We start from the raw sequence: 57603 nt of genomic DNA, 5'->3' as shown, positions 1-57603 counted from the left end.
TCTGTTAATACATTTCAAATAGATTTTTGAGCCATATTAGTTCCCATTACATATGAACGAGGCCTGAATCGCGTCTCGAAATATCAGAACGCATGCGTCTTTAAAATATCTGATCAGTGTGACAGGAGAGCAGAAACTCAGCGCTGGGTCACATGACACTGACGCTGGGTCACATGACACAGACAGTGGGTCACATGACACTGACGCTGGGTCACATGACACTGGCGCTGGGTCACATGACACTGAACACTCCAGCATCAAGCAGCTGTTAGCAATGATTGAACAAGTTCACCAACATTTTACATTGAAAGTCTTCAGAACACTTTAGGTTTTACAATACTGCATGGAATGATTTTGTTCTTTAAAAAATAAAAGTAGTAATACATTTAATCCAAAGATGCAATATAATCTCTTAAAGTCTGTAAAAGTGCAGACATCAGGTCGGTGCCGGTCAGTCCAGACTAAATGCACCAGGAGTGAAGACATGTGATGACAATATAAGGCATCAGGACAGATTCCAGGAGCAAAGAGGTGGAGGCTCTGGATGGTGTCCACGCCGCCTGGAACCCGCCTCCTGCAGCGCGCCACCTTTTATCCCAGTGAGCTGGGGTGGTGTCGGGTGGGCAGACGGACGCCGGCACCAGACGTTTGGCTCAATACAAACACGCTGTGAAAATAAAGCTGTGGTCCATCTTGTTCATTGGTTTCGTTGCTTTGGAATGTTGGGACAACAAAATTAGACACGATCGCCACAATTTAAAACATCCAGTGTTAAAATATTGCTATTTGTAATTTATACTAATTATATTCAATGAAAATATATAAATATATTCAATAAAGACCATGAGAAGGACGTGAAGACATAGATTTTACGCAGAATCACGGGAAAAGCCAAACGAGACGATGATGGAACACCGAGCGAAGCTGCCTGATCGATACCTTGCTCACAGGCTGGTTTCTGGACTGGCGGCGACCTCAGTGTTTTGTTGGGGTTCTTTCAGGAATCGTTCCACGTCCTGCGAGTCCACCGTTAAACTCTGTGGCTTCTCCGTCCCGTCCTTCTCCTCCTCCTCCTCCTCCTCCTCGTCTGCGACTTCCTCTCGCTCCTCGCTCGCCCCTCTCTCTTCAGTATTCTCCTCCTCAGGTTTGCCGCCCGCCTCAGTCTTGGTCTCGTCCGTCACTGCGACGCCCTGGAGTTGGTCCACCGGGTTCCTTTGGTTGCACAGGAAGTTGCAGGTCGCGAGAACCACAGCAGAGACGCACACCTCGCATCCCGCCAGCAGGAAGACAAACATGTAGTTTTTGGTGGCGTCCAGCAGACGGCCTGAGGAAAGAGAGAAGGACCAGGAGAGACGTGAGAGGAGGCTCTGTGACATCACACAAAGATCCACCCATCCATCATCCATCCATCATCCATCCATCCTCCATCCATCCTCCATCCATCCATCATCCATCATCCATCCTCCATCCATCCATCATCCATCCATCCATCATCCATCCATCCATCATCCATCATCCATCCATCCATCCCAGTAGATCCCATTTAGGGGGTCTGACTGTCATGAGGTGGGGGAAAGATTAATGGGGGGACACAAACTGAAGCCCTCTAGATTTTAAGGGGTATAACATTTTTTTTATCTCTTAAAAATAGGTGAGTCAGCATTTAATACATTTATGTCACAAAACTACTCAGTTTAAGCATTTACATTATAAGTGCATCATTTACTGCAAAACATATATTCAAAATGACTCTCTAAAGCGAAGCTGGCAAAGTGAGCAGCAGGAGGCAGAAATCGCAGAGCGTCACGTAAAGGGAAAGACAAATTGGTTCCAAAAAAATTGCAACTGACAACTTTAGAGTTTAATGCATCTTTTGTTTTGAAAAACTGGAGAATGAAAGTTTGAAAGCGGGAGCGGGACCAGTTCACCAAACACCCCGAGACGGAATTGAACAGTGTGACAGTTCTGTTCAGAGAGAGGGGACGCATCATTTGGGTTCCTCAAGAAAAGGTTTTGGGAACCACAGTTTTATGCTACGCTACCACTCGAGGTTGCTGGAGCCAATCCAGCATGTGTGTGTGTGTGTGTGTGTGTGTGTGTGTGTGGGGGGGGGGGGGGGGGGGGGGGGGGGGGATGAACTTGCAATATCCACACAGAAAGGCCCATTTGAACATCTGAGGGTAAAGCACTAACTGCTGTGACCTCCACTTCCATCAGATAAGTCAATAATATAGTTTCTGTTGAACACAAAGTCACATCACAACACGAAAACACAAAACTGCTTGTTGTCGTCAGTTTGAACTCCTTCGGACCGTTTTGCAGTCGTTTTCTGTCTCTTTGTGATTTTTCAAGGTGTTTTGTGGTCAAACTGGTGTCAGAGGCTTCCAGAACCGTTTTCTGAGGTTGGCAATGAGGAGGGACGGGGTCTCCATGTCCCCTGTGTCCATCCAGGGGCCAGTGTGGACACTGTGGAGGTCTGCAGGTAAGGGGGGGTACTGACCTGCACCAGGTGGTCCCACCAGCACAGCGATGGCTTCCATGAGCAGCACCAGGCCGATGGCGCTGGAGAACTTTTCAGTCCCGACTATCGCCATCAGAACCTCAAACTGCAGCGCGCCCACCATCCCGTACGAGATGCCGAAGAAGATGCAGAAGAACACCAGACCTGTGTAGTCTGTCGCCTGGAAACAAAAACATGAATGTGTGAAGGCAGGCGGTGGCGGGGCCGACATCCAGTGTTGTTGATCTTCCTGCAGGCTACCTGCGAGCCGACCAGGTCAGTGATCCCGTTGAAGATCATGGCGAAGCTGAAGAGGTAGACGCAGCGGGGGCGGACCCACTGCAGCCCGGCGACCACGCCGCACACGGGCCGGGCGAAGATGTCGACGAAGCCCAGGATGGTGAGCAGCAGAGCAGACTTGGTGTCCTCGTTCCCCAGCTCCTTGGCGTAACTCACCACAAACACCGGCGGCACGAACAGTCCCAGAACCATGATGGACGCCGCCACCGTGTAGATGACGAAGCCACGGTCTTTGAACACAGAGAAGTCCAACAGCTTGGCTTTGGGCCTCTTCTTCTTCTTCTCCTCCTCCTCCTCCTCCTCCTCCTGGGTTTTGGCCTGGAGGGACTTGGGGGCCACCAGAGGCCTCATGAGGGCTGCACACACACAGCAGTTGAGCAGAAGACCCCCCAGGATGAGGAACCCCCCTCTCCATCCATACTGGTACTGAAGGAGCTGACCAAGAGGCGAGAGGCAGCAGAGCGCCACGGGGCTGCCGGCCGCCGACAGGCCGTTAGCCAGAGGACGCTTCTCGCTGAAGTAACGGTTCAGCATTATCAGAGACGGCTGGAAGTTCAAAGCTAAACCCAGACCTGCAGCAAAGGGAACAAACGTCTTAACAGACATCCGACCAACTCAGATTATCGTTCTCATTTAGATTTGTTCCATTGAACCTTTTATTTCTTCACAATGACAACCTGGAAAAAGCCACAACTCTTTGGAAGAGAGGAAGATGCTGAAGGTACGACTGTTTGAACAGCCGGGGCAGTTTGACATGAGGGAGGAAAAAGTGAAATGAGGATTGTCAAGGTGACTAAAATAAACCAGGTGGGTCAATACACCACCTGCGTTTGGAGTTACTTTAGAAGTATTATGGTTTCTACTTTAACATGTCTCTTGTTTTACTCACTTACCTGTTGATTTGAAATGAAAACAGCTCATTAAAGCAGGACTTTCTACGGTAAATCAGTCTGATTTAAACAAGTTCATATTTATTTACATTTCCAGCATCTATTCGTCTTCAGTCTGGATCTGATAAGATCTACATTGATAAGACGACATTAGAATTTGTGCTGTCATGACATGTCGGCGTACGACCACGTGTTCACTCTGACCAGAGACATTTATTCTGAAGTGGATGTGAGACTTCCTGCAGAAGGACAGACCTGTGATGACTCCGGTGGTGAGGTAGATGTGGATGATGCTGGTGGAGAAGGAGGACAGGATCATTCCCAGCGAGGCAAACAGGCCACCGGCCATCATGACGGGACGGCAGCCGAAGCGATTCACCAGCACACTGCACAGAGGACCTGCAGGGACAAGAAGACACTCTGCCTGTTCACAGAGTGATGCTGAAAAACTAATTCATGCATTTGAGTAGATTATTTTAACTCCCTATTATCAGGGTGTCCAAATAACTGCTTAAAAAGTCTTCAACTAATTCAAAATGCAGCAGCGAGAGTCGTGACAAGAACCAGCATAAGAGATCACGTCACTCCAATACTAACCTCGCTTCATTGGCTCACTGTTCGATCTAGAAGAGAATTTAAAATCCTTCTTCTAACTTATAAAGCTCTTAACAACCAGACTCCATCATATCTTAAAGAACTGTTAGTCCCATATCTCCCCAGAAGAACACTTGGTTCTCAGAGTGCTGGCTTACTGGAGGTTCCTAGGTTCTCTAAAAGTAGAGTCGGAGGCAGAGCTCTCAGCTTTCAAGTTCCTCTGATGTGGAACCAGATCCCAGTTTCAGTTAGGGAGGCTGAAACAGTCTCTACTTTAAAGACGAGACTCAAGACTTTTCTATTTACTAAAGCTACAGTGAGGACTGCGTCAAACCCCCCCACCTCTCTCTCGACCTCCCCTACCCGAACCAGGGTGGGTTTCCAAGGTTTGTATCTCCCCCTCAATCTTTCTCTCTGTCTGTTCAATCCTTTCCTCTCCTCTATCCCCTCACCCCAACCGGTCAGCAGAAAGCCTCCACCTCTGACTCTGGGTTCTACAAAGGTTCTTCCTGTTAGAGGAGTTTTTCTTTCCACAGTCGCAAAAAAATCTGCTTGCTCATGTGGATTTGTTGGGTTTTTCTCTTTTCGCTGTTAAAAGCACCTAGAAATGACTGTGTTGTATTTGGTGCTGTATAAATAAAGTTGAATTGAATTAAATTGAATTGAATTGAATAATAATGCTGAAGCTCTCTATAACAACTGACTACCAACAAACACAATTTTCATGCCTTTCCGTTCAAGCAAGTCCTGTAGAGAGTCTCCTCTCATCCAGTTCTCTGGAGATGCTCTATGGAGACACTCTGTATGCTCTGTGCTACGTCTTAATGGTCCTTGACAGGTCCTTGATTACCTTGACAGATCGACCAGGTGGGAGGAGCAGCACGCCAATACATAGAACGGGAATGACACACAAGGCAATGACATTGTACTCATCCAGAGTGTGAACAAGCCGCAGCTCACCAGTGCCATAGAGCATAGCCAGCAGTATGGAGGAGATCCAGGCCGTTTCGCTGTATCCGACACCAAACTCCCTGATCAGCTCCTTGAAGAAGACACTGACGGCTTTGGGGAAAGCGTAGGAGAAGCCTGTGATGACGAAGCAGCCGGTCAGCACGGCCCAGCCCCACCCTCCGTCTGGAGCCTTCACCCCGTCTCCACCAATGTCCAATGCCACGCCTCCCATGATCCTTTAGGGCAATTTCCTATTAGAGGCAGACAAAGAAAATAGAATAATAAATCATCATCAGGCATCAAATGCAGCTTTAGTAGATTAATACAAGTCACATAAGAAACACACAAGAAATACACAGCGAGAGTGAAGAGAGAACGAGGCACAGCACCATGGACCATCAGGTAGGAGATGGAGCACACACAGGGTGCGGACTACGGGGGTGATGGGGGCTCCGCCCCCCTTAATGAGACAGGAGCCCCCTTAAAACATGATTTGTGAAATTTTGGGGAGTCTCTAAAATATTGTTAAAACGCAGTTTTTTTCCTTTGCATTTCCTTTTTGTTCTTTGTTTGTTTTCAGTTTTGTCACGATCATGTGTAAAATTAGGCAGTTTGTTTTATTTATTTTTATTTGTGCATGAGGGTGAATCTTCACTCTTTCACTTTAATAAAGATGCCTGCCTGCATGCAGTTCTTGTCCTCACCATTGAAGTGTGGGGGCGCTAGTCTTAAACGTTACTTTGAATCAGGCAGCCGCTCAATTTCAAACAGGGAAACTTTGTAAACTTCGAATTTCCTAATAAAAATAATGTGTGGGACTCAGAGGAGCTGCAACAGCAGTTGATCAGGGTCTGTGGAGGTTTCTGTCTGAAGGTAATGTAATTAGTATTCAGCACTGTGTTGTACATGATGGTACTGAGGACTGGACCTTTTTTTTTTGTAATTCTGATGGTCAAGCGTGTTTGGTGTCAATTATTGATTTATTGATGCATGTTAACGTATTTCAGAGGTTATTTTGGGCATGTTAATCTGGATTTGATTCCCAGTGGAGTGGCACTTTGGGTTTGTTTCATTGACGTTCATATGACTTCCCGACAAGACGTCCAGGCAATGTCCAGGAAATTCTTACAAAAAAACTTTAATTGTGGCTTTTTGTGTCCAATTGCGGCCCTGAGCCACAATTAGAAACCGGTTTTAGCTGTCTAATTGTGGAGGACATGGAGTGAGGCAGAGACCAGGAACCTGCAGGGACTACACAGGAAAACAAGATGGACAAAGAAGACGAGGCAAAAGATGATTCCCACAACCAGGGCCATCACACTGACACCTACACTCAATTCATCTGACCAGATGGACCCTAATTATCTGCAATAACGTCCCAGAGTCTGAACAGCAGCACGTCCCTTGGACAGGCATCAGGAGACTGGAAACTAACAGGTTGACAAAGCTTAAAATAATGTTCAGTTCTTACACGATGCCAGAAATTCAGTCATCCATCAATCCCACTCTTCTCTACTGTTCCATCAAATCACACACACAAACCCACATAGGCTTTTCCAGAAATCCGCCGCTGTCAGCAGCACAAACTGAAGATACTCTCGCTCTGAAAATGAAACGCTCGCACTAACAGGAGAAAACAGAACAGAAAATCCTTGCATTTGTCCAACCTGATGATTTCCAACAATCCATCACTGAGACCTTGAGGACTGAGACGGAGCAGCACAACACCCCAGAATGCTGGCGAGGAAACCTCTGATTCCTGAAGCTGGAAGGAGAACGTTTCACTTTAAAAACAACCACGGCTTAAACAACAAAGTGCAAAGTACAAAAACACTAATAAACCAATAAACCACAATACAAAGGTTAAAAACAAAAGAGCAAAGTTTAATTCATCAAGACACAGCAGAGACAGTGTGATGGGGACAGCAGCCTTTTTGTTAAGTCTCGTCAAGTGTTCATGTTTAGTGTTTCATGTCATAACTACATACATACAAACCCGAAAAGCTTATATTGTCCCCTCTATGTTTATACCAAAAAAAATCTTCATTGGCACAGACCCGCATATACACCTGGTTCAGAGCTACCATGAGCAGCCAAACCTGTAGGGGGCAGTGTAGCGAGGAGCATGAAACCATGATAGCCAATCAGAATCCTGGAGAAAACACGACTTGAGTTATTTCCTGTTCAGCGATAATGGCGCACAGTTCATTTCTTTGGACTGATAATGAAGCGGAGCTCCTCCTAAACGTGGCATTAATAACAAATAAAGTCCCAGAACAAGCAGTTTTCACTCAATCCCTTTTCATCACAGCAGACTGGAAACATGAGTTTTCAGAAATCATCATCGTCGCTGCGTTTACGTGTAAATGCAAGGTCCAAATACATCGGGATGTCACCGGTTTTGTAAATACCCGGCGACGGGTAAACGTGGTCAAAGTTTGTATTCCTCACAACTTGTAATCAACCAATCAAGTTCAAACTGGAGGTTTTCTGACACTTTACACAGTTTATAAACCTCATGAAGGGTTTGAGCTGCCGCCTGAGAAAGCATCCTGCCAAAGTCAAAAGAGGAATCGTTGATGCTTGTTGACCCCAGAACACCTGGCAAATCACTAGTTAATGACTTAACCTAGTCTTCTGACAAATTTTTATATTTGTTGAATTTATTTTTTGCCTACTTTGTTCTATATTTCATAAATTCACTTAATAATGTGTTTTTCTTTTTACATGCATATATTCATCATGAGATGTCTGTTGATGTGATTTAGCGCTTTACAAATAAAATTGAATTGAATTGAATTTAACCCCTTAGTGATCCATTGATTGATTATAATTTTCTTTTCTGCTATATTTTTTTATGTTGATCATCTAATAACTTAAATATTCTTGAAACAACTATCATTAGCACTGTCAGTGTGTTTCCCTTCATAAATGGGCTCCCAGCCATATGAAAGTAAATTCTTTTTTATTTCATCTGTTCTGACTCGTCTGTCGTTGTCGTAAACAGTAAAGTCTGGTCACTGATATCGTTCACTAATAGTCCACTCACTATGATATGATCTATAACATTTGTAAATGTTATTATTTAACGTTCCACAATGGGTAGTGATCCTGGGTCTGTTGGAAATAAACTGAAAGTGTCCAGTGTATCTATGAATTCTTCTGTCTCATGGTGTTTGTTTGGATTGAGGAAATCAATGTTGAAATCACAAACAAAACTTTTTGATTTGCTTTTGAAAGACATCCCTCCATCCATGCTCTAACTGAGGGCCTGTCCACACCAGAGCACCGCTTCATGGAACCTCGTCGTTAGTCCCTGGACTACCAGCTAAAGACCAGCATCTCCTCAAGGTCCAGGCTGTGTGTGACCACAGATTTATGGCTGTTGTGATAAAGTGGCCTGGGAAGGTTTTGCTCATTGAAATCTCAATGAATATTTTCAGACTGGCAAGACTCCTGCTCTGAAAAAGCAGGTTGTGGACAACGAGGAGGCCATACCAGTTGTTCTTGGTGACCCTCTGCAGCACTACCCGATGAAGGAATACACCCACGGTGGGTGGGTACTTTAGGCTCCGTTAGTCTGAGACATGCATTGTTATCAGCTTTTAGTCGCCTCAAAGCCAGATTGGCCGCACTGAGAAGGTCTATGAACGTTAATTTGGACGACGGGACGCGTGTCACTGCAGCCTGCTCTGTTCTCCATAACGTTTGGGAGGACAATAAGGAGACTGGCTGAACGCTGCGGTGGGTTCAATTCAAGTTGATAATAACTGGCAGCCTCCAACACAATGCAACCATTATGTCACCGATTGTAACGAGGGGGAGGGAAGCAGAGTGAGAAGAGTGCTCACAAAGTCTCTTGACCCTTATCAAGACTGACAGACCGTCATTTTGAAGTGTTGTGAACAAATTAAAGCAACCACTGCCGGAGATGGTATTTTATACGTTTTTCCATGCCTCATTAATTATACATACGAGCAAAGTCCTTGTTTCACAGAATGAACATTTCCTGTTGATAGATTATTTAAAGATGGCTAAATTATAGTTTTACATCATTTACGGGTCAATGTTACTGTAGTTTAATATGCGTGTAGAGTCATAAGAAACAGTACCTCCTATAACTGAATACATAGTGGTAGACCACAGCGGTGACTCAGAGTCGGTCCGGTTTGGATCGAACAGTAGACGTCTTCCTCGTCTGCGTTGTGTTTGTTTCCAGTGTGCAAGTTTGATGTGTTTTTTGTGTATTTGTGTGGCAGTTGTATAGTATTGCTCTTTCCAAACAAAACAAAAAAAACCAACAACAAAGAAATGATGAGAAGAGACAGTCCTGCCCCGGAGGAGCACTGAGGAGAGTCCAGAGGAACACGAAGGTTTGATCCAGCCAACCGCGTCTTTTCATTCAGCTTCATTTATATAGTCAACTATGTTTGTATCGCACATTGAAAAACAACCAAAGTACTTCACAGGTCAAGATAGAAAAACACAACAGTACCGTATTTTCTCGACTATTGAGCACACCTGGAGAGAAGTCGCACACGCAAAATTTAAAAAGAAAAAAAAGTAGATATATAGGCCACACTAGACTATACGCTGCAGGTGTCCACGTTGTAACGGCAGGAAATAGAAGTAGAATCTGGCAGCATGAAGCCCGTTAACCCATAAAAACCCATAAATTAGCCGCGTCATTTTATAAGCCGCAGGGTTCAAAACGTGAAAAGAAAAAGCAGATTATAGTCTGGAAATTACCATGGTTGAGTAAAAAAAAACAATGCCACAATATCGTGGTGTCAGCGCTCAACTAGAAGTAAAAGCTGGAGAGATGAGTCGGACTCAAGAGACCCAGCGGTTCTAATTTGAACGGGTCAGCGGTTCCACAGATGGGGTGCAGCCTCGGAACAGACCTGGGACGTTTAAGGACCAGCTCATCAGCCGAGCTCAGAGATTAAACTGGAGTGTGAACATGCAAAAGCTCAGATTGATTAGAAGGCGTCGGACCGACACCTTAAAAACTGCTGAATCAAGCTGATCAATGAAAACCTGCAGGAGGAAGAACCACATCATCCTCAATGTGAGGAACAGAAGCTCCTGATCAGAGAGCTGCTTCGCTCCCTCAGGCCTCCGGCTTCATGGCATCATGCGCTGGGAAATTAACACCCAAATGTCCTCCGTGATAAAGTGTCTGTACACCAGCTGAGTGACCACAAGAACCCAAAACATAGAAAATGAGAAGGAAAGGCTTTAAATAGAACAAGCTACATTCTAATGTGACCCAGTCAGAATTCAGACCTCGTAATGGACTCAGAGTCTGACAGCAGATTCGAAAAAATAAAGTCTTCTTGTAAAAAAATTCATATATTCAAGCATCTTTTATTTTTACTGTCCAGTTTGCACCAGAAAGTTCCTTTCAATTCATCCGATCATCATGTAGTGACGACAATGTTTTCAGTGCGTTTAGCGTTACATCCTGTTATCAGGTGAAGTTAAATGTTAAATATAGTTTCCAGTGGTCTGGTGGAGGGTCTGGGGGGGTCTGAGGAGGGAGTGTTTGAAGCGTGGAGTGTGGTTGGAGCTGAGTGGAGAGAGAGAGAGAGAGAGCAGAGCTGGTTAACGCTCACAGGAAACTTTGTTTCCTTTAACAAAGCGTTTGCAGGTTTGAAGCCATTTGCTGCTCCTTTTAGCTTCGATACCGAAGCTGCAGAGCGTCAGGGTGGAAACAGCAGCAGCCAACAGACGCCAGGATGAAACAGAAACGTTTCAGTTCAAAAAACTGGATAAAAACAAAATACCAATGAAATTACCCCTGACCGTGAAAGTCAAGTCTTTGTATCTGATCGATGTGAAACACGCAGCGTCACACAACCGTCCACACGGGAGAGGAAACATCCTTCAATACAAAGTGAGGATATAAAAGGGATTAAGATGGGAAAGGAGGAACACACCATAGGGCTGTTTGCAGACGACCCCATCACGTTTCTTCACAACCCAGACCTTTCCTAACTTAATGCTAATCCTTCAGGACTTCAACCAGCACTCAGGGTATAAATCAAATATAACAAAGACTCAGGGTCTTTTCCTGCAATTATTCCCCGAATCCAGAAATGTGAGAGAAATAGAAAATGAATTGGGAAACAAAAACAATTAGATACTTAGGAGTGGTAATATCCCATAAACTTACTAAGACCTACAATCAAAACTATAACCAATTTAATGTTTAACCTTCAGAAAGATATCAGACGATGGTCTGGATTCAACCTGGACTTTGAGACGAGAATCGAGGTTCTTAAAACGAACGTGTTACTGTAGTTGTTTCAATCCATCCCACACATGATCCCTGGAATACAATCCAGGTCCTGGAACAAATTAATATCCAGGTGGATTTGGGCTGGAAAGAAACCAAGAATCAGATTCAAAACACTTCGATTAAACAAGACGAGGGAGGACTGTGGGTACCCCACTTAAAAGAAGGGAGATTACTGGTTCGGGCACGTTGTCCTCTACACCTGGGAAGATGGAAAGACAGAGTACATGGGAAACTACCAAATCCAAACAAAATTGGGAGAAAATGGGACCAAACGACATCAGGGAACCAAAAACGACAATTAGCAATCAAACATTGAGTGTCTGGAGAAAAATGTTTAAAGAATCTAATGTCAGTCTGGTGATATGGTCCGCCTTGGACCCTGAGAACTAACGACCATGGACTCAAACTCTGGAGGGACAAAGCCATCACTGCACTGAGGACACGTATTCAGGGCAAAACATTTAAAAGATTTGAAGAATTAAAAGAAGAATTTAAATTAGAAGATAAAGACTTCCTCAGATATTTGCAAATTCAAGATTATTGAGACAAAAAGATAAAGAATGCCGTGACTGGAGTTCTGACTGAAGCCTACGAAAAAATAAATAAATAAGTGCAAGAAAACAATTTCTGCACCGTAGCAGAGCCTCTAGAAACACTGAATACATTAAAACAAAATGGGAAAAAGAATGAGACAGAAATAACGCCGGAGGGCTGGCGTCCATGTGGAAAACACAACAATCATCCACTAAATCACTGACTAATATTTGGCTGGAAGAATTTGATCCGCGACTTCATCGCACCTGAAATTCAACAGAAGCAAACTCAAAGAGGAAGGTGACGCTGGAGACAGAGCGACCAGCCGAATGACCATCACTCCCACGTCTTTTACACTTTTAATGAATCTGCTCTGGGGAGGAATCTTGGCCCCTGTGGAACAGATCTCAGGCTACCGCCTCCCCTGGATGGCAGATTCCTCCACCTGGGTGGAACAAAAGACAAAGTAGTGGTGGAACCTGTAAAACTGATCACCACAGACGGGTCCAAACCGGAGCCTCCTTCCCTCAAACCATGGATGGACGTGGTTAAAGGAGTATACAACGGAAAAATACTTTCTCCAGATAAAAATGGATTTTCCCAAAAAACAAGAAAAGTGGATGGTAGTTTCTTCAAAGTGAGAGGACCCGGTCTCCCTGAGACTGCGTGTGGACGCACTGCTTTAATTCACTAGGAATACACGTGTATCCCTACTCTCTTCTGTTTGTTCTCTTCTTTTCTATTGTTTTGTTTTTGTTGTCTATAATGTAAAAATGCTCAACAGAAAATAAAGAGTTATAAAAAGTTAAACATCCCTGAATACATAAAGATGGTTTTGTTGTTTTTGACTCATCCATCAGTTTTAACTGTCGTGTATTGTGATGACTTATCTTGTACTAAATACTAAGATGTGATTAAAATGAATTACAAAGCAAAACAACTCAGATTAATCTTTTCATTTAAAGTTACTCCACCATACAAAATCTTTAAAATAGACTTCCCATAAAAGGTCTCACGTCTGCACAGAGAATCAACCAAGACAGGAAAGTGAGACCAGAAGCACTCGTTTCCACGATTATAAGAAAGAAAAAATAAATCGAATAAAACCAACAACAACAAAAACACTCATTTCCATAAATTTCCAACTTGCAGTTTCTTAAATTGATCCCAGCAAAGTCAATATGTTCAACATCCCCCTGATCCAGCCTGAAGACCGGCCAGACTTCCTCAGAACAAAGAGTCTTCAAGCCACCAGAAGTTTGAAATGTTGTGAAAAAGACCGTTGAACGTTTTTTCCCACTGCAAATCGAGATCTTGTGAGATCGAATGTACAAACGGGATCTTGCCTCGGGAATCTTCGGACTTTTCCGTGACGCTAGAATGTCAACAAACCGGGTCTGTTCTGTGAAATAGAAATGCTGGGAACACGAGTTTGTATGACGGACGTCCTTCAGAAAGGTCTGGACAGACATCAGAGACGAACGTCAACAACTAAAGCTGGATCCTCCATATTTGAATTTCCCCGTGTGGATTGTGGAAGAGGAACTTTAAGTCCAAACATTCTTCAGAAACAGTCATCATGCTTTCTTTCACGCCCGGTTTGAATTAACTTTCTGTTTTCCTTTGACACTTTGATACCATGTCTCCACTTTCTGGACTTTCTGGAGTCACAGCAGCAGAAAACGACCGACTGTCCCGATAAAGACAACACAGAAAATACCAGTTTACCTGGATGAATGAATACCTGCTGGAGGGTTTGATTAAATATGTAGAGAAAGCGGAGTTTGGCCTGACAGCTGAACCGGAGCCGAGTTCACTCTCTCCTCTTCTCAGGTCACTTGGAATTTATTAGCATCGTTGCCGGTGAGCCGGCGTCCTTTTCTACTCAGTAATGTGATATACAAGCCCACAGAGCGGTGGAGCCACACTCGGCTTTAATCACACACTGAGCCCAAAGCAGCCCCGACCTGCAGGAGCAGAATGGATGTTTAAATCATGACTCCGGATAGTTTTACATCCTAAAGGAACCCCGGGAGACTGCTCTGTTCAATCAATGCAGTGACGATGCCTGGCTCCACTGGTGGCGGGGACACAGCCAGCGGGGAGGACACAGCCAGTAGTGAGGACACAGCCAGTGGGGAGGACACAGCCAGCGGCGAGGACACAGACAGTAGTGAGGACACAGCCAGTGGGGAGGACACAGCCAGTGGCGAGGACACAGCCAGCGGGGAGGACACAGCCAGCGGCGAGTACTCAGCCAGTGGGGAGGACACAGCCAGCGGCGAGGACACAGCCAGTGGGGAGGACACAGCCAACGGCGAGGACACAGCCAGTGGGGAGGACACAGCCAGTGGCGAGGACACAGCCAGCGTGGAGGACACAGCCAGCGGCGAGGACACAGCCAGTAGTGAGGACACAGCCAGTGGGGAGGACACAGCCAGCGGGGAGGACACAGCCAGTGGGGAGGACACAGCCAGCGGGGAGGACACAGCCAGTGGGGAGGACACAGCCAGCGGGGAGGACACAGCCAGCGGGGAGGACACAGCCAGTGGGGAGGACACAGCCAGCGGCGAGGACACAGCCAGTGGGGAGGACACAGCCAGCGGGGAGGACACAGCCAGTGGGGAGGACACAGACAGTAGTGAGGACACAGCCAGTGGGGAGGACACAGCCAGTAGCGAGGACACAGCCAGTGGGGAGGACACAGCCAGTGGCGAGGACACAGCCAGTGGGGAGGACACAGCCAGTGGCGAGGACACAGCCAGTGGGGAGGACACAGCCAGTGGGGAGGACACAGCCAGTGGTGAGGACACAGCCAGTGGCTCCATCAGATGATTTACAGCTTCATAAAGTGCAGGAGGAACGACTGGCTTCAGACAGAAGTCCAGTGTCTCCGGGTAACATGAGCATTTGAAACGCTGTGCTGATGGAAACGTGACGTGACCAGACTAAACAAAACTATTGACCACTACCGTCTGGGAGTTATTCTCCCCCAAGGACAAGCTGGGTTATTATAAGCATTATTACAGAGGCGCAGCTCCAAACACACCCTGAATATATTGTTGAGCTTCTCCTCTGGTTTATATTGTCGTCTGCTCTCATGAAAAATACGTCCATGTAGAAGTTAAGCAGGTCCTCAGTAGCGTTAGCATCACAGCTAACAGTGCGGCTCTGTTCCCACGACAACGCGGCTTCATGTAACCGCATCGTCTTCGTCCCATCGTCCTCGCGGCGCCGCGTTCAGGAGCCGGGAAAGGTTTTCTTTTTTTTCTGAAAACGGGTTCCAGAGTGGAGAAAGTTTAAAACGCCGCCTCGGCTTTGAGGCGTGGCCGGGCACTAGCGGAAAACGCCGATGTCCTCGCCCCCATGTCTCCACCCGATAACCCCGCCTCCCTCTGCGTGACGTCACTTAGCAACATGGCGGACAGGGGGGAGCTGAAGGAGATGCTGATGCTCGTCGCTTTAATAAGGCCAGATGACGGATTTCTCCAATTCCAGGATTTTTGCTCTGTGTTTCTCCGTTTTTGGTGTTCCTATGTTGCAGTGTTACAATGCCCCCTATAGGCCTGGCATATGTACTACATCGTTTTAAGTCATTTGTTTGGTGCCATGTGGAAAAATATTGAACTCAGGGGAGAAAAAAGTTTGTTTTGGCTGGTGTATACAGGACCTTTTTTCTTTTTATTCTCAAAGATTTAGCTCATTTATTTTTGGTAAAAATAAACTTAACCTAAAATAGTATTTTTTCAGGTGTTTATTTCATGAAAGCTCTTTGCAGGAAAACAAATGGAAACAGTAGAAGTTCAGGTCAATCTGAACTCAGATGGTCATTTTATTTTATTTTTGTTTTGTTTCTGTTGATAGTTACTTTATATCTGTGTCATTCTTTTTCAGGGTATTGTTGGTCTGTTTGTAGTCACTTTATGTTTTTTTGTGGCTGACGTAGTATTTGACCGCTGGTCTCTCCGGCCTCCTTGTGGTGGATTGGGTAATTCTGTCCACAGAAAATGTCCTCAATTCAATTTTATGCTTGGAAGCCTTTCTGTGAGGAGTTTGCCTCTCCTCTCTGTGTGGTTTCTCAGGTTTTCTATCACAGTGTGTGACCGTCTCAGGAGGAGGTTCAGGGGATCCTTCCTTCACACTGTCAGCAGGAAGCAGATCCAAATGAGCACCAGATGAACGGATGAAGTCCGTTTGAGTCTTTCCCGGTTCTTTTTGGCCTCCATTTGAATCTTTTTGGAGACGTTTTGTGTGTTTTAATGCTCCTATGTTGCTGGATGAGCAGTTCATTTAAAGTCCTCATACAAAGTCTATAGTTGTTACACAATATTCCCCCAACGTCCCGGTCCTTTTGTGATCACTGGTCTGAGATCCATCTGGGTAATGTTTCAACGGACAAACTTAACCATGTTAAAATGTTTTGTTTTCCTGGAATAAAAATGTTCATTTGAGAAGATCCTCGAACAGAAACGGGCAGCATTTCTTGAAGATCAGTAGCTGCACCTTTTCCACTGTGTCATGGTGTCCCTCAGGGTTTAGTGTTTGGTCCCCTGCTTTTTTCTGTCATCCATCTTCTCCATCTCTGTGACATCATCCGTCACCACAACATTAATTTCCACTGTTATGCGGAAGCTCCACCTCCACCAACGTCACAGTCTCCAGCTGCGTGTCAGAAATGAACCAATGAGAGACAGCCGACTGTCTCACACTGTGACTAATCAGATGTAATCATGAATTCCTGGGTGAAGTCCACCTGTCTCCTATATACGTGACCTTCAAGTGATCTGTGATGCAAGTCTCCCTTTTGAACCCGACTTCAACGAAACCAATCTAACCAGTATTCTTTCTCCTCAGTTACCTCTCGTCTCCCCACATCCCTCTATTCCTTCATTCACTTCTCTCCTCCATCCCTCTTCAGCTCTTCCTCCAAAGCCTTCAGGAAACTTCTGTGCATTTAAAACTCTCCTACCTGACTTCTCACCCAAAAACCTGAGAACATCAGCCCATCCTCCAGATGCTCCACTGCCCCCCATCCACCCCCCCCCCACATCGATATAACCTGCTTCTCTCCACCCGAACACTCCACCTGTAACGTGCAGCCATCAGACCAACACTTCCTGATGAACCTGTAGGACACTCAGTTGCTCCATCCGCCATGAAAACCATCAGTCACCGCTCAGCTGTTCACACCTTCTCGTGTCGGAGTGAGGAGCAGCTGAGCTCACCAACAGAAGAGGAGTCTTACCGGTGATGCTGCGGAGATCTTCCCCGGTCCTCCGGCCCTGGTCCTCCCGCCTCAGCTGCCTCAGCACCGGCTTCTGGTGGAGCGCGTCTCCCCGCACGTCTGCATGCAGACCACCGCCACCTCAGAGCGGCCGCAGGGTCCTAAAGCCCCTCGGATCTCCATCACCATCAGAGCAGCGGCGGGCTGGACCGGGCTGTGATTGGACAGGGAGAGAGCGTGAACGTCCGACAGCTCGTCCAATTAGAGAGAAGGACCCCAACCGGAAGGTTTTATTTATAGTTCTGTTTGCATCTGTTATGTACTGTTGGCCAAAGACATAAACACTAGACGCCGCGCGGCCTGTGACCGCCCACCGCTCCGATACGTCAGAGCGGCCGCCATCTTGTGAGGGGCAAGTCTGTCCCGTCAGCCTAAACAAGTCTATGTGACAGTGAAGTGTTTTCTGAAGAAAACCACGCAAATATACATTTACATGACTGTGAAGAATCATTGCTTTAATTTTTAATTTCTTAAATTAAAAATTATTTCATTTATTTATTTATTCAATGTAGCATACTAATTGCACGTTGCACAAGCAGTGAATTAATGTGATAACACAGGACTCTGAACATGTAAATCCTTTTTTTTTTCTTCATAAAACTGTTAAACTGCAAACAATTTTTGAATAATTGGTTCCAAAGAGACATGACACTGCTTGGAAGAACACTGCTGACAAACACTGAAGTTATATCTCAGCTTATCTATCCTGCATGCTGCTTAGCGATACCCACCAAGACTACTGAGGAAACTAAAATCATCTTTAACTTTCTTTGCTTCAGTACATGAAGAACGGTGACTTGGTCAGGAGATATGAAGATGGAATAAAAGCAATAGATGAAGAAATGATGAATCTCTCCAGGACTGCTGTCCTCTGCAGTGTTACTGTACATCCCTGCTGGGAGAGTTGTGTGTATTGTGGCTGGTTATCTTGTATATATGGCCAAAGTATATATTCTGTGTTATATTTACATTTAACATCACTGCACCTTTTAGTCATTTTATATCCTAAACTGTTGCTGAGCCAAACAGAAGTTCATTCTGTGTACACTTGTTGTGAACATGAATGATAATGAAGTTATTTCAGCAAGACACTACAGCTGTAACCTCAGTGAAGCTCAGGGTCAGAGGTCAGAGGTCACTACAGCTGTAACCACAGTGAAGCTCAGGGTCAGAGGTCACTACAGCTGTAACCTCAGTGAAGCTCAGGGTCAGAGGTCACTACAGCTGTAACCACAGTGAAGCTCAGGGTCAGAGGTCACTGCAGCTGTAACCTCAGTGAAGCTCAGGGTCAGAGGTCACTACAGCTGTAACCTCAGTGAAGCTCAGGGTCAGAGGTTACTACGGCTGTAACCACAGTGAAGCTCAGGGTCAGAGGTCAGAGGTCACTACAGCTGTAACCTCAGTGAAGCTCAGGGTCAGAGGTCACTACAGCTGTAACCTCAGTGAAGCTCAGGGTCAGAGGTCACTACAGCTGTAACCACAGTGAAGCTCAGGGTCAGAGGTCACTGCAGCTGTAACCTCAGTGAAGCTCAGGGTCAGAGGTCACTACAGCTGTAACCTCAGTGAAGCTCAGGGTCAGAGGTTACTACGGCTGTAACCACAGTGAAGCTCAGGGTCAGAGGTCAGAGGTCACTACAGCTGTAACCTCAGTGAAGCTCAGGGTCAGAGGTCACTACAGCTGTAACCTCAGTGAAGCTCAGGGTCAGAGGTCACCGCAGGAGTAAATGTCCATGACAAACCTTCAACATTTACCCATGTCAACTTTAAAAGAAGAAAAACACCCATAAATCATGTCAATGTACTTTATTTTATATAAAGCCTGTGGATGAAGCCAGGATGTATGGTGGTGTTCGCCTGTGGAAGCGTGTGAGAACGTTCTCCCTCTGGCCATGATGACCTCTGACCCCAGCTGCTTGATCCTTCAGCCATCAGGATGTCGATGATCTAAAAAACAGTGACATGATGCATATTGATAGGTTAACCAACCCGTCAATAATCCAGCTTTTGTTGTGTAAAGACTGTCCCACTGACTGATGAGGTGTTTTCTTACCTGCTGCTCACTGGAAGCAGCTTCCTCAGTTTGAGCTGCTGCTTGAGGGCAGGTGATGCTGACGCTCTCTTCCAGAGCTTCATTCTGTCTGAATGTAGAATTACTAACAGCACAGTTTGTATAGGAGCCATTTTATGCTTCATATAGGATTATCGTTTATTTTTGTTGACTGTGTGTGCTCCCCTGTCTACAGACCATCTCTGCAGATTTTATGTTCTCCCACTTGGTGGAGCGCGGGCAAGGTGGCGGTTATAAAGCCTCCACCTTATCATGCCAGGTGTAGGACAGGGGAGCAGACACCGTTTTTGGACATTGTTAGGGGGAGAGGTCAGGGGGAGTGGCAGTAGGAGGAAAGGCTTTATGTGGTTATAGAGACTCAGTAGTGGGCTAAGTTGGTGAAAGGCATTGACTTGTGGAAACCACTCATAAATAAATGGATAAAAAAACAAACTACACATTGGACCTGATCATCGTTGCCCCTGAACGTGTTCTAAGTTACCTGTCCTCACAAGAGCAGCACCTTAAATAGGTTAATATGCTGCTACAGCTTGTTTCACTCACCTTGATCTGCTCTCTGGAGAATCCAGTCAGGATCTCCCCCCTTCAACCCCTCAGTCATCCTGCAGATTATAATCTGTTGTTAAACCAATGAAAAGATGCAGCAGCAGCAAAGTTACACTTTGATTATTGTTCCTGTCATTTAACAAGATTAATCAGCCAACTGGAGACAAGATGTAGAATCAGTTGATGTTTTACTTTGACAATGTGATCATCAAACAACGGTTGATGGTTCAAACCCTTTAGGAATGTAGTGATGTCATTTAAAGACACAGCGTCCAACACAAAGAGTCCAGAATAAATATCTCAGCCAAGTGCTTCAGTCCTTTCTGCCATACGACACACATCGATTGAATAATTGATAACTATTGTTGTGGTACCTTGTGCTCTCATTCGTGGTGTTACAGCCACAGCTGGATGACTGTTTGTGGGATTTTAAGGCACAACTAACATGCAGCCAGTCTTTGCAAAGTTTACACTGCTTCCATTCCAGCATTTCTGTGTCTGGATGAAAATCCTTCAAAACAAGAGATGTATTCACATTATTTCATTTAAAATAAAAGAAATAAAGATATGGACAAAAACTACTTAATGTGAATGGATGAAAAGGAGAGAAGAACAATCTTATAGTGATCTTCCTCCTACACACACACTCATTATGAACCAATGGCTGGAGACAAAGCACTACTCTACCATCATCTCACCTGGCAGAGGCTGAAGAACCAGGTGGACCAGGTGAGATCTTCATATCAGAGGTTATGTAGGAGGAGGAGTGATGGTTCAGGTGTTACATGTTGTTAGTTCAAACTCAAAGCCATCAAGGCTGAGCAGAGTCTGGGTCCATGCTGGAGGCCTGAGTGACGAGGCTGAAGAGTCCGAAGGAAGGAGAAGAGAGGGTCAAGGTTTGTGGGAGGAAGGAGCTGGTGTCACTGACCAGGTGTTCCTGTTACCTGTTGACAACTAGTTTCACTGACCAGGTGTTCCTGTTACCTGTGTCAGGATTCGGTGGGTCCGGTCCTGGCAGTTTTATGTTTTGTGTTCTGTTTGTTCTGGTGAGTGTCTTTCTGTTCTGTGTGTGGTGTTCCTTCCTCCCCCTCGCATTGTGACAGCAGAGCAGGCGCAGCCGTGGGGGAGGATGACTCGTTTCACCTGTGGCTCATCAGCGGCTCCTCCCTTAAAAGCCTGGAGCTGCCAGTGGTCGTCGCCAGTCCGTACTCCTGTGAGGGTAGTCGTTTCTGCCAGCTCTCTCTTCAGAGTTTTTCCCCCCTAGTCCTGTTTTCCTGTGCACTCCCGGTCCTCGCCATCCTCTCCCATCCTGCACCGTGGAAACGCTTCTCTGCACTGGTTGTCTGGGAGCTGAAGGATCCCCCTTGTTTAATAAACTTTTGATTTTTTTTCCTTTTCAAACCTGTCCAACGTGGTCTCGTGTGTTCTGCATCTTGGGTCTGCCCTCCCGGAATCATGACAACCTGTTGACAGTTAGTTTCACTGACCAGGTGTTCCTGTTACCTGTTGACAACTAGTTTCACTGACCAGGTGTTCCTGTTACCTGTTGACAACTAGTTTCACTAACCAGATGTTCCTGTTACCTGTTGACAACTAGTCTCACTGACCAGGTGTTCCTGTTACCTGTTGACAACTAGTTTCACTGACCAGGTGTTCCTGTTACCTGTTGACAACTAGTTTCACTGACCAGGTGTTCCTGTTACCTGTTGACAACTGGTTTCACTAACCAGATGTTCCTGTTACCTGTTGACAGTTAGTTTCACTAACCAGATGTTCCTGTTACCTGTTGACAGTTAGTTTCACTGACCAGATGTTCCTGTTACCTGTTGACAGTTAGTTTCACTGACCAGGTGTTCCTGTTACCTGTTGACAGTTAGTTTCACTAACCAGATGTTCCTGTTACCTGTTGACAGCTAGTTTCACTGACCAGGTGTGGGTGGCCGTGTCTAAGACTACTTCCCATCCTGCTCTCTGCTCAGCCATGTGGCACCAGATGTCTCTGGAAGACGTTCTGGAATGTTCTGTTTGCACTGATGATCCAATAGAAGACCGTCTCTGAAGAAACCAAGTCAATCATCATCATTTATATTTGTTACAAGTTTCTGTTCACTTTACTGTTGAGTTCACTGCCGTGTTTATCTTATTTGACTTCTTATACTTCTCTTAACTTACTCTATTCTTAGCCTGTATGTACCTCAATTATTTCTTGTATATTGTATATTTTTAGCGTGTGAAATTCTTTTTGAAATGTGGGTGTGAAGAGAAAGGCAATTTCAGTTCTCTGTATGTGGCACAGACGGACATGAACATTGAACTTTATTGACAAACATGCTAAAATGCCATCAAATCTCAAAGTGCTTCACCAAATAAGTAATCACAAATCAATAATTTGCAATCATAGCCAATTAAAACAGTAACAACTTTATTGGGTCAAATGGTCTGACATGCATTAGACATTATGAATGAATGAATGAATGAAGGATTTATTTTGGTTGCGGTTACAGTTCAGTTTATAGTGCTTAAAAGTTCAGGTACACACATTTTATTTAAACAATTTCTGTAGCCGAAATTGATGTAAGCTGAAGCCAAGGCTTATTCTCACCTATCCCTTAAAAATTCATAAAGTTACCCAGGACACCAGTGACACAAGAGGAAAAAAAAACAGATAAACCAAAACATAACAGAAGTAATACAATACTTTAATGGAAGACCAAATTTACTTAATTTTATTATTTTTGTATTTTAATTTTCATCAGTTATTTTGTAGCCAATATATTACAATTTTTTTATTCAAGTACGTTTTGGACAGCTGCAAGGATAATTTTTTATTCTGAGCTAATCTCAGATTCTCCCTCCGTAGCAGAAGGTGGCGCTAATGCATATTGGATTCCAAAAAAACAGAAGGAGAAACGTTTCAACTGGAAAGAGTCGTTCACCTCCTCTGAAACGGTCTGTACGTAGCTGTCGATCATTGAGCTTCTCCGTTCAACTGGTGTGAGCCCTCCGCCCTCCCTTACCTCTCCAAATCACTGCTGCTTAGTCCAGCGCCCCCTACTGCCTTTATCTGTCATTAGCAATCCCACCACCGAGACCTCCCAAACAGATCTCTGGTCCTGGGATACATTCATTTATACCGATCATCAGTCCCGATTGCAGGCCAACTGCTTCACGGACACCATCACGTCCAGCCGGCTCCAACCATAACAATCTTATCCATGTACCATATTCTACCACCTATCCTGAACTGAAGCCTGCCTGTCACCTTTGACCTTTTAAATATTAGGTCTCTCAACAACAAGGCCTTTTTATGCCCTGATTATATTTCTCTAAATATTCTCGACTTTTATTTATTATTACAGAGACATGGCTTTCACCAGGAGACTGTAGTGCCCTAACTGATGCGACCCCACCAAATTTTACTCATCTACATCAACCCCGATTGTTGGGCGGGGGGGGGGGGGGGGGGGGGGGGGGGGGGGGGGGGGCTGTTATCTACAAAAAAGATTGTAAGTGTACCCCCATCTCACAAAACAGTTGTCCATTCTTTGAATACCTTGGTTTTACAATTCTAACAAAAGTCCCCTCTCTGATTTTAATTATCTATAGACCACCCAAGCCTAACAGTGTTTTTATCCAGGAATTCTCAGAGTTTTTATCCTTCTTCATGTCCAAATTTGACAAAGTCCTTATTCTTGGTGATTTTAACATTCATGTCTGCTGCCCTTCTCAATCTCTGGCAATTGATTTTATGGAAACAATAGACTCTTTTAGCATCTCTCAAGCTTTACATGTGCCAGCCCATTCCAAAGGCCACACCCTGGACCTGGTTTGACACAGCGCTCTCAGCCCCTACAACCTTGACAACAAGGATATTTGTGTGTCTGATCATAAACTCTTTTACCAGCCTGTCACAGCACACCAGTTCATCGACGTGTTTTTAATCCCATGTCCGCTGACACAGTTGCTGAGCTCTTTACTGCTGCCTCCTTAACTGCTTTTAATCCTAATCTTAACACAGATGAGCTGGTCCCCATTTTTAATCATAACTGCTATTCCACCTTAGACCTTGTGGCGTCATTCAAATCTAAAGTCTCCACTAGGAGCCCACTGCCCTGGCTTAATGACTCCACATGACAACTGAAGCCAGACTGTAGGAAAAAGGAAAGAAAGTGGAAGAAATCAGGCTCACTTGTGTTTTATCCCACCTGGAAAGATGCTTTAACTACTTATTAACGGACAGTGAAAAAAGCAAGAGCTGCCTTTTTCTTTTTCACTCTAACCCCAGATTTCTTTTTAAAACTATCAACTCTCTTATCACCCCTCGCCCTGTATTTTTTACTGATTCTTCTCTGGAATTGTGTGAAGACTTTTTAAATTTCTTCACAAATTAAATAAAAATTCAAATAGAGAATCAATTACACCCCCTGACTATGTTTTACACTCCAGTCGGACTGTTCTTAACCATTTTAGTAATTTTAACCCAATTTCACTGTCTGATCTCTGTGACCTGATAATGAAATGAAATCAACCACGTGCGGTCTTGATGCGATTCCCACCAAATTTCTCAAAGATGTTTTTAACTCGGTTGGGCCCAGTATTTTACAAATCATCACCAGCTCACTCTGCACTGGTCACTTTCCCTCTGCTTTTTAACATGCCGTGGTCCAACCACTTTTAAAGAAACCCAACCTCGAGCCCTCTAATCTGAACAACTTCAGACCAAATTACAAACTTTCATTCTTATCTAAAGTTTTAGAAAAAGTAGTTTCAAATCAGCTTTTAGCTTTTATGTACCAACATAACATCTTTGGGAAACACCAGTCTGGTTTTAGAGCTCTACATTTTAGTAATCATTCTTCTTCTTCAGCTCCCGTTACCTGTGGTGTACCGCAAGGCTCCATTTTAGGTCCGATTTTATTTTCCATTGATTTACTCCCACTCGGTCCTTGAATTCAACAACATAAAGTATCTTATCATTTTGATGACACACAGCTATACCTTCCCCTGAGATCTGCTGACGCGGGAGGCCTGGCTGCTGTTTTTAACTGTCTTAACGACATTAACCGTTGGATGGCCCAAAACCATCTCCAACTAAATCAGTCAAAATCCAAAATAATTCGCTTCAACCCCCCAAACCCACACAATAGTCTGTTTGCCAACAACCTTGGCCCATTATCCTCCAATGTGAAGCCAGTTGCCAGAAATCTTGGCGTGCTATTCCTTCCTGACCTCAGTTTTGCCACCAACATCAAAAAGGTTGTCCAGTCCTGTTTCCTCCAAATCCACTGATCTCCAAATTGAAGCCAATGTTTTCTCGCCCAGATTTAGAAAAACTCATTTATTCTCTCATCTTCACCCGCCTTGACTACTGCAACTCCCTTCTATCTGGTCTCCCTTCAAAGCTCCTCCATCACCTCCAACTTATCCAAAATGCAGCAGCCAGGCTACTAACTGGTTTTGACAGGCGACAACACATCACACCTGCTAATTACTTTTAAAGCTCTTCATGGTCTGGCGCCCAGTTATATTACTGACCTGCTGACCCAATACAAGCCTGCTCGCAGTCTCAGGTCCACGGGTGGATCCCTTCTGGTCATCCCAAAGTCAAAACTTAAATCTAAGGGACTTTGGAATGACCTGCCCGAGGAGATAAGGCTTGCAGAATCAGTGACTTCTTTTAAATCTCTTTCAAAAACCCACTTTTATAGACTTGCTTTTAATTGAAGCCTCCATTTTTAATAAAATGTTGCCCTTTTATCTTTTAGAATGCTCTTTCTTCAGGCCACCAATGCCAGTGTTGTTTTATTGGCAAGAATAATATTTTTTCTGTCTTTAATTTTCCATCTGTTTGATGACCCCTTCTCCGTCTCGCCTGACTTTTTGTTTGTGTTTTTACTGAGAAGCACTTTGTGCAACATGTGTTCTGAAAAGTGTGATATAAATAAAGTTATTATTATTATTATTATCATTAGAGTCTACTGCTGCGCTGCGCTCAGATAGTTTCTGAGTGACTGTGGAGGAAAAAAAAGTTTACACGTGTTGCTTGCTGAAATAAATACATGAATTTATACACAATAAATAAAGATAAGATACGACTGCAGCGTGTATTGTGTTGCATTTAATGCTGTCCCCTACAATTTGTTCCGCCATTTGAACGTCAGGTTATTTATTGATACAAGTAAAACTATTTTAGAGAAGAAAATCTGAATGTTGGAGTGTCTTTGTCTCTCTCTACTCCAGTTTCAAGAAGTTAAAACAGAGTGAAGAAAGATACCAAGTAATCCAGTGACACCCCCGCTCTCTCTCTCTCTCTCTCTCGCTCTCTCCTTTTCTCTCTCTCTCTCCTTTTCTCTCTCTCCTTTTCTCTCTCTCCTTTTCTCTCTCTCTCTCCTTTTCTCTCTCTCTCTCTCTCTCTCTCTCTCTCTCTCTCTCTCTCTCTCTCTCTCTCTCCTTTTCTCTCTCTCTCTCCTTTTCTCTCTCTCTCTCTCTCTCTCTCTCTCTCTCTCTCTCTCTCTCTCTCTCTCTCTCTCCTTTTCTCTCTCTCTCTCTCTCTCTCTCTCTCTCTCTCTCTCTCTCTCTCTCTCTCTCTCTCTCTCTCTCCTTTCTCTCTCTCTCTCCTTTCTCTCTCTCTCTCTCTCTCTCTCTCCTTTTCTCTCTCTCTCTCCTTTTCTCTCTCTCTCTCCTTTTCTCTCTCTCTCTCTCTCCTTTTCTCTCTCTCTCTCTCTCTCTCTCTCTCTCTCTCTCAGCCAATGTTGTAGTGTGGTAACCCTAAATCTTACACACTCCCACATACACACATTATCATTTTTTTCTACTGGCCTGTTTGATCAAAATAAAAGCTGTATTCAATTTGATCATTCATGAATGTGTTCTGTCTATAAATATCATCTACCTAATTGATATTTCACCTTTGGCACTGCACAGGTCAGATTTTAGTTAATGTTGCATTTCCTTCTAAAATGGGTCCAAAATTTCATTCGTCTTAAAAACATGTTAAGAACTAATAAGTTTACTTTGCTATTTTCCATCCATAGATGTTATAGAAACATTGTTTATGAAAACATTTAAAGCAGTGTATCCTGTAGTCCACGATCATGTTTTGTTAAGCTAATAGTAATTTACTTGTTGTTATATCAAGTACTAAGTATAAGCGATTCTGTTTTAAAGGTTATAACCTTTAAAACAGAATAGTGGTCTAAACTTTGTCATTTTTTCTTTACCTTTTAGGTTGCTGGTTCCAAAATGATCTGGAAGTGTAAGTTGTGCTCAGCTTCCTTCACCTCCAGAACACAGTTATTCAGACACTACAGGCTGCAGCACAGCCACTACTCCAGGATCAGCCCTCTTCCATGCCTCTACACTGATTGCATTTGTCCATTTCAGACATTTAATGCAGAGTACTCATTTGTCAAGATGTCATGCAGCACAACCTAGCAGTCACACAGAACAGAGTCAATGCTATTTAAATGCCCTTTATGCACATTTCAGCAACACTTTTCTGAATCAACCATTTTCAGTCATCTCAGAAAGCATTTGAAAAATCATGAAACAGGACGTGCCCATATAAGGATTTTAGCTATAGCACAAATGTGTACTCTTCAAAGAGGCAGTTAATGACATACTGCAAACAAAATGGTCACAGTATTGCAGAACCTACACTGAGTGAAGTTGTAGCTGCTGTCATGGACTGCAATGTTTTCTCTACATCAACCTCTAAAGGAGCGTTGAGGTCATCCACACGCAGAAAAACCTTTAATGAGCTCAACTGTCCTTGTGCAATACCAGCGAAGTATCAGTTAGAGCAACCTGGACATACCAGCATGTATGTTCCGATCCTTTCAATGATTCAAGAGCTGTTTAAAAACACAGACGTTCTTAACAAGATTACTGAAACAAAAACTGCGTCTGGACAACATGCATCGTGCTCCAGTGGCTCTCATTTCCTTGAAAATGAGTGACTGTCAACAGAGGATCTTATCCTAGCACTCCAGCTGTATACTGATGAGCTTGAACTTGCGAACCCGCTTGGCACATCACGCACAAATTTTGCACTGTATATTGGGTCCTTGCTCATGTGAAACCACAATACAGATCAGCATTCCATTCTATAGAGCTAGCAGTACTGGTAAGAGTGACAGACCTCCGCAAGTATGGATATGCAGCTGTACTTGCGCCATTGCTGCGTGACCTTCATACTCTGGAAAATGACGGTGTCTTCATCGAAAGAGTTGGTCAGAATGTCAGAGGCACTGTCTTTCGTGTTTCTGCTGACAGTTTGGCTGCTCATGGATTAGGTGGCTTTGTAGAGTCATTTAGAGCAGGCCATGTTTTCAGGTTCTGTATGGGCTCAGTTGAACAGTTTCAAGTCACTGAAGTCAGAGAGAGAAGGTTTCCTCAGAGAACCAAAGCTGGCCATGACCTCCATGTGCACACTGTTCAAGAAAGTGACGCCTTGAGCAACATTCTGGTGTGAAAGGTGACTGTGTCCTGCGTGGGTCACTGAATTACTTCCATACGATCACAGGGTTTCCTGACCCTAACCCTGATATACTCCATGACCTTCTGGAAGGTATTGTTCCCATGGAACTTGCTCTTAAAGAGATGATCCGGCTTAAGTACTTCTCTTTGGAGTATTTGAATAACAAATTGTTGAAGAACTCAAGAAGACTGAGAAGAACCTGCCCCTCATTAGAAAGATGATGGACACCACATTTCCCCTACGCCGACAGACCACAGTGATGTCCTGCCCACCAGTGAACCAGCTCATGGACTCTGAGGTAATATCGATTCGCCTTCTCTTTTAAAGTGAAAATTGTGATTTTTACTCATTTGGCTGCTGTTTTTTGCTTTATAAATGTGTTCTCAATTATTCAAATGGGAATTTTTCTTAAGTGTTGTTGCTGTTTTCTCCTGTTGTTATTTTAATGTAGTTATGTGCAGAGTTCCAGCGGCTCACAAATCAGAACCTGCCCAACACATTCTATGCTGAGCTTGACCGCCATCTTCCTCGTCTGATGACCTTATTCAGACAAAAGGCATCAAAAACTGAGAAGACAGCAGATACTGTGGCCGAAACTTTGAAACTCGACGATGAACAGGTGTTCATCGTCGAGTGTGCATTATTACACATTTCAAAGGTTTAATTATTCAAATGAGCTTTGTGAATTTAGCAATTCGTCCACTTTGTATTTGCCATTTGTCTGATTGCATTAAACAGGGTTGCCAAGTTCCTGTGTATCCACAGTTTCCCGTGTTTGTTGCCACCGCAAAGAATGTTTCTGACTGTTTTTTCCACCTCCGCATCTTCCCCATATGCCATTGATGTTGTCCTCATGGCCCCTCGGGGCATTCCAGCTTATTTCATCATGCCCTGTTGGCACCCTTGATTAAATATGTAAACAGGGTATATGCTACCAAACATGTAGTTCTTTCCCCACCATGGTGAATGTCATTAACTTGCGCCGCCGTCGCATTATTATGACGACTCTAAGGGAAAGTGCGTTCCGACTGCCACACCTACCACACCTTTACTTAACCTTGTGACGTCATCCACGGGGTTAAGGGAAAGTCCATAGATAAGGAGATAGGAGGGACAATTCGTACGTACCCATGTGTACACACATCTGCACGCACTTTCCTTTTATAGATCCCAGTCCACCTGGAAGGTTGCGCAGTTCAGGCCCCGCCCTCAACACGCCCACTTTCTACCATAAATGGTCATTACAAAGTGCCTCGTCAACATTTTTGCATCTCAATCAGCCTGCTGTTCGCTGGCATTTGACGCTAAATCCAGACAGAAAAGACAAAGAAATGGAATTTTACAGAGACTGAAATAGTTATGGAGGAGGTGGAGGTCAAGAAAATGATATTTGGTGTCACAGTAGTGGAATCACTAATAAAATAAAAAAACGATCGGCAGCTCGTCATTGCCGCTGTAAATGGTGTGAGAGCCACAGAGAGATCAGTGGCTGTAGAGGTGGAGGAGAAAAATCACATGTGAAGGTGGAGGCCAGAGGAGAATGACATCATGGGGTTTAGCACCAGAGCTCACTACTGGACACCAAAACAGTCCTCATGGTTGTGGCGCCACCGTGTGTCAGAGTGTCGAAGAGGAAATGAGACATTTTGGTGGAGACACAGCAGACTGATAAAGTTCAGTTTTATCTGATTATTAAATGTATAAATTAAATATTTGAACTGGGACTGTGAAAAGGCTCAGTGGACTTTTTGTTTTATCTTCAGTCACTCCAGAGGTGGAGGCGGAGGGTGGAGGAGGTCGTCTGTCTCCAGCAGCAATGCGTCCAGAGCGGATGACCGCACCGCGAGCGGCTTATCAGGATTTACAGCCATAACGTAGAAATATACTAAACTGTATCACGTATCACATATGTATAATAATAAAATAAGCAATATAAAATCTATAATTTCTTTATTTTACATGTAACCCAGTGGTAAATTATCTCAATTACAGATTTTTTTGCATGAGACTTTCCCAGAGACTCACTTTAGTTGTTCCTGTCCACATACAGTTTAGTGTATTTGTACCTTATAGCTGTAAATCCTAATAAAAGCAGCTGGAACAGAACCGACGTCCCCATCGACAGCCAGTCAGAGTGCTCTCCAGACACTGTGGCTGTCACCACACTATCTATGTGTTTACTCTAAAATTAGACTGATTGTTACACACTTTGTCACAATTGATAATCAATCAGTTTTATCCACCGCTCTGTTTCAAAACGTGATACGTCACTGATTTCACCAATTTAGCGCTGATAGTGCTCATAAAGGAACCAGGAGACGGACTGTATTCATCGGTTTTAGTCCAGATCGCTCCATCTCGTCTGGCCTGAACCTCGAATCAGGCCAAAGAGCCAGAAAACATTGAGTCTCCTCGTATCTCTATTGGTGTTGTTTCACGTCCTTCTTGTTTTAGTCTGGAGCCCCGGAGTGGCCGTTGAGAAAAAAAAAAAGAATAATGCGTGAATGATCTTTGGGCTTATTTTTCAACATTTGGGCATTCCATAGTGAATTTCTGCTCCTTTTACTTTATTTCTGGACGTGTCTGAATCAAGTGCTTCAACATGGAGGAATGGAGGTGTAGAATGATAGAACGCTGCTCTACAGCCGTTTTCAATGACAACCTACATAAACACACTGATTAAATTTTTCTTTCACATGAAGCCGTTAAAAGGCTCATTTTATGCCTATAAAATCCAAGCTTTCATTTCCAGAAGTATGTAGTTTGTTTTGTAGTTGCTGATGAACCAAAAGTATTCATTATGAAGAAGTTCTGTGGGTTAGAAAAATAATATCGGAGCGTCTCGTAGCGAAGCGCAACGCAGCCGCACACTGCATTGCCCAGCGGCTGCAGCTCCTCAGCCGGCGGTCAGAACGTGAAACAAGACCTGGACGTGACGTTAGTTATAATAATGTCACCATGAAAAGTGTGAAAAATAAACGACAATGGAAAACTGCTCATAAATTATATCCGATTTAACTGACTGACAGCGGAGGAGCTCTGCAGTGCTCTTGAGAGCCACGGTTCCCTCGTATTATCAACTTCAGGGAGCGACTTATTATATCATTCCACGCGTATTTTAAATTTTTTTCCTCTATAACCACTCTGGGGCTCTGTGTTCGCTGTATTTTACAGAAAGCCGGTACAGCCTCGCTTCCGGCTTGTAGGTAGCGATACCTCCAGAGATAACTCCGCCCCCAGCTGATGACACGTCGGGCTCCACTCTGGCTCCTCTTTGGCGCAGCAACGAAGTGGGGCCAGCGTAGCAGCAGTTTAGCCCCTGTTTGGCCGGGACTTTGGCAGTGGAAAGACAAAGAACTGGTGCTAAGGCTGGCCCTGGACCAGAACTAGCACCTGGTTCTTTCTGGTGGAAAAGCTCCTGCTGAGAGCATGGGGGGAGTCAGGGGGCTTTTCCACCTAAACTGGTGCTACGCTGGCCCCACTTCGTTGCTGGGCCAGAGCGGAGCTAGACTGGGACCCAACACACCATCAGCTGGGGGCGGAGTTATCTCTGGAGTTATCTCTGGAGTTATCTCTGGAGTTATCTCTGGAGTTATCTCTGGAGTTATCTCTGGAGTTATCGCTACCTAAAAGGCTGAAGCGAGGCTGTACCGGCTTTCTGAAAATGACAGCTAACACGGAGCCCCAGAGTGGTTATAGAGAAAAAAAATTTCAACTCCGCGTGGGAATGATATAAAAAATTGTTCCCTGAAGTTGATAATATGAGGGAACGGGATTATTTAATTCGGCTCTCGAGAGCGCAGCAGAGCTCCTCTTGTCAGTCTGCTACGTCGGATATAATTTATGAGCAGTTTTCCATTGTCGTTTATTTTTCACACTTTTCATGGTGACATTATTATAACTAACGTCACGTCCAGGTCTTGTTTCACGTTCTGACCGCCGGCTGAGGAGCTGCAGCCGCTGGGCAATGCAGTGTGCGGCTGCGTTGCGCTCCTCTCCGAGACGCTCCAATATTATTTTCTAACCCACAGAACTTCTTCATAATGAATACTTTTGGTTCATCAGCAACTACAAAACAAACTACATACCACTGTAAATGAAAGCTTGGATTTTATAGGCATAAAATGAGCCTTTTAACGGCTTCATGTGAAAGAGAACTTTAATCAGAGTGTTTACGGAGGTTTCCATTGGAAACAGTTTTCAGAGCTTCGTTCTATCATCATCAAACACCAATAGAGACGAGAAGAGACGTAATGTTTTCTGGCTCTTTGGTGCATCTGAGGTTCAGGTCAAACTAGATGGAGCGACCCGGACTAAACCGATGAATACAGTCCGTACCTGGACGAGCGCTGTCAGCGCGAAATTGGTGAAATCAGTGACATGTCACGTTTTGCAGTGACGCAATGACGTAGCTCTCACTTGGCTCCGTTGACGGTGGAAAAAGAACCGGTTCTTTGGTGGTGCTCATTTAAGAACTGGCTCTGGCACTGGCCCCGAACTAGCTCCTGGTTCTTTTTGGTGGAAAAGCCCTTTGAGGAGGAAGGGGGGAGGATTTGCATGGGACGTCCGTGGTGCTCAGCCAGATTCCATGTCATGACCTTATATCATGACAGATGAGAATTGTCTTTCCTCAGAATTGAACCAACTTTTCTGTGGTCCTGTGAGATCCCAATAGAAATAAGAAAATAGTTTTAAAAACTACTAACATTTGACAAACAACCGACCAATATCTCTATTCCCACAGTTCTCATCAACTAAATAATGAATAAATGAATGAACCGTGTCCCTCTCAGAAGAATTATTGTCTCCACTGTCCCCGTCTCTCCAACCAAACACTGCAATGAATATAAACAAGTAGCAGGACGTCCAGCTCCACTCCACAGCTTCACTTCAACATCTTGAACTGAAGACATGAACACAACATGTGGAACTCCATGTTCTCTCCTTCATGTCCACATGAAGCCAAAGTCAAACCCAGAGAAGATGATCTGAAGCTCTGAGGTCCAACAAAGTCCTCATAACAACGTCCTGTCCTCTCTGTGTCTCATTACAGACTTTCTGGCTATAGACTCTCTGATTCTCACTGTGAAGTGATCTCCTCAGCTCTGAAGTCTGACCCCTCCCATCTCAAACATCTGGACCTGAGTATCAACGAGCTGAAGGATTCATCAGTGAAGGTTCTGTGTGCTGGACTGGAGAGTCCAAACTGCAAGCTGGAGACTCTGAGGTCAGTTCACTGTCTGAAGTTAGAATGTGTTGAAGTCAAACCACTGAGAGGAGTTTAGGAGGATCCAGATGTTGGAGGACAGAGATGGACTGAGCTCTGCAGCATGTTAGTGATCAGCACGTTGATGAGACTCTTCTCCTCCTGGTGGCTTCAGCTGTTTGGACTTTACATTTCTAAACTCTTCCAGTCTGAACCTTCTTCATTCTCAATGACTTCAACATCAAACTTTGTCCTCTAATCTCACTTCTTTCTCTCTTTATTCAGGTTGATGAACTGCAGGTTGTCAGAGATCCGCTGTTCTTCTCTGGTCTCAGCTCTGAAGTCCAACCCCTCCCACCTGAAGATGCTCAACCTGCGTTACAACGACCTTCAGTATCCAGATGTGCAGCAGCTTGTTGGTCTTCAGCAGAGTCCAGACTGCAGCCTGCAGACTCTCAGGTCAGTAGATGTTGGAGTGAGTCCATGCTGCTTCCAGCAGGTTTCTACTAAACACAGTTAGTGTGAGAACAAAGATCCAGAGTTTGACTGCTCTGTGAGGCTGTGAGAGGAGAACGCTGAGCAGCTTCAGGGTTGGACAGCAGAGGACACAGTCAGCCAATCAGAGGAGCCTCAGGCTTGTTGTGTTGGTCTGACGGTGGTGGTCCTTCATGAGCTCTGAGCTGCTGCTGTGGACAGGACTGAAGTCCTGGCTGCTCCACAGAGACTCTCCTCATCACCTCTCATCTCTCTCATCTCTGCAGGTGGAGGTAGAGCAGAGAGGACGCTGTGTGTCCTGAAGATCCACTGTGGAGAGCAGAGAGGACGCTGTGTGTCCTGAAGATCCACTGTGGAGAGCAGAGAGGACGCTGTGTGGCCTGAAGATCCACTGTGGAGAGCAGAGAGGACGCTGTGTGTCCTGAAGGTCCACTGAGGAGAGCAGAGCTCCATCCAGCAGTGAGTGACAGAGGAACCACCAGAAGATCTGCTGAGTGTCAGTGGTGCAGTGTGAAGAGCTGTGAGAGTCCAGCATCGAACCAGGGTTCCTCTGGATGTGACGCAGGACCATCACTGTGTGGACTGAACCTCCTCCTCCTCATTCTGCTTTTCCTTGTCCTCCTCCTTCACAATAAAATGCTTGTATGTTGTATATCTTGTTGCCGTTGCTTCCTGTGGCTTCTCTTCCTGCTGTCGCTCCCTGAAGCAGCTCCTGAGTGGAAGAAGACCGAGGCCACATCACTCAGCTCACATTTCCAGGGTCGGACTGTTGATGCAACAGAAAGAGAGAAACTCTCAATGTGCGCTCAGCCAAGCTGGAGATGTTCTCTGTGTGTAAAGCGTGTTGAAAGGTGTTGTCAGGACTGTGTGTAAAGAGTTCTCACTGCTTTCTTTTCCTTTCTGGTAAATAACTATCTTGTCTCTCGTTGTTTGTTTCTGATTGGAAACAATAAAAACACAGAAAGTCAAAATGTGCAGTAAATCTTCTTTGTTTTCTTTCAGACTGAAATGCTCCTTTTATCAAGAGATTAGTTTTTAATCCCAGAAATGGATGAAATAATGGAATGGTAGCAGAGTTCTCATGATGCAGTTACTGCAGGACGTTCCTGAAGAACCTCTGCTCTTCACAGCTGGATTGAAAACGTCCTGTAAAGGAGTCGATCGCCCCGTTCACACCACAGAGCGTCCAAAGGCTGAGTAACATTGTTCTTTTCTTTAATGAACTGCATCGTGAGAACTCTGCTACCATTCCATTATTCCATCCACTAAAAAACACTTTTTCTTTTTGTACCACGTTTCTGATTCCCAGCAGGAAAAGAAAAAGTGTTTTTAGTCCATGTTTCTTTTCCAAGATTGACGTCAGATGCAGAACCGTAGAACTGGTCCTCATCACAGTCGTACAAACTCCAAGTGTCACAGTGGGAAAATCAAACCTTACTGGGTAAAAAGAGCAGGACAGTAAGAACTAAAAGGTTTCAATGAAATCACTTCTCACAGGTTTTACAAACTCAGTCCTTTTCAACCGACTCTTCATCAACTTTTCTTTTTCCATTTCGTAAATATTGTGTACTACTTTATATTCAGTTATATTTCATTCTTCAATGTTGGACAGTTCTACCTTCAACTATTTTATTTGAAGGAACCCTACCACTTTAAGATGTTCTTCCTGGAATTTTATTTTTATATTTATTGAAATTTGTTTTTATACTATTATTTTCTCTGTATTCATGCAGCCCCGCTGAGTTGTAAAAAAAAAAAAAAAAAAAAAGGAGCATTGATGTTAAATTGGGTTAAATGTGTCGTTTTCATGTACGTACTACTGTCACTCATTTCTGAAGAATAATGACAATGACATGCACTGCTCTGAAAAAAAAAAAAAAAAAAGAACAAGGATGGATGAAGAGCAGACATTGACTCGATGCAACGGTGTTTATTCAAACAGTTGAAGGCGTGCTGACAGTCATGCAGACACAGACACATCACAGACTCATAACAGACGGACTCGTTCCTCCTCGAGCCCTTCCTTATATCCCCTCTCCCCCGAGAACGCCTGATTTCCACACATGCCCAAGAGCTTGGAATAACGTTGGTTTACCTATCTGTGGAACATTTGCTTACGTCGTAAAGGCCCCTTCATGCTACCAATGTCCGCGAGTACGCAAGGTACTCGTGACGTCAAAATCGTCATCCACCCCAGTGGGGGAGTCTGACCCCTCTGTGGTGGACCACCCGCATCCCAAATTTTGGTGACCGCGTGACCTGTGCGCGCCTGTGCATGTGCCAGAGCCTACTGGACGCTTGTGTGAGGACATGCTCCGTCTCTCCGTCTGAACAATCACAAATTAAAAGTAAATAAAGATAGACACACGGCTTAGAACTCCTGAAGTGAAACATAAACTACTTTAGGAAAGGTGGAGAACTGTGGGCAGTAGAAGTAGCCATATTTTTGGGATCGTCATGTTACGTTATGGAATGCACACGGAAGTGAGCCCAGAGTGGAGCATGGCCACAATCGTGTGCACCCCGCAGACACCTGCGGACACTCGTGTACTCGCGGACACTCGCTTAGACTCGCGTACATTGGTAGCATGAAGGGGCCTTAAAGGGGAGCAGGTATTAAGATACAATACACCACCTCCTCCAGAGTCAGAGAGCCAGCTGTGAATACCTCGGTCAACATAATATAAAGATGTCTCAGTATAAACCAGTACAAAGGTCATAAGAGTTTCTATAACACCTAGCCTCAGCTGTAGAGCAGAGTGTGGGGGTGTAGACATTGAGGATGTTTGTGGGTCCAGAAGAGGTCATGAAGTGGAGGGAGAGGATTTGTCCTGTTTCCTGGGAAGGACCTTCAGCGGAGGACAGGAGGGAGTTGCTTATTGCAAAGCCAACGCCATAGAATCTGTGTTTGTCTGGCTCCAGTCCTTTCCAAAAGAATGTTTAGTCCTCTGTGAGGCTGCTGTTAGAGGCGAGGCGTGTCTCTTGCAATATGTATGCGACAGCTCATAGTCAATGATGGCTGTTTTCCTGACATCGACACCTTTTTGGAGGTTGTCAGAAAGCACCTGAGCACCAGAACTTACGCCAATCTGCTCTGGGCTTATAACCTGTAACTGCTGTCTCCTGTGTTGTTTCTGTCACTGGGACAGCGACACTGGATTCACCTCTCCAGGGCTGATGGAGGTCCTGGGGGGTCCAGACATCAGCGCCGCCCTCTCGGCCTTGCTGGCAGGATCCAACAGAAAGGACGGCCCTACCCGGGTACTGACAGCCGGAGCAGCTGAGCCTGGGTCTCACGGAGGCAGGGTCGACACTCCCTGAAGTAGCAGCACTGGGCTACCCGCTACATACCCACTCCTCATAATCAAGTTTTGAATATGAGGAAGTTCAAACCAGAGCGCCATATAAAAAGCAAACAGTTAACAGCGACATGTGTTGCACTGATGGATGTTTGAGTGTGAAGTGGAAGAGCTGGTCTCAAAGGGAATCAAACTCAGAATGAATCTTTTCTTACCAGCACTGTCAGAGAGGACTGGCAGGCTGTGAGGATCCAGATGGTGATGAGAGTACGCCTCCTGGTGGCCTCATATTGCATCTGCAGGATGTATAGTGGGAAGCACTCTGGACACCTGAAGAGCTCATCATGGGTTTGAGTCCTTGGTTTTACTTACATTCTCCAGTTTCCTCCCACAGTCCAAACATATGTCTGAGGCTTTACTCATATGTGTGATTACCTGTCTGGAGAACTGGGTTATACAGAATAAGGATGGATGAGTCTTAATCTTTAACTGAATATTTGACTTCCTAAGATATCCTGAATAGTTTCATTTTCAAGAAATGGAAATGTCGGTAGTTAGAAAATTCTAACATGAAACTGTGAGTTTGTATATTTCTGCAGTCATCTTATCTGTCACACTTCAGGTGTTTTGATCAAATACACATTAGCACCTCTTCCTTTTTGAATCATTAATATTGATTAACCTCTCACCTTTTATTCTCACCGTTCTTTTCACCTCCAGCTCCTTCCTCGCACGACATCCTCATCCTCATTCCCACATCCTCAAGACAGACTCTCATCAAATTGTGACAAAAAATACAGAAAAGGACTCAACAGACAATAACAACAAAAATCATGTGGCTCGTGGCCTGATGTTGGCTCATTAGTGTTGATTTGACCAAACTTAAGTTTCTTTACTGATGGTTTTTTTCCACAGAAACAAGGTGTACATTTTGTGCTCCGTTTGTTCTTCGTGTGGGTTACCGTAGGAAAAGAAGATTCAGAGTTTTATCAGCTTTATTGCCACAAATAACTATATTCCACATACATATGTACATACAGTGAAGGGTTTCTACCATAGACATATAAACTCTAGAATGCACTGGCAGGCTCCGCCATGGCGAATGGCTGCTGACTTTCTCTGCTCTACATGCTGCGATCTGCCTGAAACTTTACGTTTCATCAAGTGCTGCCTTAAACACATCCACATGCTAATATCCATTCACCTCCATAGCACCACAGCGCCACCTATTGGTAAGAGGAAGTTTAAATAATTATATTTTCACATAACATGGCCCCAAAATGTGCGATATCACCCTTGAGATTGGTACTGATATGAGGCACATCAAAATCAGAATACCAGAGGATTTAATCTGGAAAATAATGAACCATCCAAGGTGGACGTTGTTCAGTCAGCTGACACGTTACAAAGAATTCATCTGTGTTTGAGTTCATGCAAAACCTTTCAGGCCAGCATATTTATATTATATATGCTTATATATATTATTTTCATAGCTTGAGGTTATGCAGAAATGTCCTCTGTGGCACGTCTGGATAATAGAATGGTCCAAATTGGATAAATACTGTAGGAGAAGTGAGGCCAAAAACACACAGAGAGGACTGGGAGGCAAGTCTGCAATTTCACACAATTCTGTGTAAATGACTGTAAAAAGACAGAAAAGGAGGCGAGTAGTTTCTATTTATATTCTGGCTGGGGGCATGGCCCGATTTACATATGCTTGGCAAAGATCCCAATGGAACTTGGATGATGTCATGTGTCATACATGAACTTTGTCTTTGATGTTAAGAGGCACTGTGTGGCCGGTGTGATCGTGACTCAGCGACAGTGAAACTCAACCGTTGTCTCCCATCATTCGTCTTTAGTTTGATCCTCCCTGTTTTCATCTGGAATTACATTGTGTGTTGTCACCGACATTACAGGAGCCATATTCACAGTAAGTTGCTAAAACATTGACGATTCTGCCTCTCAGTTGCTGAGATAATGGCTGACACTTGGTGATTTATTGACAGTGGTGTTGCCTTGTCATGCATCAATTGTGATTCTGTGCCCAGAGGTGAAAGGTCATGTCTGAAGTCAGTGAGGCTCAGTCTGGGCCGAAGGCAGGAAGACATGAAGACCAAGGGTCGTTATCGACCCCCTCCATGCAGCCCCCCAGTGGTGAAGCCTCCGAACTGGACCTACACGCGTAAGACTTTCCTCCACCTTCAATCACCTCAGTGCAAGACCGACATGTACAGTAACAGATTTGCAGTTTGAGATTTAAGTCCACCATTTCCTAAACTTTGAGCCGACATGCTGTCGAAGGAAGGACTCCAGAGGAACATCTCCTGCTGTTAAAAGACTGTCAGCCTGAAGTTTGTCTTAACTCTATAATGCTAGGAGCAATATGTTTTAGTTTAAACTGAATAAATTAAGCATGGGTTGTATTGTGTTAGTCCATAGTGTGTAATTATATGTGGATTGAATCACATTATTAGGATCTATTAATGCAGAGAAATAGGAAATCCTGCCTCTGTATGTCAATATGCATGAAAAAAACAAGTCAAGGACTCATAAAAACGTTGATTTGTGATATATTTTATCTCTGCAAGCATGAAAAAATTGCATTTTAACGTTTTTATTGTTTGTAGTCCACAATTGCAACTATGTAAATGGAAAACAGTCATTTGAATTAATCTAATTTGCACTGGGTCGTTCTGGTCATTGACATGGACTAGGGTAGTTTGGACTAAATTGAGAACACTGGGAAAGTTTCTTTCAGGCTGAACAATTGTCGTCAAAATGTGAAAAACAGAGTTTGTTTGGTCTTCAGTTAATTGCTGAGATGCTCCTTCACTTTTCCCGCTGCTCTGCCGTTTACATGGCAAAAGATGGAGGATGAATCTTTCATTGATTAGAACTTTAACCGTTTCAGCCTGCTCCCTGCTGGGCCCTCATCCTCCACAGCGGTTAACCCTTCACCTTCCGAGGAAAGTGGCTTGTTGTCATTACCATGGGAGATGATAGTCAACATTTCCTCACACCTTCCTGCTCAGTGTGTCTTGAATGTGCTGCCAAAGGTTGGTCCTCAAGATATCTTTACTTACTGCTTGACACACTTCCTTTGAAAATATCTTGCTTCTTGGTTTGTTTTGCCTAACAAGTTGAAGTACGAAGAAGTGAGAATAGACTTGAGTCCTCTTCTTCCTCTTTTCAGGTTTGTCAAACTCTGGCTTATGTTGCAAGCAACGTCCCACACTGGCGGCAGCGTGCGAGGAAAATAACAGGCTCCAGAAGCTTCCCGGTGGAGCCGAAGGAGAACGTTGACTGGCCTGCAGCCTGTATAGAGATGGAGCAGTTAATATCTGACTGGACAATAGATTTGCATCGTGTGGACGGACGAATCCCGTATCAGCAGGAGGAAAGAGGGTTGGACATGCCACGACAACAGGCAGAACCAGCTGCCCCAGCCCTGGAGCACATGTCCTTTTCCACGAGCCACAATGCCGGGATCAACTCCATCCTGCTCCTCGGGGGGGAGGGGAGGGTGTGTGCCACAGCCTCCACAGACTGGACTGTGAAGCTGTGGGACGTGGAGGCAGGCGCCGGGGGAGCGGAGCTGCACAAGCTGGCGGCGCAGCGCAGCCTCAGCACACACCAAGGCTGGGTCTGGTGTCTGGCCTCTCAGGGTCCTCTGCTGGCCTCGGGGAGCTTTGACAGGACCGTGAGGCTGTGGGACCTGCAGGCCGGCGGTGAAGCCAGTGGCTTGATAACAAACAACGGTGTGGTTTATTGTTTGTCGTTCCAGACAGACGTGTTGCTGGCCGGTTCACTGGACAATGAAGTCACTATGTATGACCCCAGAGGTGAGGCTGGTGAGAGACGAAGGTCCATTATTTTATAAACGTATGAGAGCAGAGTCACGTGACAGAATTCTCAGAGGATAGCTAATCGTGTCTCAGACTCAGAATTATTTCTTTTTTCATAATGAAACTGATCATCAAGACAAAATACTTTGTCCCGAGACTTATTTCATTCTGATTTGTCCACAGCTGATAACAGGCTCATTAAAAGCTTCAATCCTCATGGCAGCCCCGTGATGTCGCTTGCTGCAGATGACATTTACATCGTCTCCGGGGGTATGGACCGCACCATGGCCGTCTACGACCGCAGGGCAGAGAAGACCTTGAACAAAATCCAGGTAATTTGGGGTCTGTAATTACATTTTTTTTTTCTTGACTGATTTCATTATATTATCATCTGGACTCGGCACAACAGTAGTGGCTTGCTAGACGATGAGGCCGGTGTCCAATTACAAACACTTTGTAATTGCTTGGATAGTCTTCCAACCACGTATACCGCACAACTAACAGAGTCTTCTCTTCGTAGCTGAGGTTTGATTTGATGTCCATGAGCTACAGCAGCAATGAGGTGTGGGGAGGAGACAGGAGTGGCAGCATCCATTGCTTCTCCTTACAATCTGGTGGTTTAGTGCACATGTCAGACTTTGATGTGGGACACACCAAACTGATCACTGGGATCCATAAATCACCTGGAAGCCTCTACACCTGTTCATCTGACGGTACCGTCAAGGTAGGATGAGTTACAGACCCTGTGGCGCCACCTACTGGTCCAACTCCGCCTCAAATGCTCATTTCTTTTCTGCGTTGCAGATACATATTCCCTCTGCCCCTCCGAAGACGTTGTATACTCTGCAGCACGAAGGCATCGTTAACAAGGTAGATATGTTATTATTTTTTTATTTCAATTCTTTCTTTGTTTTATTTCCTCCCTGTCATCTCTCTCACATTGCCAACTCCAGCTCAGCGTGCAGGCTGGAGTTCTCGCTCTCGCCACAGGGAGACGAAACGTGGACGTCTGGAGGTCCGGAAGATAAAATTACGACGTCTGCAAATTAAAAGGAAAAACTTAACAAACCCTGAAGCGTTTCTTTTTTTGGCTCTATTTTTAAAGTTAAAGGAAGAATGGAATATTTGTCCTGTCCATCTACAACGTAACCTATGGTGATCTATATCCCTTAGATGTGTTTCTTGTAAGTGTAACCCAATTCTCATGTGAAGGCTATGAGAGAGGGCCTGAGTTCATATTAACAAAAAAGTAATGGGACACAACAACAACTTATATACCAAAATTTCTGGACATTTATTATAAAACAAAAAATAAATTAGAGCAAGACGATTTCAACCAAGGGTTCTCTTAAAATGAAAAACTATTTTACGCTAAACCGTTGAAAAAATGAGGTTTAAATCTTATTGTCAACAGAGCTGGTTTCGCAGAACCTTTTTAACTCTTTGAACTCAAAATAATAATCCTTCACTTGAACAAAAACAATCTTCTACTTTGCCAATAAATCAAAAATCCTTGTAACTCTCAAGGCGCTTCTTTTATGCAACAAATCATCAATCAACAAAAACAACCACCAAAACAAGATAATTGAATGGTTAATCACACCACCCACCCCTCCACCCGGTACCACTGGCAAAAGGTTGGCGGCCGGCCTGTTTCGACGTCTGGGTCCGGTGAGGCCCAAACTTTCCGGCCGCTTCGCTCAAGGAGCTGCAAAATGATCGGTGCAGTACTCACAGGGGTTTGATGAGGGTGTGTGTGTGTGTGGGGGGGGGGTTTCTGTCATGGAGGGAGAGCAGGGGGGTAGCAGGAACTGGGCAGGAGTCTTTCAGGAGTCTTTCTCCAGTAGAAGAAACAGCAGGACCGTTCCAAAACAGGTGGCAGGTTGTTGGCCTTCTTCTGCCTCTGCATGATTTGCACAGGATTTCACATGGATTTTCACATTAGCTCAACAGCTGATCACCTTTAAGCTTCATTATTACAGGCAGTGCATTCCCAAAACAAAGTACAATTTACCTTTGGTTGCCACAAGAAATGCTTGCCTTAAGCCCACGATTGGTCGACTTGCAAACATTTGGTTCACTGGTGGAGCTTCTGCTGCTGATGCCTCTCTCACACAGACTGAGTGCAGGCACTTCACTTCACCTGCACCGCACCCTTAGCCCCACCCCTTTCTGTTGGCTCCCTCCAATCAGCAGTTACAACACAATGTGGGTGTCAACCAAAACAAACTTCATCTCTGAACACCAGCAAAAGAAATCAAAAAGTTTTAGAACTGAAAACATCATAAAACAATAAAACATTGACAACAACTCCTCAAACAAGGTGCTTTTCAAATTTCAACCCAAAAGAAAATATTTTTATTCACATATTCCAAATAATGTGTGGTATCTAATAATATCTAATAGGGTATTTTTACACAGGGCTACATAAGAATGCTATGTCTGTTTTCAGCTTTTTGAGATGGGCCAGTACGTTTCCACGCTTTATAGCTCCATTTAATCCACTACAGTTCCATGTAACAAATTGAACCAGGTTTCCAGATATATCAAAGTTATTGATCTTATCAACCATTATCCACTACTGTGTAGTTTGAAAATAAAATTTTTGCAATGACATTTTGGTGGTAACCACATTGGAAAAAAAACACCCCACAAAAAACACACAAAAAAACACACCCTGTACTGGGAACACAACTTTCCCTTCGGAACCATATATGAACCCCTTGCTGTCCTTCCCCTAACGGGGGACGTGCTTTCTAACATTTGTCGCTTGACTTACCACTAAGCTCCTATGTTAAGCCTAACTTTGCTCCCTGAGAACTTTGTTTCATAAATTATATTAATCAGAAATTAAAAGGTACTGCCCAAACAGCGATAAAGTAAAGAAGTGACTTATATGCACTAAACATTCGTACCACCAGAACAGCAATACAGTAACGTATTTAGTATCTATCAAACTAGTAGTAAACCATTTTCAATATACTGAACAATAACAAGGTTGTGTGGAGCCGCCCACATTAATCTGTAAGCTGGGCTTCATATCAGTCAAACAAATAATAATGACTTTCCCAACGTTACAACAGATAAACAGGCAATATGGAGCAGCTACTCATTCATCTTCAATAGGTTGCGCAATGCTGCCTGTTAAATCTGCTTATCTCAGCGTTTGTAGGAGACATAGCCTTTGAAACAGGAACTTGAGGGGGGAGATCAAACCCGCGACTGCAATCTGAGGAAACCCGTTACAACTGGTTCCTCTGGCTGACCTCGCTCAAGTAACCCCGTGACCCCAGGCTGGACTGCCCTGCCTGCGAGCAGATGAATGCATAAATACACATTTTGCATAGGCAGACACGTCTTTCTTCCCGTGAACTGCTCGCAGTTCCCGTCACTCGGTTTAGAGTAGGAACCAGGACCCAGAATTCTGTAAATTCTGATTATTGCTTGGTCACTGCACTTCAATATAGTCTGAAGAATAATTTTCAAGAAACCTGACTCATGTGTCTTCCTTTATTTAGACTGGCACCAAAAGGACTTGTGGTGCGAAAAGACGCCCGTGAAAATGTGTTTGATCAATTGGTAACCAAGACATTTCATCACATGTCAGAACCTTTTGTCACTGGCTCGCTGCACTAGATGGAGCATCAACCCTTATTAACTTCCAATAACATGTAGTACATGGCAATAGGGAATATTTCAATGAATATTAATTGTCTAGGGTACACAGTGTCTCTCACATCTACAGTTACAGTGAAGTACTAGGAAAATCTTCACTATACGGACACTTAAAACACTAATAACCACTTAAGTGTGAACCGGCACCATTAAATAATATGCAGACACAGCATCAGGCACATTTTGAATCTGTATTAAGAACATATAACTGAACAGCACAAGAAAAGAAAAGAACCTGTGTAAAAGTATTTTTTTATAGTCTTTATTTGGGTTAGAACAGTGCACAGTTATTTTAAGCAAGCTTGCTTTCACTATAGTTGGTACACTTATCGTTGGCACTCATAAGAAAGGGAGCAGAGCCCCCTGGTAGCGAATGTGAAACACTCCTCCCCGAGGAAATCCCTCCTTGGGATAATCAGCAGGAAATCACAGTCTCACCCGGCAGCAGGGGAAAAACTCCATCCTTCTCACCCACCACGACTCCAGCAACGTCCGGTAAAATTCTGTGGATCCTCGCCGTCTCCTGACGTCCTCACGGGGAGACAAAGGAAGCCGCCCTCTGGACAACGGCAGCCGATGTCTGACACGCTCAGTCCGCAACTTATCCTCCTGAATGACTCACTCCAATACCAGCACCCTCGCACAACTCGCAGTCCAGCTGAAGATCCAATAACACAGTAAAATCCCAAACTGATTGTCCAACCTACCTCTCGTGGTGCATCGCCTCTTCCTCCTTTTCCAAAGTCAACTGGAAATGATACCTTGCAGTTATCTATGAAATTAAAAAAAGAATCATTCATTCTGTATTTTAACAAGTGACAAACCATGAATTATGTTTTCACAAAAAATACAAACAATTTTCTCAAAGATCTGACAACATAAACTCTGAACAAAACAACTGATACATATCAGGTTAGTCCATGAAAATAGTGAAACTTTAAAGATGTTGGCATTGCCTCTTAACACAGGAAGAAGTCAAATTTGATTAACTTTATATGTACAGGTATCCTTCTCTCAGCACAATATATGGGTATAGCCCAGTAGTGGGCGCTATAGTACCAGCAGCTCAATGAAGATGGCCTTGTTTTATTTTTACAAAAGAGGGAAACTTCATGAAAAAAAACAACTAATATTTTCAGGGTAAAAAATTATATCCTGACATAAAGTAACATATGTCTGAAAAGCATAAGAGTTATACCTTCCAATGATGTGTATAGTTAATTTTTACTTTGCAAACCCTTCTGTACATGTTCCTGAGAAGATTGGTAAAAATTCAGACTGCTCCCAGTAAGAGCCAAAATATGGCATAAATCATTGCCGCTTGTTTCCATGTCAACCAAAATAAATTTTGATGTAAAAGTAGTTGTTTTTGTTTTAATTCATCAAAAGGAACATGAATGCAAAGTTTCATTGAAATTCACTGACCTGGACTTTCCACCCCATGACTGATTTTCTCAGTCAGCAGCTGTTATCTGTTTCTCCGGCCTTCTTCTTCTGAGTTTCCTTTCTTCTGGAAAACAGCCTCCAGAAACCTCTTTTCTTATTTTTCTTGGCCTGGATTTCCTCCTGTAAGACCTTGATGGCCTCCTCTAACCTGATCTTTTCAGCATGGAGGGTCTTGTTCTCATCATTGAGGGTTTCCTTCTCAGTCATGAGGGTCTTGTTCTGAGCTATGAGGGTCTGCACAGCTTGACGTTTCTTTGTTTTAGTCTGGACCTTCTGGTTCTTAGCACAGAGAGTATTCTTCTCAGCCAGCAGGGTCTCACTCTGATCCAGCAGGGTCTTATTCTGAACCAGGAGGTTCTCAGTCTCATCGTACATAGTCTTGTGCTCAGCCAACAGGTTCTCATGCTGGACCAGGAGGTTCTCCTTCTCAGCGTGGAGAGTCTTATTCTTTGCTAACAGAGTCTCATTCTTAGCGTGGAGAGTCTTGTTCTCAGCCAACAGGTTCTTCTTCTCATCGTAGATAGTCTTTTGCTCAGCCAACAGGTTCTCACGCTGGACAAGGAGATTCTCCTCCTCAGTGTGGAGAGTCTTATTCTTAGCCAACAGAGTCTCATTTTTACCACGGGAAGTCTTTTGCTCAGCCAACAGGTTCTCATTCTCAGCATGGAGAGTCTTTTGCTCAACCAACTGGGTCTCTCGCTGGACCAGGAGAGTCTCATTCTCAGCACGGAGAGTCTTGTTCTTAGCCAGCATGGTGTCATTCTGATCCGTCACGGTCTCAATCTGAACCAGCAGGATCTCAGTCTCAACGTGGAGGCTGTTGTTCTCAGCCAGCAGGGTCTCACTCTGATCCAGCAGGGTCTTATTCTGAACCAGCAGGGTCTCAGTCTCATCGTAGATAGTCTTTTGCTCAGCCAACAGGTTCTCACGCTGGACAAGGAGATTCTCCTTCTCAGTGTGGAGAGTCTTATTCTTAGCCAACAGAGTCTCATTTTTACCACGGGGAGTCTTTTGCTCAGCCAACAGGTTCTCATTCTCAGCATGGAGAGTCTTTTGCTTAGCCAGCAGGTTCTCATTCTCAGCATGGAGAGTCTTTTGCTCAACCAACAGATTCTCCTTCTCAGCGTGGAGAGTCTTGTGCTCAGCCAACAGGTTCTCACGCTGGACCAGAAGGTCCTCATTCTCAGCATGGAGAGTCTTGTGTTCAGCCAACAGGTTCTCATTCTCAACGTGGAGAGTCTTGTGCTCAGCCAACTGGGTCTCTCGCTGGACCAGGAGAGTCTCATTCCCAGCACGGAGAGTCTTGTTCTTAGCCAGCATGGTGTCATTCTGATCCGTCACGGTCTCAATCTGAACCAGCAGGATCTCAGTCTCAACGTGGAGGCTGTTGTTCTCAGCCAGCAGGGTCTCACTCTGATCCAGCAGGGTCTCACTCTGAACCAGCAGGGTCTCAGTCTCAGAGTGGAGAGTCTTGTGCTCAGCCAACAGGGTTTCATTCTCAGCACAGAGAGTATTGTTTTTAGCCAATATGGTCTCATTCTGATCCGTCAGGGTCTCAATCTGAACCATCATGGGCTCATTCTTAGCGTTGAGAGTATTGTTCTCAGCCAACAGGGTCTTGTTGTCGGTGTGGAGAGTCTCGTGCTCAGCCAACAGGGTCTTTTGCTGGACCAGGAGGGTCTCCTTCTCAGCATGGAGAGTCTTGTTCTTAGCCAACAGGGTCTTTCGCTGGACCAGGAGGGTCTCCTTCTCAGCACGGAGAGTATTGTTTTTAGCCAGCATGGTCTCATTCTGATACAGCAGGGTCTCAATCTGAACCATCATGGTCTCATTCTTAGCGTGGAGAGTATTTTTCTCAGCCAAAAGGGTCTCGTTGTCAGCGTGGAGAGTCTTGTGCTCAGCCAACAGGGTCTCGCTGTCAGCGTGAAGAGTCTTGTGCTCAGCCAACAGGGTCTTTTGCTGGACCAGGAGGGTCTCCTTCTCAGCATGGAGAGTCTTGTTCTTAGCCAACTGGGTTTTTCGGCGGACCAGGAGGGTCTCATTCTCAGCATGGACAGTCTTGTTTTTAGCCATCATGGTCTCATTCTGATCCATCAGGGTCTCAATCTGAGCCATCATGGTCCCATTCTGATTCGTCAGGGTCTCAAGCTGAGCCATCATGGTCTCATTCTGATCCGTCAGGGTCTTATTATTCACCTTGAGGGTATTTTGCCTCGCCAACACGGTCTCATTGTCAAAGTGGAGGCTGTTATTCTTAGCCAGCAGGATCTCCTTCTGAGCCTGCATTTTCTCATACTGAGCCTGCAGGGTCTCGTTCTTGTTCGTCTTTTCAGCCATGAAGACCTCAAGGTGAGCCATCAGAACAATCTTCTCAGCCAGCAGGGCCTCCGCCTCCTGCTGCTCCCTCTTTCTCTCCTTCACCTCCTTCCGGAGCCTCTCTTTAAGAGCTATGCACTTCAGCCTCCAGTCCTCTTCTTTTGGAAGGTCCTGGTTTTTTATGTGAGGTAGCTCTTCAGAGGTGAGCTGGCACCTTGTAGGAAGACTCTCATCTGTCTTCAGGTCAGAAATGGCTGTGTCTCTGCTATCAAGCTTCAGCTCGATTATGTCTCGTTTTAAGACCTTCATCATTCTTTGAGGGTGGTGGCTCTCTGAGGAGACCCCAGTCTTCTGTCTTTCTGCTTCCAACCGTTCAGCCATCATCTGGAGATCCTTTTTCAAAAACTATTGTAATCTCCAGCTACGTTTGAACTCGTTAAAGTTTATCAACACTTCTACTTCTCGTTCTATATCTTTCTATTCTTCCTAGTGGAGATGAATGTTGTATGCTTCTTTTCACGTCAAAGTCACATAAACCAACTGAACTTTGCTCTCATGGCTTGTGACCTAAGCAAAAAGATCAAAGCCATAAAATGAAAACCATAAGATGAAAGCAGTGCCCCGTGGTGTCATACTACAACAAAGCCACGCTCAAACTGAGCCACATCCAGTGATGTCATATCAGTTTTAAGCCACGCCCCCATCCAGAATAGAGACAGAAACAATGCTCGCCTCCTTTTCAGTCTCTTTACAGACATTTATACAGAACTGTGTGAATGCTGGAAGAATTAATGTAGCTCTGTATTTTACATTGAAATATATTTGTATTAAATTATTCTATGAACATTCTCAAAACTTCTCGGGTATATTTTCTACCTTAAAAGTTATTATAACACACTGCCTCGGCACACCAGGTCCAGAGTGTGTCCTTTTGAATCTGTGGGGAAGTGTATATGTTGCTGTAGACCAGGGGTCGGCAACCTTCAACACTCACAAAGCCATTTGCACCTGTTTCCCACTGAACAGTGTAGCAGCCCCTCGGATGTAGTTACTGGAAGACGCAAACAATTTCAAAACGGGTGTTGTGTCGATTTATTTTTCAATCAATCATCGAAACACTGTGAAAACTACAGAAGCAAAACAAAACGCCTTTCTGGAGTTCCACAAACAATACACTAGTAATTGATACACATATAACATGTAAAGTTCTACTTATATACAACTAAAGAATGATATTCTTTAATCAAATGAATAAATCATTTGACAACAATACATTTCATAGCATCCTAGCCACATTTTCATACCTCGATCTGCTTTCCAAAGGGCGCTAGTTCACGGTTTCAGCCATTGGGGCCGTCAATATACATGTCTTTGGTTTGGAGCTCGTAAATTAAAATGAATTAAAAGTAATGAAGTAAATAACAATATAAACTTTCCTGACAGAGTCCCGCAGATAAACAAACGGATAATTAAGTTTTGTAAATTGAATTTATTGGTCCGCTTGCTGATGGAGACGGAGCAGTACGTACGACGTTCAACACAGACAAAAAAAACAGTGGAGGAAGTGACTGCTGCTCCATAAAATGATGACATAGCTGACCACAAGGTGGCACTGTTGGACCACAATATCCTAATGATACGTGAATTTCCAATGCGGAGCAGAGCTTCTCTGAAATTCTATCAGGCATTTACACTTCCACCAAATCCTAGTACATAGTACAATGAATGAACAAATATACGGAAGTAATTAATTGTACAGGATTTTTGACTTGAAATTAAGTATGACAAGTTAAGCGATCAGCGGTGTAACTGTAGCATCATACAATAAATCAACAAATGTAGTGTTATCAATCTCGTTCTTCTAATCACTTCTTAAGAAGGAGTACCAATTTCTGGATTGGTCTCAATATCTCAGGGTTTGGACGGAGGGTCTTGTTTTTCATGAGGTCTTCGCTCCCCAACTTGCACTTTAACTCGACGAACTCGGCCATCACTACTTTGAAAAGTCTCTATCACTCGTCCATGTTGACACTGATTTCTTGGGAGGTTGTCGTTGGTCTGGATGTGAACTGGTTGCCACTCACGGTCTTGGACATTACTGGGGCCGCTGGTTTGCAGTTCCATCTCCTTCTCGCTCCGTCTGTGTGTGGAAGAGTTCTGAACCTCCTCTTTGTGTGTGGGATTCAAACGTGTGAACGTGACGGATCATTGAAAGCAGAGCTTCCCACCCACCGAACCACGGAACGCTACTGGTCTGAAGATCATCAGGTGCGATGCCGCAAAGAGAGAATAAAAGTTTTTATTTTGAAAATGTCCATTTAAATGTCCGTTAGTCTGCATTGAGTTTTATTTTGGAAAATGCTTAAACGATAGATAAAATACAGGGAAGATTTTTTTTTACCTGGCTGACATGACAGAGCATCATCTGACATGTGATGACATGTCGGTCTTTATCACGCCCACCGCCGGAATCGAACCTGCAACATTGCTATTGAGAGACGACTGTTCTACCGACCGAGCTATGCCCCCCCAACCATTTGAGTTTGTTTTCTTCCGATGTGATGACCCTTCCCTCATTCCAGTTCATCACACCTCAGATGACCCTCTTAGGAAGGCTGCAGCCAAAACATGTCAGCCAGGTAAAAAAAGCATTTACTGTATTAATCTGTCGTTTAAAAAGAATCCATACATATGTAGTTAGATTGACAAAATTAACACAATTCAAACTGCTGTGAATATTTGATGACTCTACCCAATACAGACAGGATATTACAATAGTTTGCGTGCGATCAGGTTTTCTGTGATTTGAATGCAAATAAGTTTCAATTAAGGCCTCAGAAACAAGGGTGTTCAATACGTTCTGACACTTGTTCGTGTTACTGTACAATTAGAAGTCTTCTATGACCAGCATGTTGGATTTGTTAGAAAACAGCTACTACTGTTAAAGTACTCAAACAGAAATGTTGGTCCTATTCAGTTTTGGGAAATGAACTGCAATCAAGACTAGAATAGAAAGCAGAATTGCCTCTTTCACCAGAGAGTGTTGCGACTTTCACATGAATAGAAAATCCTTCTTAACTTAGTATCTTGGACACGATCATATGGTAATCCCGGTTCCTGTTAGCCCCAGCTCTTCAGACCCCGTCTGTACATGTACGCCGATGATGTGATTGTGTTGTGCTCCGTCTGAAACGATCTGTGATTATCTGCAGGGTAAGAATCCCGTAGGAAAGGATAGAAAAGCCTGCACGGATTCTCACGAACAGCCTTCAATGTCAGTGGACCAAGAAGAGTACTACATTACCTCAGTGGACCTGCTCACGGCACAGGTAACCACACCTGTAACTGTACCTGTTGTCGCAACTGTACCTGCACCTGTAGCTGCACCTGTACCTGCACCTGTAACCACACCTGTAACTGCACCTGTAGCTGCACCTGAACTGCACCTGGAACCACACCTGTAACTGCACCTGTAGCTGCACCTGAACTGCACCTGGAACCACACCTGTAACTGCACCTGTTGCCGCAACTGTACCTGCACCTGTAACTGCACCTGTAGCTGCACCTGAACTGCACCTGGAACCACACCTGTACCTGCACCTGTAATTGCACCTGTAGCTGCACCTGCAACTGCACCCGTAACCACACCTGTAACTGCACCTGTAGCTGCACCTGTAGCCACACCTGTAACTGCGCCTGCAGCCACACCTGCAACTGCACCTGTAACCACACCTGCAACCACATCTGTAGCCGCACCTGTAACTGCACCTGTAGCCACACCTGTAACTGCACCTGTCACCGCAACTGCAACTGCACCTGTTACCACACCTGCAGCCACATCTGTAACCACACCTGTAACTGCACCTGCAGCCGAGCCTGCAACAGCACCTGTAACTACACCTGTAGAGTCCGGCTTCAGGATCTTCTGTCCTTCGAGCTGCTGGACATCAACATCGTCCAGGAGTTGGAGAGCGTCCCGAACAACACTCCTGCTGGTAAGAAGAGTTTCACTGCAGCTTTCTGCTGAATCAACAACACATTTCACTCTCACCCTGCAGGTCAAATCTTTAAGAAGTGCTACAGCCAGAACACAGATCCAGAATGTTCATCCATTTTAATAATCTGTCAGAATATCAATTCAGTTCAATTCAACTTTATTTATATAGCACCACATACAACAAAGTCATTTCTTGGTGCTTTTAACAGGGAGAAACCCAACAAATATCAGAGGAAAATCAGTTGAATTCAAACCATTTATCACACACTTGGAGCCATTTTCCACATTTAGTTAATTTCAAAGATCCTCTACCTAATGTTATCTTTTCATTTACTTTTTGTTTTTACGAGAATTTCTTTCTTTCTTATTTGTGTCTGAGTGTTTCAGTCATATATTTTTAAATCTTAATTTTACATATCTTTGTTCTTTTTCTTTTAAAATGTTTTTCTTCCATTTAAATTTTTATCTTTTGAAGTTTTATTTCTTTCTTCTCTCACTTTGAAAAAGAATTCATAGTTGAAATGCCTTTTTTCTTGCTTTGTCATTACAATATTGAATTGAACATAAAATGTTTCACTATGACCTTGGTTGTCCTTAGAGACCCATGGAATTAATATTATTTCGGGTTGTTATTAATATTATTAATGTTGTTGTCATTGATAATATTATGCTAATTATCTGAATCTAGATCCACCATTTTGGTAAAAAAAAGGTTTTGTTAGATTTGATTGATTTTCTGTTCATTTGCATTGAACTGAAAGGTTGTCACACCTTTAAACTGCAGAAATAAGAAGCTACTGAAACATTATGTGACGTATTTCAATATTTCAAGGTTGTGATGATGAATAAAATAATAAAAAGCACAATTGTTTACATGAAATGAGTGTGTAAAACACACAGCTTCACTTGAGATGTGTTGACGTCAGTCAGCGTCCTTCCTCCTCAGACATGACTCCCTGCATGTCTCCTCTGCCTCAAGACGGCCACGTGCAGGACAAGAGCAGCCCGTCGCTCGGTCTGATCCAGGAAGAGACGGAAGTCATCAACAGCATCATGAGTAACCAGCTTTTACCTTTTAACAATCTTTAACCAACTCGTTTTTAAATTTCAGAATGAATCTTGTATTGTATTCAATTATGCTTTATGAACCAAAGCTTTAGCTTATGTTATCTTTATCAAATAAAAACTACAGTTAAAGAGTGTTTACATGTTATTATATTCAACGGTCGAAACCGTTTTACCTATTTTGTTTTGGCCACTTTATTGTGTTGTTTAGCTGTTGACTTTTGCGTGCGTTAGTTGCACCACAAGTCCTTTTGTTGCCAGTCGAACTAAAGGAAGACACATGAGTCAGGTTTCTTAAAAATTAATCTTCAGACTATATTGAAGTGCAGTGACCAAGCAATAATCAGAATTTACAGAATTCTGGGTCCTGGTTCCCTGCTTTAAATGTGCTGAGGTGTTTTTTGTCCTAATTACAAACTGTACTCCCTTAGAGCAACAGTCTGAAATCTGCCTGTTTTCTCCTCTTCCCACCTCTTGTTGTCTCTCTTTCCCCAAGCTTTATATACAATTTCATTGTACCTGTACTTGTACTTGTACAATGACAATAAATGCGATTCTGAATCTGATTTTGATTTGAATATTGGATCATAGGAGCTACATTCAGAATCTGCTGTGTCTAGGTGAGCTGGACTGGCTCCGCCCACACATGCCCATCTTGGGAAGAGGAGGAAGTATTTCCTCTCATCGTGCCATGTGCCAGAGCAGAGCCGCCTGATTGTGGGAGGAGTCAAAGGGAGGGCCTACCTTGATTGTGATTGGCTAAACCCCCGATGACACTATATAGGGTTTGATTTCTGATTGGCTGAGAGGACAGACTGTCTTCACTTCTGGGACAACATTCCAGGTATGGGAATGATTATTGCTGTTGTAAAACCAGTAGAAAGTGAATTTGACATAATATGACCCCTTTAAGGTATTTCCCAGGTTATTTAGATGTTAAAGCAGCCAAACAGGTTTTGGTTTTGACATGATTCAGTGAAACAAGAAGTTTATGTTTGCACTTTTTTCTTTCTTTCATTGACATTGATATGACTTCCAGAGAAGACATCCATGCAATATCCTGGAAAGATGTCCAAAAAGAAGGTTCATATAAGCTTTCAGTCTTACTCAAGTCTGACTTTAAAGTACTTTTCTACTGCACTGGTCACAAATCATATGTCTCCAAGTTAAGTTACAAAATTACTGGCGAGTAGCGGCAGCAAGTTGCCCCAGCGTTCACTGTGATGGATGGAAGGATTATGGATGGATGAACAATGGCTGGATGGATAATCTGCTGGTACAGAGTGCAGGTTAAAGAACCAATGAGGACTCTGGACAAGACATGGCTGTTGTTGTTGCTGATGCTACTTTTGTGTTTTGGACTCTCCTGGACTTCTTTGAGATTGTAACAGACTTTAAGTTGTGAAATGTGCTGTAATTGTACTTAAAGCAAAATAAATGGAGCAAAAACAAAACCCACACCTTCTTTTTCAAATATTTATTAAGATTATATTTTGGGAAACAATCACTTGTATATCTCACCTTAAAACCTCAAGATCTCTTTAAACAAGCAGTCTGCTGCAAATCTCAACGTTTTTAATGTGTTTATAATGTCGTTTGACCATTTTCTTAACTATATTTTAACATTTCTATTGTACAGTGACCTTGGGTGTCCTGAAAGGCGCTGATAAATGAAATGTAATATTGATTTATTGATTTAGTCTTGGGGGGGTGGGGGGGGGGGGGGGGGGGGCATACTGTATATTTCACCACCGGATGAAACGTTTTTCAAAGGACACAAGTTCATAAATTCCAAAAGAGATTTCAGAAATAGAACAACTATCAAAGTAGGAATATAGGAATATATATATATATATATATATATATCCCATAAGAATGGCTACAAAGGTTTTTATTAAATCACTAAATAAAGTGAATCAAAGGTTTAAAGCACTAAAATATCTGGAATATGTTCAAAAGAGTAAAAAGAAGACTTAAAAAATGATTTCAAACAGAAACGAAATGAAGACGCCCACATATGAAGTTTCATCTTCAACTGTTTTAAAACATTTTGCCTGAAGGGAAACCACATCAACAGAAAACCGGGTTCAATCCAGTCCGACAACTTTCTGTGACGGAACTGGATTACTGAACAGGGATTAAAACTATTTGATGCTGAGCTAAAGCCTTTGTGTCAGAGACGAGAGTCAAACCTACACAGGTACGTCATCGGCATACAAACAAACTGACATTTACAGAGAGGTTATACTGACAATACTAATATGAAAGGAAAGGATAGAAGGATGCCAGAGACAAGAGTAATAATTAAGACATGAGTTGTGTTAAAACATGAAACCCTCGACTCTAAGTATGAATCGTCTGACAGGGACAGACACGTCTGCGTCCTGTCTCATGACTTCTAGTGAGAAGACCAGCTTCATCTTCAACCAGATCCCATCATAATTCCCTTCCTGACAATCAAACAGGTTTGTCGGCTCCACCTGTCAGCTCAGGTTTACTGCTCACCTGTCTCGTACTCAGTTATTCTCTCTGCATGAAGACAACCAGACTGGAACTGTCGCAGACAAAATGGTAAAAATCTTATGATATCCTGTTAGTTAACTGGGTTTTAAGTTTTTATTGTGAGTTATAATGTTGGTGTGCCGCAGGCTTCCATTCATTTCATGTTTTTGTGAGCGATGATGAAGGTTTTCTGAAGCGACTAATCCTGAACATGGGTTGTATTTTTCTTTTTTTATTTGTGTGTAACAAAGAAATGAAAGGAACGTCAGCCTTTGTTTTCGAAAGTTAAAACAAGAACATGTGAATACCATTTTTAAACCTTCGCTGTTTGTCACATAAAGTTGCAACATGGCAGCTTTGCTCTGTGAACTCCTTGGAAATGTTTATCAAAATATCTCTGAATTTTACTGAAATATCAGAAACAACATCATGATTTTCATGTAGATGCATATTCACTGGTTTGCATGTTTCAGGTTTGATGGACAGAATGTCTAGCAAAATCCACCTCAGTGAAAAAGTGCAGAGAAGCACTTGAGGGATTTCCACTGAAGGCAGGATTAGTGAACGTGGGCGGAGTCATCGGACGGCACTTTACAACAATCATTCAACACATTTTAGAGTAAAAATAACTAAAAGCCGAAATAACTGAGATGAAAAATTTTTTATAATTTTTTTTTTTTTCTTTTTTCGAGCTACACAACACAGGCAAAAAAGCCAGAAAAAAATACAATAAAAGAAAAAATAATAATCAACACTCTAGCTCGAAAAGGAGTGGGAAGAAGACAAGCTTATTAACTCCCACCCCTGTTCATAAACTTAAATAATAATGATAATGTGGCCGCTACAATAACACTGTTTTAGTTCTTATCTTACAAAACGATTAACAATTAAGTTGGTTACATATTAACAGATGCAACAATGCATTACATTAAGTCAACATTCATAGTGTGTTACACCTTATAACAATTGAATAATTTTGTTTCCTATACCTATTTTTATTGCCATGTTGGTATTACTGTTATTCACCATCACACCATTACAGCCCAGATAACATTTATCTGTATCAAAGTGTTTGAATAATACCTGACATACTCCACATTTATTCATGAAGGGACAATAATCGCAGACTGATTGATGCTCATGATAACTGTTGAATGACATCCAGACTGTTCTATGGTTAACAATAGGGACGCACCGATACCACTTAGTATCACGACTGACCTTTAGCTACTCGCCGATACAGAGTACCGATATGAGTACTTATTAAAAGCCTAATTTATACTCCATACCCAAACAATGTGAAG

At 43.8% G+C, this 57603-nt stretch overlaps 3 protein-coding genes across 3 annotated transcripts in view; 2 read left to right on the top strand and 1 right to left on the bottom strand.

Annotated features, from left to right (window-relative positions):
- Positions 1–944: 944 nt before the first annotated feature.
- Positions 945–5467, bottom strand: LOC308124347 (monocarboxylate transporter 4-like; the record flags this gene model as incomplete). The annotated part of the gene is made up of 5 exons (XM_080487268.1): positions 945–1324; positions 2501–2681; positions 2762–3372; positions 3946–4089; positions 5245–5467. 5 exons carry the CDS (start codon positions 5465–5467, stop codon positions 945–947), a joined length of 1539 nt encoding a protein of 512 aa, XP_080343394.1.
- A 10023-nt stretch (positions 5468–15490) lies between these two features.
- On the top strand, positions 15491–42371 carry LOC308124346 (F-box/WD repeat-containing protein 9-like; the record flags this gene model as incomplete). Its single annotated transcript, XM_080487267.1, has 11 exons — positions 15491–15543; positions 15618–15648; positions 17374–17513; positions 33504–33632; positions 33957–34049; positions 37301–37412; positions 40647–41295; positions 41482–41630; positions 41819–42022; positions 42103–42168; positions 42252–42371. The coding sequence occupies 11 exons, from the start codon at positions 15491–15493 to the stop codon at positions 42324–42326; spliced, it is 1701 nt and encodes a 566-aa protein (XP_080343393.1). The 3' UTR covers positions 42327–42371.
- A 13596-nt stretch (positions 42372–55967) lies between these two features.
- LOC308125136 (beta-1,4 N-acetylgalactosaminyltransferase 2-like) overlaps positions 55968–57603 on the top strand; it is a 13776-nt gene continuing 12140 nt past the window's right edge. The window contains exon 1 of the mRNA XM_080488658.1: positions 55968–56368. Coding sequence (XP_080344784.1) covers positions 56366–56368 — 3 coding nt within the window. The 5' untranslated portion in view covers positions 55968–56365. The remainder of the gene's footprint in view (positions 56369–57603) is intronic.

The sequence above is a fragment of the Lipophrys pholis genome, assembly GCF_963383615.2.
Source record: "Lipophrys pholis genome assembly, chromosome: 19".
NCBI lineage: Eukaryota > Metazoa > Chordata > Actinopteri > Blenniiformes > Blenniidae > Lipophrys > Lipophrys pholis.
This window is presented reverse-complemented; position numbering and strand designations above follow the sequence as displayed.